Source organism: Hordeum vulgare, chromosome 4H (assembly GCF_904849725.1).
Source record: "Hordeum vulgare subsp. vulgare chromosome 4H, MorexV3_pseudomolecules_assembly, whole genome shotgun sequence".
NCBI lineage: Eukaryota > Viridiplantae > Streptophyta > Magnoliopsida > Poales > Poaceae > Hordeum > Hordeum vulgare.
In genome coordinates this window covers 577,205,440-577,276,904 of record NC_058521.1, presented here as the reverse complement: position 1 = coordinate 577,276,904, position 71,465 = coordinate 577,205,440, and the positions used below count along the sequence as shown (strand labels likewise).

The 71,465-nt window shown below is 45.6% G+C and overlaps 3 protein-coding genes and 1 pseudogene across 5 annotated transcripts; 1 reads left to right on the top strand and 3 right to left on the bottom strand.

The window, feature by feature from the left end:
* Nucleotides 1-37,027: 37,027 nt before the first annotated feature.
* On the bottom strand, nucleotides 37,028-41,492 carry LOC123449683. 2 transcript variants are annotated; one of them, XM_045126982.1, is made up of 6 exons: nucleotides 41,363-41,492; nucleotides 40,711-40,866; nucleotides 40,478-40,533; nucleotides 38,610-40,370; nucleotides 38,354-38,504; nucleotides 37,028-37,997 (listed from the first exon to the last, which is right to left on the bottom strand). In XM_045126982.1, the coding sequence occupies exons 2-6, from the start codon at nucleotides 40,766-40,768 to the stop codon at nucleotides 37,336-37,338; spliced, it is 2,688 nt and encodes an 895-aa protein (XP_044982917.1). In that variant the 5' UTR covers nucleotides 40,769-40,866; nucleotides 41,363-41,492; the 3' UTR covers nucleotides 37,028-37,335. The 2 variants fall into 2 exon arrangements, with proteins under 2 accessions (XP_044982917.1, XP_044982918.1); XM_045126983.1 differs by lacking the exon at nucleotides 41,363-41,492 and having other exon boundaries at nucleotides 40,701-40,756.
* A 10,232-nt stretch (nucleotides 41,493-51,724) lies between these two features.
* On the bottom strand, nucleotides 51,725-56,520 carry LOC123449682 (PHD finger protein ING1). 2 transcript variants are annotated; one of them, XM_045126981.1, is made up of 7 exons: nucleotides 56,317-56,520; nucleotides 54,298-54,369; nucleotides 53,249-53,439; nucleotides 52,614-52,674; nucleotides 52,366-52,528; nucleotides 52,151-52,286; nucleotides 51,725-52,060 (listed from the first exon to the last, which is right to left on the bottom strand). In XM_045126981.1, the coding sequence occupies exons 1-7, from the start codon at nucleotides 56,342-56,344 to the stop codon at nucleotides 51,950-51,952; spliced, it is 762 nt and encodes a 253-aa protein (XP_044982916.1). In that variant the 5' UTR covers nucleotides 56,345-56,520; the 3' UTR covers nucleotides 51,725-51,949. The 2 variants fall into 2 exon arrangements, with proteins under 2 accessions (XP_044982916.1, XP_044982915.1); XM_045126980.1 differs by lacking the exon at nucleotides 56,317-56,520 and adding an exon at nucleotides 55,026-55,193.
* A 211-nt stretch (nucleotides 56,521-56,731) lies between these two features.
* Nucleotides 56,732-61,961, top strand: LOC123449681 (chaperonin CPN60-1, mitochondrial-like). Its single transcript, XM_045126978.1, has 18 exons — nucleotides 56,732-56,904; nucleotides 57,028-57,052; nucleotides 57,220-57,351; nucleotides 57,763-57,922; nucleotides 58,434-58,609; nucleotides 58,700-58,795; nucleotides 58,979-59,083; nucleotides 59,176-59,262; nucleotides 59,348-59,437; nucleotides 59,516-59,596; nucleotides 59,682-59,750; nucleotides 60,220-60,297; nucleotides 60,383-60,478; nucleotides 60,653-60,752; nucleotides 60,876-60,979; nucleotides 61,052-61,157; nucleotides 61,250-61,328; nucleotides 61,602-61,961. Exons 1-18 carry the CDS (start codon nucleotides 56,867-56,869, stop codon nucleotides 61,708-61,710), a joined length of 1,731 nt encoding a protein of 576 aa, XP_044982913.1. The 5' UTR covers nucleotides 56,732-56,866; the 3' UTR covers nucleotides 61,711-61,961.
* Nucleotides 61,962-62,040: 79 nt separating this feature from the next.
* Nucleotides 62,041-66,125, bottom strand: LOC123450795 (annotated as a pseudogene).
* Nucleotides 66,126-71,465: the final 5,340 nt, after the last annotated feature.

Sequence of the window (71,465 nt, the reverse complement as noted above, 5' to 3'; positions counted from 1 at the left end):
CAACCTCCGGAGCGCCGTCACGCTGCCGGAGAACTCTTCTACCTCTCCGTCTCTCTTGGTGGATCAAGAAGGCCGAGATCATCGTCGAGCTGTACGTGTGCTGAACGCGGAGGTGCCGTCCGTTCGGTACTAGATCGTGGGACTGATCGCGGGATTGTTCGCGGGGCGGATCGAGGGACGTGAGGACGTTCCACTACATCAACCGCGTTCTCTAACGCTTCTGCTGTATGATCTACAAGGGTACGTAGATCACTCATCCCCTCTCGTAGATGGACATCACCATGATAGGTCTTCGTGCGCGTAGGAAATTTTTTGTTTCCCATGCGACGTTCCCCAACACTGAATATGCGTAGGAAAATTTTGAATTTATGCTACGTTACCCATCAACTAATAGGATTTATAGTGAAATCATTGCAATCATGCTTTTCATCCAAGGAGCCCTCGTGAATCACTTCATGAATTTATTCCTCACAATTTTCAGATTCACGCATATTACGCAAAACTCCAAAGAAATAGACAATTTCCCTCAACTCAATAGCAATTTGTTCCACACGAGTGGGTCTCTTAAAGAGACTAGCTAGTGGATGATGATCCATATCAATGGATTTTTAGCAAGCAAAGATGCAAGCTAAAAGAAGGCACATGGTAACACAAGCAAACAGAAAGCGAGCGGAAGAAGGGCAAACGGAAAAAGGCAAATGAAAATGGCAAATGTGAAGTGGGGGAGAGGAAAACGAGAGGCAACTGGCAAGAAAAGTAAATGCAAGAGAAGAGTTTGTGAGACCTACTTGGATAGATCTTGATTTCTCCTCCCCGGCAACGATGCGAGAAATACTTCTGATGTTTCAAAAAGGATCCCCGACAACGGCGCCAGAAATTCTTCTGCTACTGCAACAAAAGACCTTCCAACGGCACCAGAAATAGGAGTGTTGCTTGATACTCGTCAGCAACGGCACCAGGAATCCTTGAGCTGCGGCTACGCCTTAAGGGATTTCCAAGGCAAGTATGCAAAGGATTTCCCCCGCGGCCTTGGAGCCTTGCATTGGTGTTCCCTCGAAGCGAAAAGGGTGATGTAGCGTAGCGATGGTAAGTATTTCCCTTAGTTTGAGAACCAAGGTATCAATCCGGCGGAAGAGTATCTCAAGATCCTGCACAAACACAAAAACTTGCACCCAACGCTATGAAGGGGTTGTCAATCCCTTATAGATTTTTTGCCAAGTGAGAACTGAAAGCAACAAAGTAACAACGCAAAGTAAAAGCGGAGGTGTAAACGATGGATGTGAATAGACCCGGGGGCCGTAGTTTACCAGTGGCTTCTCTCATGAAAGCATGTAGACGGTGGGTGAACAAATTACTGTCGAGCAATTGATAGAACTGTGCAGAGTCATGACGATATCTATGCAATGATTATTTCTATAGGCATCACGTCCGAAACAAGTAGACCGATACTTTCTGCATCTACTACTATTACTCCACACATCGACCGCTATCCAGCATGCATCTAGTGTATTAAGTCCATAAGAACAGAGTAACGCCTTAAGCAAGATGACATGATGTAGAGGGATAATCTCAAACCAATGATAAAACCCCCATCTTTTTACCCTTGTTGGCAACTGCTTGATGTGTGCCTTGCTGCCCCTACTGTCACTGGGAAAGGTCACCACATGGCAGAACCCAAAACGAAGCACTTCTCCCATTGCAAGAATCATAGATCTAGTTGGCCAAACAAAACCAAGACTCGGAGAGACTTACAAGGATATCAAATCATGCATATAAGAAATCAGCAAAGACTCAAATATATATCATAGATAATCTGATCACAAGTCCACAATTAATCGGATCTCGACAAACACACCGCCAAAGAAGATTACATCGGATAGATCTCCATGAAGATCATGGAGAACTTTGTATTGAAGATCCAAGAGAGAGAAGAAGCCATCTAGCTACTAACTACGGACCCGTAGGTCTGAATGAACTACTCACGAGTCATTGGAGGGGCGATGATGATGATGAAGAAGCCCTCCAGCTCCAAAGTCCCCTCCGGCAGGGCATCGGGAAGGGTCTCCAGATGATATCTCGCGGAAACGGAAGCTTGTGGCGGCGGAAAAGTATTTTCGAGGCTCCAGTGATTTTTTTGCGGAATATTTGGGAATATATAGGCGCAAAACCTAGGTCAGGAGGCGGCCAGGGAAGCCACAAGCTTGCCCACCGCCACCCCCCTGGTGGCGTGGTGCAAGCTTGTGGGCTCCCTGGGTCCCACCTGGCTTGGCCCAAAGGCTCCCTGGTTTTCTTTCGTTCGGGAAAAAATCATTTCGGGGATTTTATTCCGTTTGGACTCTCTTCCAAAATCAGATCTGAAAAGAGTCAAAAACACGGAAAAATAGGAACTGACACTTGGCACTGAATCAATAAGTTAGTCCCCAAAAAAGATATAAAAGGTACATAAAACATACAAAGAAGACAAGATAACAGCGTGAAACCATCAAAAATTATAGATATGTTTGAGACGTATCAGGGGGGCAGTTGCATCATTTTCCTCCGAATGCCATTGCGCTTCTTTCTTGCTTTATCACCTTGTGTGAGTGTTTCTTGTGGTGTCCTCCTCACTAGGGACTCTTTAAATCCATCTTCACTGTGAGATCTCAGTCGTTGAAGAAAGTTAATCCGACTAATGACAAGACTCATGTCATCCAGTTGTGTGGGGGGTTTAGGGCTTTAGAAGAGAGCCAAAAGTAGCTATCCTGCCATGACCTTTCCTGAATCGGTTCACAACTGGCAAGCCACTTGGTTCTACTGTAATGATGTTCCCTGCCCGAACATGTCGAGTGGACTCCCTCCATTTACTCTAGAAGGAGGAGTAACCGACATACTTGTTCACTTATCCTTGAATGACCCCTCATCGATGTTGGAGATGCCACATTGTGGGTGCTCACGATAGAATGCGGCACCACATACTCCTTTCGTTCATGATAGTCCTTACAAATCTTCTTCCAATACGTGGTCTGATGACCCACAAGTATAGGGGATAAATCATAGTCCTTTCGATAAGTAAGAGTGTCGAACCCAACGAGGAGCAGAAGGCTGTGATAAACGGTTTTCAACAAGGTAATAATTGCAAGCACTGAAAGTAGCGGTAACAAGTGATGGTGTAGTGAGGTGAAACGTAGCAAGCGAAAAGTAACAAGTAACAAGTAGTAGCAATGGTGCAGCAAGTGTCCCAATCCCTTTTGCAGCAAGGGACAAGCCTGAACAAAGTCTTACAGGAGGAAAAACGCTCCCGAGGACACACGGGGATTTCTGTCATGCTAGTTTCATCATGTTCATATGATTCACGTTCGTTACTTTGATAGTTTGATATGTGGGTGGACCGGCGCTTGGGTACTGCCCTTACTTGGACAAGCATCCCACTTATGATTAACCTCTCTCGCAAGCATCCGCAACTACAAAAGAAGAATTAAGACAGCGTCTAACCATAGCATTAAACTAGTGGATCCAAATCAGCCCCTCACGAAGCAACACATAGACTGGGGTTTAAGCTTCTGTCACTCCAGCAACCCATCATCTACTTACTACTCCCCAATGCCTTCCTCTAGGCCCAAGTATGGTGAAGTGTTATGTAGTCGACGTTCACATAACACCACTAGAGTAAAAACAACATACATCGTATCAAAATACCGAACGGATATAAATTCACATGACTATTATTAACATGACTTATCCCATGTCCTCAGGAACAAAAGTAACTACTCACAAAGCATAATCATAATCATGATCAGAGGTGTAATGAATAGCATCAAGGATCTGAACATAAACTCTTCCACCAAGTAATCCAACTAGCATCAACTACAAAGAGTAATCAACACTACTAGTAACCCTACAAGTACCAATCGGAGTCGTGAGACGGAGATTGGTTACAAGAGATGAACTAGGGATTGGAGAGGAGATGGCACTGATGAAGATGTTGATTAAGATGCCTCCCCTCCGACGAGAGGAGTGTTGGTGATGACGATGGCGATGATTTCCCCCTTCCGGGAGGGAAGTTTCCCCGGCAGGATCGTCCTGCGGGAGATCTAGATTGGATCTGCTCAAGTTCCGCCTCGTGGCGGCGGCGAAACCACGAAAAATCTCCCGATTGATTTTTTCTGGAACGAAACCCTTCATATAGCAAAAGAGGGGGGCTAGTGGGCCGTCAGGGAGCCCACAAGCTTGCCATCCGCCACCAGGGGGTGGCGGTGGCAGGGCTTGTGGCGCCCTGGTAGCCCCCCTCTTGTACTTCTTTCGCCCAGTATTTTTTATATAATCCCAAAAAATTCCACGTAACTTTTAGGGCATCTGGAGATGTGTAGAATAGTGGACTAAGATTTGCTCCTTTTCCAGTCCAGAATTCCAGCTGCCTGAATTCTCCCTCTTCAAATAAACCTTGCAAAATAAGAGAGAAAAGGCATAAATATGGTACCACAAAGTAATATAACAACCCATAAAGCAATAAATATCAACATGAAAGCATGATGATAAATGGACGTATCAACTCCCCCAAGCTTATACCTCACTTGTCCTCAAGCGAAAACCAAGTTCCATAAACATGTCCACATGTTGAGGGACGAAGGTGTCGATAAAACATAATACGGACATGAGGGCATCATGATCACACATAGGACAGCAATACGTCATAAAGATTCTTATGGGAAAACTGGGTTGAAGGTTTATGGATGCACAAGTAGTATCTCTACTTGGTGCGGGAGTTTTGGCTAATATGAGGTGGAAGCAATCGTCACATGCTAAGGGATCTCTAATCATATAACATTGTTCAGAGCCAAGCAAACACAATTCATTAAGGGATCTCCATTCATCTAATGAGCTTATATCAAACAACCGCTTCTCACCGGCAAGTTTGAAATCAAAGTTGAGCTCTTTGATTGCCCAATAAGCTTTGTGTTCCAGCTCAAGAGGTAAATGACAGGCCTTACCGTAAACCATTTTATACGGCGACATGCCCATGGGATTCTTATAGGCAGTCCTATAAGCCTGTAGTGCATCGTCAAGTTTGCTAGACCAATTCTTTCGAGATCTATTGACGGTCTTTTGTAGGATCAATTTGATCTCCCTATTACTCAACTCCACTTGACCACTAGACTGAGGATGATAAGGAGATGCAACTCTATGGTTGACATCATACTTAGCGAGCATCTTGCGGAAAACACCATGAATGAAGTGTGAACTGCCATCAGTCATCAAATATCTAGGGACTCCAAATCTTGGGAAAATGACTTCTTTAAGCATCTTAATAGAGGTGTGGTGATCAACATTTTTAGTGGGGATAGCTTCTACCCACTTAGTGACGTAATCCACTGCAACTAAGATGTGAGTGTACCCATTGGAACTCGGGAAGGGTCCCATATAATCAAAGCCCCAAACATCAAATGGTTCAGTGACAAGTGAATAGTTCATAGGCATTTCGTGACGCTTACTGATGTTCCCTATTCTTTGGCATTCGTCACAAGACAAGACAAACTTACGGGCATCCTTAAAGAGAGTGGTCCAATAGAAACCTGATTGCAATACCTTATGGGCAGTTCTATCTCCAGCGTGGTGTCCTCCGTAGGCTTCGGAATGACACTTCTACAAGATCTGTCCCTGTTAATGTTCAGGTACACAATGTATAATAACACCATCTACTCCTTCCTTATAAAGGTGAGGATCATCCCAAAAGTAGTGTCTAAAATCAAAGAAGAATTTCTTCTTTTGCTGATAGGTGAAACTGGGTGGTATGTATTTGGCTACGATATAGTTTGCGTAATCAGCATACCACGGTGCACTATGTGAAGTGCGGATGACATTCAATTGCTCATCAGGAAAGCTGTCATCAATAGGTAGTGGGTCATCAAGGACATTCTCTAGCCTAGACAAGTTATCTGCTATAGGGTTATCAGCACCCTTTCGGTCAACGACATGCAAATCAAATTCCTGTAGCAGGAGAACCCATCTGATTAGCCTAGGCTTAGCGTCCTTCTTCTCCATGAGGTACTTAATAGCAGCATGATCAGAGTGAATAGTGACCCTGGAGTCAACTATATAAGATCTAAACTTTTCACATGCAAACACGACTGCTAAAAACTCCTTTTCCGTAGTGGCATAGTTTCTTTGGGCACTGTCTAGAGTTTTACTAGCATAGTGAATAACATTCAACTTCTTGTCAACTCTTTGTCCTAGAACAACACCAACAGCATAATCACTAGCATCGCACATGATTTCAAAGGGCAAGTTCCAGTCAGGTGGTTGAACAATAGGTGCGGTTATCAAAGCCTTCTTAAGTATTTCGAAAGCTTCCTCACAATCCTCATCAAAAACAAAAGGAACATCCTTCTGCAAGAGGTTGGTAAGAGGCCTAGAAATCTTAGCGAAGTCTTTAATGAACCTTCTATAGAAACCAGCATGACCTAGGAAACTTCGTATACCTCTAATATCTGTGGGGCAAGGCATTTTCTCAATTGCATCAACCTTAGCCTTATCAACTTCAATGCCTCTTTCAGAAATTTTGTGTCCTAAGACGATACCTTCATTAACCATAAAGTGGCACTTCTCCCAATTCAGACGAGGTTGGTATCTTCACATCTCTGTAAGACTCCATCAAGGTTGCTGAGGCAATCATCAAAGGAATACTCGTAAACGGAGAAGTCATCCATGAAAACCTCGACAATCTTTTCACAAAAGTCAGAGAATATAGCCATCATACATCTTTGAAAGGTGGCAGGTGCATTGCATAAGCCAAAAGGCATACGTCTATAAGCAAAGGTACTGAAGGGGCAGGTGAAAGTGGTTTTCTCCTGATCAGATTGTGCAACAGGTATTTGCGAGAAACCTGAATAACCGTCTAGAAAGCAAAAGTGTGTGGGTTTTGATAGCCTTTCTAGCATTTGGTCGATAAACGTCAAAGGATAATGATCTTTCCTGGTTGCCTTGTTCAGTTTCTAAAAGTCTATCACCATCCTATAGCCAGTAATAATCCTTTGTGGGATTAGTTCATCCTTATCGTTAGGAACGACGGTGATACCTCCCTTCTTAGGTACGCAATGTACTGGACTTACCCAATCACTATGAGCAACATGATAAATGATTCCTGCTTCCAGAAGCTTTAATATTTCTTTTCTAACGACCTCTTTCATCTTAGGATTTAATCTCCTTTGATGATCAGCAACTGGTTTAAAGTTAGGATCGGTTTTAATCTTGTGCTGACATAGAGTGGGACTAATACCCTTAAGATCATCAAGAGTATATCCAATAGCAGCACGGTGCTTCCTCAGAGTTCTTAGTAACTTCTTCTCTTCGTGCTCTAAGAGGAGAGCACTAATAATAACAGGATATATCTCCTTCTCATCAAGATAGGCATACTTAAGAGTATCAGGCAACTATTTAAGCTCGAACACATGATCACCCTTTGGTGGGGGAGGATCCCCAAGCAGTTCAACAGGCAGATTATTCTTGAGAATAGGATATTGTTCTAAGACAATTTTATCTATCTCATCTCTCTCCTCCATATGCATATCATTTTCATGCTCAAGCAGATATTGCTCTAAAGGATCCGTAGGAGGTATGGCAATAGAGGCAAGAGCAATGATTTCATCCCTTCCAGGCGACTCTTTTTCATGGGGTTGTCTTCCAAACTTGGAGAAGTTAAATTCATGAGACACACCCTCGAAACTAACTGTGACAGTCTGCTTAATGCAATCAATGTGAGCATTGACAGTGTTGAGAAAGGGTCTACCAAATATGATGGGACAAAAGTTATCTTGTGTAGTACCAAGGACGAGGAAATCAGTAGGATACTTCGTCTTACCACACAGGACTTCTACGTCTCTCACAATTCCCAGAGGGCAGATAATGTCTCTATTAGCTAGCGTAATAGTGACATCAATGGGTTCTAACTCAGCAGGTGCAATCTCATCTTTGATTTCATCATATAGAGAATGGGGTCTTGCACTATGACTAGCTCCCATATCACATAAACCATGGTAACAGTGATCTCCTATCTTGACAGAAACAACGGGCAGGCCAACTACAGGTCCGTGTTTGTCTTTCGCGTGAGGTTTAGCAATTCTAGCGGAGTCCTCACAGAATTTGATAACATGCCCGTCTACGTCTTCGGCTAAGAGATCTTTGATAATAGCAACACTAGGTTCAACTCTAATTTCCTGAGGGGGTGCAAGTGGTCTAATGTAACCCCTACGTATCACAGTTGGAGCTTTAGAATAATCCTTCATCCTAGCAGGGTATGGTGGTTTCTCAGTGTAAGCACAAGGAACAACAGGATCACTAAAAGCAATGACTTTCTCCTCAACTAGATTGGTTTTGACTATGTTGCTTTCTACAGGAGGATGATCCTTAAACCACTTCTCTTTGGGAAGATCAACATGAGCAGAAAAAGATTCACATAGAGAAGCTACTATCTCAGAGTCAAATCCATACTTAGCGCTAAAATCTCTAGAAGTGTTTGTCTCAACAAAAGATTTAACGCAATCAAACTGGAAATTCATACATGACTCCTTACCTTCCTCCAGCTCCCAATCTTCAGAGTTGCGTTTGATTATTTCCAATAAATTCCACTTGTGGTCAATATCCTTCTTCATAAAAGAACCGGTACAAGAAGTGTTAAGCATGGTACGATCTTCATGAGAAAGCCGAGCATAAAAGTTTTGAGTGATGATTTCTCTCGAGAGCTCATGATTGGGGCATGAATATAGCATTGATTTAAGCCTCCCCCAAGCTTGAGCTATGCTTTCCCCGCCACGAGGCCAAAAGTTATAAATAAAGTTCCGATCACGATGTACTAAATGCATAGGAAAACTTTTGATGAAATTCCAATTTCAACCGATTGTGGTCCCATGATCCAGTATCATCACATAGCCTATACCATGTCAACGCCTTATCCTTAAAAGATAAAAGGAAAGACTTTCTTATTTACCTCATCCTCGGGCAAACCTGCAAGCTTAAATAAACCACAAACTTCATCTACATAGATCAGATGCAAGTCTGGATCTGAAGATCCATCTCCTGTAAAGCGATTAGCTAGCAATTTCTCAAGCATACCCGAAGGAATTTCATAAAAGATATTTTCAGTAGGTACCTCAGGTCGAGGAACAACTCCTCGTGCTTCCGTTCGTGGTTAAGATACCCCGAACAAACTCCTAAAAGGAACAGTTTCCATAGTGACAAGTGACAATAAATTTCAGCACAGTATATAAATGTTTCCTTACCAATTTCCACTTACCAAAGGTGCTTCACTCCCCGGCAACGGCGCCAGAAAAGAGTCTTGATGACCCACAAGTATAGGGGATCAATGATAGTCCTTTCGATAAGTAAGAGTGTCGAACCCAACGAGGAGCAGAAGGCTCTGATAAACGGTTTTCAGCAAGGTAATAACTGCAAGCACTGAAAGTAGCGGTAACAAGTGATGGTGTAGTGAGGTGAAACGTAGCAAGCGAAAAGTAACAAGTAAAAAGTAGTAGCAATGGTGCAGCAAGTGTCCCAATCCCTTCTGCAGCAAGGGACAAGCCTGAACAAAGTCTTACAGGAGGAAAAACGCTCCCGAGGACACATGGGAATTTCTGTCATGCTAGTTTCATCATGTTCATATGATTCGCGTTCGTTACTTTGATAGTTTGATATGTGGGTGGACCGGCGCTTGGGTACTGCCCTTAGTTGGACAAGCATCCTACTTATGATTAACCTCTCTCGCAAGCATCCGCAACTACAACAGAAGAATTAAGACAACGTCTAACCATAGCATTAAACTAGTGGATCCAAATCAGCCCCTCACGAAGCAACGCATAGACTGGGGTTTAAGCTTCTGTCACTCCAGCAACCCATCATCTACTTACTACTCCCCAATGCCTTCCTCTAGGCCCAAGTATGGTGAAGTGTTATGTAGTCGACGTTCACATAACACCACTAGAGGAAAAACAACATACATCATATCAAAATACCGAATGGATATCAAATTCACATGACTATTATTAACATGACTTATCCCATGTCCTCAGGAACAAAAGTAACTACTCACAAAGCATAATCATAATCATGATCAGAGGTGTAATGAATAGCATCAAGGATCTGAACATAAACTCTTCCACCAAGTAATCCAACTAGCATCAACTACAAAGAGTAATCAACACTACTAGTAACCTTACAAGTACCAATCGGAGTCGTGAGGCGGAGATTGGTTACAAGAGATGAACTAGGGATTGGAGAGGAGATGGCACTGATGAAGATGTTGATTAAGATGCCTCCCCTCCGACGAGAGGAGTGTTGGTGATGACGATGGCGATGATTTCCCCCTCCGGGAGGGAAGTTTCCCCAGCAGGATCGTCCTGCGGGAGATCTAGATTGGATCTGCTCAAGTTCCGCCTCGTGGCGGCGGCGAAACCACGAAAAAGCTCCCGATTGATTTTTTCTGGAACGAAACCCTTCATATAGCAAAAGAGGGGGGCTAGTAGGCCCTCAGGGAGCCCACAAGCTTGCCATCCGCCACCAGGGGGTGGCGGTGGCACGGCTTGTGGCGCCCTGGTAGCCCCCCTATTGTACTTCTTTGGCCTAGTATTTTTTATATAATCCCAAAAAATTCCACGTAACTTTTCAGGGCATTTGGAGATGTGTAGAATAGTGGACTAAGGTTTGCTCATTTTCCAGTCCAGAATTCCAGCTGCCTGAATTCTCCCTCTTCAGATAAACCTTGCAAAATAAGAGAGAAAAGGCATAAATATGGTACCACAAAGTAATATAACAACCCATAAAGCAATAAATATCAACATGAAAGCATGATGCAAAATGGACGTATCATGGTCCCCTTTTGCTGGGTGCCACTTATTGGATCCAATATTTGTGTTCAACCAAGATTTGCCCAACATTATGTCCTCCAATCTTGAGAAAACAAACCCTCTTGCCTTTGTCGTCTTGCCCTTCTTCTTCTTCTTCTTGGTAGGATTGGGATCGGATGTTGCCCCAATCAAAAATGCGGCCTCCTCCTTCATTTCATATTCCACATGGGCCGAATCTTCATTCTCATTGATCATACTTGCCAAGTATATCTCCTACACGTTCATGGTTTGCAACCAATCATCTTGTGCAAACTAGTAAACTGTATGAAACATTAATCATTAGATCGGACAGGAGCAAACATACCCGGTCTTGTTGAGACAATCCATCAAACATGTCGAGTGCAGCCCGAGTGGTGGAGTTCCCGTGTTCACACACTCCTGAACGACCTGCGGGGACTCACATTCATGGACCAATGGTTGTTGTTGTTGGGGAACATCGCATGGGAAACAAAAAATTTCCTACGCGCACGAAGACCTATCATGGTGATGTCCATCTATGAGAGGGGATGTGTGATCTACGTACCCTTGTAGACTATACAACAGAAGCGTTAGTGAACGCGGTTGATGTAGTAGAACGTCCTCACGTCCCTCGATCCGCCCCGCGAACCGTCCCGCGATCAGTCCCACGATCTAGTGCCGAACGGACGGCACCTCCGCGTTCAGCACACGTACAGCTCGACGATGATCTCGGCCTTCTTGATCTAGCAAGAGAGACGGAGAGGTAGAAGAGTTCTCCGACAGCATGACGGCGCTCCGGAGGTTGGTGATGATCTTGTCTCAGCAGGGCTCCGCCCGAGCTCCGCAGAAACGCGATCTAGAGGAAAACCCGTGGAGGTATGTGGTCGGGCTGCCGTGGAAAAGTCGTCTCAAATCAGCCCTAAAACCTCCGTATATATAGGTGGGAGAGGGGGAGCCTTGCCTTGGGGCTCAAGGAGCCCCAAGGGGGTCGGCCAAGCCAAGGGGGGAAGGTCTCCCCCCCAAACCGAGTCCTACTTGGTTTGGTGGGTGGAGTCCTTCTTTCCTTTCCCACCTCCTCCTTTTTTTTCTCTTTGATTTTCTTCCTATGGCGCATAGGGCCTTCTTGGGCTGTCCCACCAGCCCACTAAGGGCTGGTGTGCCACCCCCAAGGCCTATGGGCTTCTTCGGGGTGGGTTGCCCCCCCGGTGAACTCCCGGAACCCATTCGTCATTCCCGGTACATTCCCGGTAACTCCGAAAACCTTCCGGTAATCAAATGAGGCCATCCTATATATCAATCTTCGTTTCCGGACCATTCCGGAAACCCTCGTGACGTCCGTGATCTCATCCGGGACTCCGAACAACATTCGGTAACCAACCATATAACTCAAATACGCATAAAACAACGTCGAACCTTAAGTGTGCAGACCGTGCGGGTTCAAGAACTATGTAGACATGACCCGAGAGACTCCTCGGTCAATATCCAATAGCGGGACCTGGATGCCCATATTGGATCCTACATATTCTACGAAGATCTTATCGTTTGAACCTCAGTGCCAAGGATTCATATAATCCCGTATGTCATTCCCTTTGTCCTTCGGTATGTTACTTGCCCGAGATTCGATCGTCAGTATCCGCATACCTATTTCAATCTCGTTTACCGGCAAGTCTCTTTACTCGTTCCGTAGTACAAGATCCCGCAACTTACACTAAGTCACATTGCTTGCAAGGCTTGTGTGTGATGTTGTATTACCGAGTGGGCCCCGAGATACCTCTCCGTCACACGGAGTGACAAATCCCAGTCTTGATCCATACTAACTCAACGAACACCTTCGGAGATACCTGTAGAGCATCTTTATAGTCACCCAGTTACGTTGCGACGTTTGATACACACAAAGTATTCCTCCGGTGTTAGTGAGTTATATGATCTCATGGTCATAGGAACAAATACTTGACACGCAGAAAAACAGTAGCAACAAAATGACACGATCAACATGCTACGTCTATTAGTTTGGGTCTAGTCCATCACGTGATTCTCCTAATGACGTGATCCAGTTATCAAGCAATAACACCTTGTTCATAATCAGAAGACACTGACTATCTTTGATCAACTGGCTAGCCAACTAGAGGCTTGCTAGGGACAGTGTTTTGTCTATGTATCCACACATGTAAATGAGTCTTCATTCAATACAATTATAGCAAGGATAATAAACGATTATCTTGATACAGGAATTATAACAATAACTATATTTATTATTGCCTCTAGGGCATAATTCCAACAGTCTCCCACTTGCACTAGAGTCAATAATCTAGCCCTCACATCATCATGCGAATTACATTGTAATAAATCTAACACCCATATAGGTCTGGTGTTGATCATGCTTTGCCCGTGGAAGAGGTTTAGTCAGCGGGTCTGCTACATTCAGATCCGTGTGCACTTTGCATATATTTACGTCCTCCCCTTCGACGTAGTCGCGGATGACGTTGAAGCGTCGTTTGGTGTGTCTGGACTTCTTGTGAAACCGTGGTTCCTTTGCTAAGGCAATGGCACCCGTGTTGTCACAGAACAAGGTTATTGGATTCAGTGCGCTTGGCACCACTCCAAGATCCGTCATGAATTGCTTCATCCAGACACCCTCCTTAGCCGCCTCCGAGGCAGCCATGTACTCTGCTTCACATGTAGAATCTGCTATGACGCTTTGCTTGGAACTGCACCAGCTTACCACACCCCCATTAAGAATAAATACATATCCGGTTTGCGACTTAGAGTCGTCCGGATCTGTGTCAAAGCTTGCATAGACGTAACCTTTTACGGCGAGCTCTTCGTCACCTCCATACACGAGAAACATCTCCTTAGTCCTTTTCAGGTACTTCAGGATATTCTTGACCGCCGTCCAGTGATCCACTCCTGGATTACTCTAGAACCTACCTGCCATACTTATGGCCAGGCTAACGTCCGGTCTAGTGCACAACATTGCATACATGATAGAACCTATGGCTGAAGCATAGGGGACGGTGCGCATATGCTCTCTATCCTCATCAGTTGCTGGGCACTGAGTCTTACTCAATCTCGTACCTTGTAAAACTGGCAAGAACCCTTTCTTGGACTGTTCCATTTTGAACCTCTTCAAAACTTTATCAAGGTATGTGCTTTGTGAAAGTCCTATCAGTCGTTTTGATCTATCCCTGTAGATCTTAATGCCTAGAATGTAAGCAGCTTCTCCTAGGTCCTTCATAGAGAAACTTTTATTCAAGTAATCCTTTATGCTCTCCAAAAACTCTACGTTGTTTCCAATCAGCAATATGTCATCCACATATAATATTAGAAACGCCACAGAGCTCCCACTCACTTTCTTGTAAATACAAGATTCTCCAACCACTTGTTAAACCCAAATGCTTTGATCACCTCATCAAAGCGTTTGTTCCAACTCCGAGATGCTTGCACCAGTCCATAAATGGATCGCTGGAGCTTGCACACCTTGTTAGCATTCTTAGGATCGACAAAACCTTCGGGTTGCATCATATACAATTCTTCCTTAAGGAAACCGTTAAGGAACGCCGTTTTGACATCCATCTGCCAGATTTCATAATCGAAAAATGCAGCTATTGCTAACATGATTCTGACGGACTTAAGCATCGCTACGGGTGAGAATGTCTCATCGTAGTCAACTCCTTGAACTTGTGAAAAACCCTTTGCCACAACTCGAGCTTTATAAACGGTCACATTGCCGTCAGCGTCCTCCTCTTAAAGATCCATTTGTTCTGAATAGCCTTGCGGCCCTCAGGCAGTACTTCCAAAGTCCACACTTTGTTCTCATACATGGATCCTATCTCGGACTTCATGGCTTCTAGCCATTTGTTGGAATCTGGGCCCACCATTGCTTCTTCATAATTTGCAGGTTCATTGTTGTCCAACAACATGATTGATAAGACGGGATTACCGTACCACTCTGGAGCAGCACGTGGTCTCGTCGACCTGCGTGGTTCAACAGAAACTTGAACCGGAGTTTCTTGATAATTATCATTAACTTCCTCCTCAACCGGCGTCGCAACGACAAAGGTTTCCCCTTGCCCTGCGCCACCATCCAGAGGGATGAGAGGTTCGACAACCTCGTCAAGTTCTATCTTCCTCCCACTCAATTCTCTCGAGAGAAACTCCTTCTCGAGAAAAGCTCTGTTTTTAGCAACAAACACTTTGCCCTCGGATTTGAGATAGAAGGTGTACCCAACTGTCTCTTTCGGGTAACCTATGAAGACGCACTTTTCCGCTTTGGGTTCCAGCTTTTCAGGCTGAAGCTTTTTGACATAAGCATCACATCCCCAAACTTTAAGAAACAATAACTTTGGCCTTTTGCCATACCACAGTTCGTATGGTGTCGTCTCAACGGATTTTGATGGTGCCCTATTTAAAGTGAATGCAGTTGTTTCTAATGCATAACCCCAAAACGATAACGGCAAATCGGTAAGAGACATCATAGATCGCACCATCTCTAATAAAGTACGATTACTGTTGGAGAACGTCGCACGGGAAACAAAAATTTTCCTACGCGCACGAAGACCTATCATGGTGATGTCCATCTACGAGAGGGGATGAGTGATCTACGTACCCTTGTAGATCATACAACAGAAGCGTTAGAGAACGCGGTTGATGTAGTGGAACGTCCTCACGTCCCTTGATCCGCTCCGCGAACAATCCCGCGATCAGTCCCACGATCTAGTACCGAACGGACGGCACCTCCGCGTTCAGCACACGTACAGCTCGACAATGATCTCAGCCTTCTTGATCCAGCAAGAGAGACGGAGAGGTAGAAGAGTTCTCCGGCAGCGTGACGGCGCTCCAGAGGTTGGTGATGACCTTGTCTCAGCAGGGCTCCGCCCGAGCTCCGCAGAAACGCGATCTAGAGGAAAAACCGTGGAGGTATGTGGTCGGGCTGCCGTGGAAAAGTCGTCTCAAATCAGCCCTAAAACCTCCGTATATATAGGTGGGAGGGAGGGGGCCTTGCCTTGGGGCTCAAGGATCCCCAAGGGGGTCGGCCGAGTCCAAGGGGGAGGACTCTCCCCCCCCAAACCGAGTTGGACTAGGTTTGGTGGGAGGGAGTCCCCCTTCCTTCCCACCTCCTCCTTTTTTTTCTCTCTTGATTTTCTTCTCCTTGGCGCATAGGGCACTTGTGGGCTGTCCCACCAGCCCACTAAGGGCTGGTGTGTCTCCCCAAAGGCCTATGGGCTTCCCCGGGGTAGGTTGCCCCCCCCCCGGTGAACTCCCGGAACCCATTCGTCATTCCCGGTACATTCCCGGTAACTCCGAAAACCTTCCGGTAATCAAATGAGGTCATCCTATATATCAATCTTCGTTTCCGGACCATTCCGGAAACCCTCGTGACGTCCGTGATCCCATCCGGGACTCCGAACAACATTCGGTAACCAACCATATAACTCAAATACGCATAAAACAACGTCGAACCTTAAGTGTGCAGACCCTGCGGGTTCGAGAACTATGTAGACATGACTCGAGAGACTCCTCGGTCAATATCCAATAGAGGGACCTGGATGCCCATATTGGATCCTACATATTCTACGAAGATCTTATCGTTTGAACCTCAGTGCCAAGCATTCATATAATCCCGTATGTCATTCCCTTTGTCCTTCGGTATGTTACTTGCCCGAGATTCGATCGTCAGTATCCGCATACCTATTTCAATCTCGTTTACCGGCAAGTCTCTTTACTCGTTCCGTAATACAAGATCCCGCAACTTACGCTAAGTTACTTTGCTTGCAAGGCTTGTGTCTGATGTTGTATTACCGAGTGGGCCCCGAGATACCTCTCCGTTTACACGGAGTGACAAATCCCAGTCTTGATCCATACTAACTCAACTAACACCTTTGGAGATACCTGTAGAGCATCTTTATAGTCACCCAGTTACGTTGCGACGTTTGACACACACAAAGCATTCCTCCGGTGTCAGTGAGTTATATGATCTCATGGTCATAGGAATAAATACTTGACACGCAGAAAACAGTAGCAACAAAATGACACGATCAACATGCTACGTCTATTAGTTTGGGTCTAGTCTATCACGTGATTCTCCTAATGACGTGATCCAGTTATCAAGCAACAACACCTTGTTCATAATCAGAAGACACTGGCTATCTTTGATCAACTGGCTAGCCAACTAGAGGCTTGCTAGGGACGGTGTTTTGTCTATGTATCCACACATGTAAATGAGTCTTCATTCAATACAATTATAGCATGGATAATAAACGATTATCTTGATACAGGAATTATAATAATAACTATATTTATTATTGCCTCTAGGGCATAATTCCAACAATTACGACGTTCGGACACAGCATTACGCTGTGGTGTTCTAGGCGGTGTCAACTGTGAAACAATTCCACATTGTCTTAAGTGAGCACCAAACTCGAAACTCAGATATTCACCCCCACGAGCAGACCGTAGGAACTTGATCTTCTTGTTACGACGATTTTCAACTTCACTCTGAAATTGCTTGAACTTTTCAAATGTTTCAGACTTGTGCTTCATTAAGTAGACATAACCATATCTACTCAAATGTCAGTGAAGGTGAGAAAATAACGATATCCGCCGCGTGCCTCTACGCTCATCGGACCACACACATCGGTATGTATGATTTCCAACAAGTCACTTGCACGCTCCATTGTTCCGGAGAACGGAGTTTTAGTCATCTTGCCCATGAGGCATGGTTCGCACGTGTCAAGTGAATCAAAGTCAAGTGACTCCAAAAGTCCATCGGCATGGAGTTTCTTCATGCGCTTTACACCAATATGACCTAAGCGGCAGTGCCACAAAAATATGGCGCTATCATTGTTAACTCTAACTCTTTTGGTCTCAATGTTATGTATGTGTGTATCGCTATCAAGATTCAATATGAACAATCCTCTCACATTGGGTGCATGACCATAAAAGATGTTACTCATAGAAATAGAATAACCATTATTCTCTGACTTAAAAGAGTAACCGTCTCGCAATAAACAAGATCCAGATATAATGTTCATGCTCAACGCAGGCACTAAATAACAATGATTCAAGTTCATAACTAATCCTGACGGTAACTGAAGTGACACTGTGCCGACGGCGATTGCATCAACCTTGGAACCATTTCCTACGTGCATCGTCACTTCATCTTTCGCCAGCCTTCGTCTATTCCGCAGTTCCTGTTTCGAGTTGCAAATATGAGCAACAGAACCGGTATCGAATACCCAGGCACTACTACGAGAGCCGGTTAAGTACACATCAATAACATGTATATCAAATATACGTGATTTTTCTTTGGCCGACTTCTTATCTGCCAGATACTTGGGGCAATTGCGCTTCCAGTGACCCATACCCTTGCAATAGTAACACTCTGTTTCAGGCTTAGGTCCAGCTTTGGGTTTCTTCGTCGGATTGGCAACAGGCTTGCCGCTCTTATTTGAATTATCCTTCTTGCCTTTGCCGTTTCTCTTGAAACTAGTGGTCTTATTCACCATCAACACTTGATGCTCTTTACGAGTTCAGACTCTGCGACTTTCAACATCGCAAACAACTCGCCGAGAGACTTGTTCATCCCTTGCATGTTGTAGTTCAACACAAAGCCTTTATAGCTTGGCGGCAGTGATTGAAGGATTCTGTCAGTGATAGCCTCTTGCGGGAGTTCAATCGCCAGCTCAGCTAGACGGTTTGAGTACCCAGACATTTTGAGCACATGTTCACTGACAGACGAGTTCTCCTCCATCTTGCAAGCATAGAATTTATCAGAGGTCTCATACCTCTCGATCCGGGCGTTCTTCCGAAAGATAAAATTCAACTCCTGGAACATCTCAAATGCTCCATGACGCTCAAAGCGACGTTGAAGTCCCGGTTCTAAGCCATACAAGACTGCACATTGAACTACTGAGTAGTCCTCCTTACGTGCTAACCAAGCGTTCTTAACATCCTGATCAGCCGTAGCGGGTGGTTCATCTCCTAGCGCAGCATTAAGGACATAATCCTTCTTCCCAGCTTGTAAGATTAGCTTAAGATTACGAGCCCAGTCTACAAAGTTGCTTCCATCATCTTTCAACTTAGCTTTCTCTAGGAACGTATTAAAATTCAGGGTGACTGTCGCGTGAGCCATGATCAACAACACAAATATATTCAAAGTGGACTTAGACTATGTTCAAGATAATTAGAGTTTAACTTAATCAAATTATTCGCTAAACTCCCACTCAAAAAGTACATCTCTCTAGTCATTTGAGTGGTTCATGATCCACTTACACTAGCTCAAGTCCGATCATCACGTGAGTTGAGCATAGTTTCAGTGGTAAGCATCACTATGCTAATCATATCATCTATATGATTCATGATCGACCTTTCGGTCTCATGTGTTCCGAGGCCATGTCTGCACATGCTAGGCTCGTCAAGCTTAACCCGAGTGTTCCGCGTGCGCAACTGTTTTGCATCCGTTGTATGTGAACGTTGAGTCTATCACACCCGATCATCACGTGGTGTCTTGAAACGACGAACTTTAGCAACGGTGCACAGTCGGGGAGAACACAATTTCGTCTTGAAATTTTAGTGAGAGATCACCTCATAATGCTACCGTTGTTCTAAGCAAAATAAGGTGCATAAAAGGATTAACATCACATGCAATTCATAAGTGACATGATATGGCCATCATCACGTGCTCCTTGATCTCCATCACCAAAGCACCGGCACGATCTTCTTGTCACCGGCGCCACACCATGATCTCCATCAACGTGTCGCCATCGGGGTTGTCGTGCTACTCATGCTATTACTACTAAAGCTACATCCTAGCAAAATAGTAAACGCATCTGCAAGCACAAACGTTAGTATAAAGACAACCCTATGGCTCCTGCCGGTTGTCGTACCATCGACATGCAAGTCGATATTATCTATTACAACATGATCATCTCATACATCCAATATATCACATCACATTGTTGGCCATATCACATCACAAGCATACCCTGCAAAAACAAGTTAGACGTCCTCTAATTTTGTTGTTGCATGTTTTACGTGGTGACCATGGGTATCTAGTAGGATCGCATCTTACTTACACAAACACCACAACGGAGATATATGAGTTGCTATTTAACCTCATCCAAGGACCTCCTCGATCAAATCCGATTCAACTAAAGTTGGAGAAACTGACACTTGTCAGTCATCTTTGAGCAATGGGGTTACTCGTAGCGATGAAACCAGTCTCTCGTAAGCGTATGAGTAATGTCGGTCCAAGCCGCTTATATCCAACAATACCGTGGAATCAAGAAAAGACTAAGGAGGGCAGCAAAACGCACATCACCGCCCACAAAAACTTTTGTGTTCTACTCGAGAAGACATCTACGCATGAACCTAGCTCTGATACCACTGTTGGGGAACGTCGCATGGGAAACAAAAATTTTCCTACGCACACGAAGACCTATCATGGTGATGTCCATCTACGAGAGGGGATGTGTGATCTACGTACCCTTGTAGACCGTACAGCAGAAGCGTTAGTGAACGCGGTTGATGTAGTGGAACGTCCTCACGTCCCTCGATCCGCCCCGCGAACCGTCCCGCGATCAGTCCCACGATCTAGTGCCGAACGGACGGCACCTCCGCGTTCAGCACACGTACAGCTCGACGATGATCTCGGCCTTCTTGATCTAGCAAGAGAGACGGAGAGGTAGAAGAGTTCTCCGACAGCATGACGGCGCTCCGGAGGTTGGTGATGATCTTGTCTCAGCAGGGCTCCGCCCGAGCTCCGCAGAAACGCGATCTAGAGGAAAACCCGTGGAGGTATGTGGTCGGGCTGCCGTGGAAAAGTCGTCTCAAATCAGCCCTAAAACCTCCGTATATATAGGTGGGAGAGGGGGAGCCTTGCCTTGGGGCTCAAGGAGCCCCAAGGGGGTCGGCCAAGCCAAGGGGGGAAGGTCTCCCCCCCAAACCGAGTCCTACTTGGTTTGGTGGGTGGAGTCCTTCTTTCCTTTCCCACCTCCTCCTTTTTTTTCTCTTTGATTTTCTTCCTATGGCGCATAGGGCCTTCTTGGGCTGTCCCACCAGCCCACTAAGGGCTGGTGTGCCACCCCCAAGGCCTATGGGCTTCCCCGGGGTGGGTTGCCCCCCCCCCCCCCCCCCCGGTGAACTCCCGGAACCCATTCGTCATTCCCGGTACATTCCCGGTAACTCCGAAAACCTTCCGGTAATCAAATGAGGTCATCCTATATATCAATCTTCGTTTCCGGACCATTCCAGAAACCCTCGTGACGTCTGTGATCTCATCCGGGACTCCGAACAACATTCGGTAACCAACCATATAACTCAAATACGCATAAAACAACGTCGAACCTTAAGTGTGCAGACCATGCGGGTTCGAGAACTATGTAGACATGACCCGAGAGATTCCTCGGTCAATATCCAATAGCGGGACCTGGATGCCCATATTGGATCCTACATATTCTACGAAGATCTTATCGTTTGAACCTCAGTGCCAAGGATTCATATAATCCCGTATGTCATTCCCTTTGTCCTTCGGTATGTTACTTGCCCGAGATTTGATCGTCAATATCCGCATACCTATTTCAATCTCGTTTACCGGCAAGTCTCTTTACTCGTTCCGTAATACAAGATCCCACAACTTACACTAAGTCACATTGCTTGCAAGGCTTGTGTGTGATGTTGTATTACCGAGTGGGCCCCGAGATACCTCTCCGTCACACGGAGTGACAAATCCTAGTCTTGATCCATACTAACTCAACGAACACCTTCGGAGATACCTGTAGAGCATCTTTATAGTCACCCAGTTACGTTGCGACGTTTGATACACACAAAGTATTCCTCCGGTGTTAGTGAGTTATATGATCTCATGGTCATAGGAACAAATACTTGACACGCAGAAAAACAGTAGCAAGAAAATGACATGATCAACATGCTACGTCTATTAGTTTGGGTCTAGTCCATCACGTGATTCTCCTAATGACGTGATCCAGTTATCAAGCAATAACACCTTGTTCATAATCAGAAGACACTGACTATCTTTGATCAACTGGCTAGCCAACTAGAGGCTTGCTAGGGACAGTGTTTTGTCTATGTATCCACACATGTAAATGAGTCTTCATTCAATACAATTATAGCATGGATAATAAACGATTATCTTGATACAAGAATTATAACAATAACTATATTTATTATTGCCTCTAGGGCATAATTCCAACAGTCTCCCACTTGCACTAGAGTCAATAATCTAGCCCTCACATCATCATGCGAATTACATTGTAATAAATCTAACACCCATACAGGTATGGTGTTGATCATGCTTTGCCCGTGGAAGAGGTTTAGTCAGCGGGTCTGCTACATTCAGATCTGTGTGCACTTTGCATATATTTACGTCCTCCCCTTCGACGTAGTCGCGGATGAGGTTGAAGTGTCGTTTGATGTGTCTGGACTTCTTGTGAAACCGTGGTTCCTTTGCTAAGGCAATGGCACCCGTGTTGTCACAGAACAAGGTTATTGGATTCAGTGCGCTTGGCACCACTCCAAGATCCGTCATGAATTGCTTCATCCAGACACCCTCCTTAGCCGCCTCCGAGGCAGCCATGTACTCCGCTTCACATGTAGAATCTGCTACGACGCTTTGCTTGGAACTGCACCAGCTTACCGCACCCCCATTAAGAATAAATACATATCCGGTTTGCGACTTAGAGTCGTCCGGATCTGTGTCAAAGCTTGCATCGACGTAACCTTTTACGGCGAGCTCTTCGTCACCTCCATACACGAGAAACATCTCCTTAGTCCTTTTCAGGTACTTCAGGATATTCTTGACCGCCGTCCAGTGATCCACTCCTGGATTACTCTAGAACCTACCTGCCATACTTATGGCCAGGCTAACGTCCGGTCTAGTGCACAACATTGCATACATGATAGAACCTATGGCTGAAGCATAGGGGACGGTGCGTATATGCTCTCTATCCTCATCAGTTGTTGGGCACCGAGTCTTACTCAATCTCGTACCTTGTAAAACTGGCAAGAACCCTTTCTTGGACTGTTCCTTTTTGAACCTATTCAAAACTTTATCAAGGTATGTGCTTTGTGAAAGTCCTATCAGTCGTTTTGATCTATCCCTGTAGATCTTAATGCCTAGAATGTAAGCAGCTTCTCCTAGGTCCTTCATAGAGAAACTTTTATTCAAGTAATCCTTTATGCTCTCCAAAAACTCTACGTTGTTTCCAATCAGCAATATGTCATCCACATATAATATTAGAAACGCCACAGAGCTCCCACTCACTTTCTTGTAAATACAAGATTCTCCAACCACTTGTATAAACCTAAATGCTTTGATCACCTCATCAAAGCGTTTGTTCCAACTCCGAGATGCTTGCACCAGTCCATAAATGGATCGCTGGAGCTTGCACACCTTGTTAGCATTCTTAGGATCAACAAAACCTTCGAGTTGCATCATATACAATTCTTCCTTAAGGAAACCGTTAAGGAACGCCGTTTTGACATCCATCTGCCAGATTCCATAATCGAAAAATGCAGCTATTGCTAAAATGAAGGGTGTCGATCATCCCGGACGTTTGAGACTGGTTTAAGAGGCATGTCTGGATTGAATTTTTTATGACCGACTTGTCCGAACGTTTAAGAAGGGTTTAAGAAGTCTAGTTGTAGGTGTTCTTAAAACATCTCCCGACCGATGCATCGTGTACGTAGCCTAGCCTGGTCCTATACAGTAGCCATTGCCACATGTTTCCAAGCTTAACTAATCATTAGTTGTTCGGCGAGACGATTGAACGGTAGTCAGTATAGCGTAAAAGTCTAGCACCGATACCGCATTCAATACAGTTACTACTTATTACTTTCTTTGCATCTAAATAATTATAGTTAGAGAAAACTAAATTGTTTTCTTCAATTACAACTATTTAGATACAGAATGAGTACTTAAGACGTGTTCGGAAACCATCCACCCCACTTCTGAGTTCCAGAAGCGGATGGAGGTGGAGTTTAAAACTGTGGAGCTGGTCAATAAATATTCGGCAAATTATTGAATTTCATGGAGCCGGCGGATTGCCGAACAACCCCTTGTTACCGTGGAGAAATAATACATGTGATCAACTGTATGGGAGGGATGCCTTCGAGGAGGTGTTTGTTGGGGAAAATGTGTCTCTCCAACACACCCCTTCATCTTGTATATAAGTGGGTCTTCCACGTTGCAATGAAACTAATGGATCATTTGAACTATTCATTTGTCTCTCTTTGCATTCATTCTACAACACGTTACTACATAAAGAAAAGGCTGACATGGCGGTTACGCACTGCGTGTGCGGCGGCGAGACTCCGATTATACGCCGGGGATCCAACCTTTGATGACGCAAACCAGACTGCCGAATAAAAATGCTCAGCATCTGCAACAGGCAGCACGCGGGACGACGAGATCGTGTACAAAAGGAAATTAATGAATCGAACTATTTTTCAATCAGCGGCGTAATTCCGCTTTGTCTTTTTGTGATCAATTCATTAATTTTTCATGCGCGTGCATGCTCTCCCAGGATAGTGGTGGCACTCCCAGGTTTGATAACCACATGATCTTGCGCGTGCATGTACTCCCAGGACCGTGGAAGCGCAAGGCGATACAAACGGCTCGCCATCTGCCCGGCGAATCTGAGTATGGGCGATGACTCTAGAGCCAGCGTGGCTTCGCCCTCCGGCTGCAAGATGCGGCATCTGCAACGTTCAAAGCCATCAAACTGAACGGCGAGACGACCGGTTACGGTCGCTCTGCATCCGCCGATGGAGCGCTCTGGTGCAAAAACGGTCGTCGTGTGCCCGCCTCTCGAAGACGGCTAACGGTGAGCACCTCGTCCGATTGGTGTCAAGGGCAATCGGTGACGATGCCTGTGCCTTCATCCGGCATGGACTCCCACGTCCGGCGACGGCAATTACACACGATTGAACCGATGGAAGTACAAGGAAAGAATCCTATCTTCTTGATGATTCTACATATCAACCCTGGGTTCTTATGCAAATCAAAGTCCTAGAATTTTCTTTAGCCCTTAGGCTTATCCAAACTTGTTGATAAGCCCTCGCTGATTGAAAATTACAAATGAGCAACGAGGCTCATAGGACTTTGTAGTTTCGTCCTCGGGATTGCTATGTTAAGCACTTTAACCACAAGGTTATTGTTATTTGCATTTTATGCCCTTGGCTTCAGAGCAAATATACATGATAGACCATAAGGTCTTGCTGAATTGCATAATAGTTGATTATGCATCATTTTACATCATGTAAAATGAACGTTTGAGGCCACAAGTCCTCATATATCTTGCACAAGTATGTTCATACTTCTGCATTTATTTATTACATGAGTAATACTATTGCAAAGCAATATGTTGATTCCATTATTCACATAGAATATGGAATTTACTTGAAAATTTGGAAACATGAGGTAGTGAAGTGTATGACACTGCCTAACTATGTCAAATTTACATTTGTCACAAGGGATTGACAAACGAGACATGCTGCTTAAATGCAGATTACTCAATGTTATTGTGAGATCTATATTATGTCGTTTCGACATAATGACTACCTTCAGTTTTGCACACAACTTATGGATTGCGTTTGTGGCAACGAATTATATTTCGTTCACAACTGTGAGGTCTACACCACAATGTGGTGATTACCTTCAATGTGTTTTAAAACATAAGGTTGTGCGAAGCTCCATAAGAATGAGGTCTACACTACTCAGTAGTGATTATCTCCATGTGTTCAAAGCAAAGTGAAGGCACAAAACTTATGGCATAATCATTATGAGGCATACACCGTTGGTGCCTACCTTCATGATGTTTTTCCAAATACTTTTCAATTTCATAGCATTTATCATTGGTTGTGACTACAGTTTCACATGCTCCATCAGGAGAGGAATCCAAGGCTTTAGTGGCGACCATGCTACATATTATGCTATGAAGATAATTATGCAAAATACTTGCATATTTTGGTGATTACCTTCCATGAGTACACAACTTATGTGATGTAGTCGTAGCAATGAATTAAATTTCATGCACAACTCAGAGGTTTATGCCACTTCGTGGTAATTACCTTCATGTGTTTTAAATAACATAGGGTTGTGAAGGCTATGATTGATTGCAACTATCCATAAGAGTGAGGCACTACTAGGTGGTTGATTACATCTGTGTGTTTTATGGAAATTAAAGGTTTGTCCTTTATGAGATGACTACATTTAATTTGAAAATCTACACCACATAATGGTGACTATCTTCATGTGGAAGGCTTACCTATGAGTCACTAAGAATCACCATGATAGTGATTATGCTTAGCCATAGCATTTTCATTGCACTTCATTTACTGAAGGTAAATTAATGCATGATCATTTCATGCAGTATATGGCGGACCTTTTTCGAAAGGAAATGCGATGTGATGACATAAGGTGGAAGTAACTATTGAAAATGGGTCATTGATATTAATGATTTTGTCGACCCGTGGCCTTGTCGCCATAGAAATTCCACCTGCACAGAATGTCATGGCTATTTTATAAATGCGTGAAATGTGCAAATTTGCATTTATGTGACATCGCAATGTCTTGGTTCTCAAATCGAGTATTTAATGGATGATGAATATTATTTTTCCCTTTTGGTACCACCTTAAGGAGAGACATGTTCTCATAAGCATCACTCGAATGAGTATTCATTTGTATTAAGGACTTCAAGTCCATTGATGCTTATAATTTTGTTGTCTATAAATCAACAGTAAGTTGAGGTTATGTGATAAGGAAGTCTCAGATCTTGATCTGATTGTATGTCCCTACTGCACTTTACATTCTCCTATGATGGTAAAAGAAATACCATCTTCATTTCAGGGTAAAAAAATGATGAACTTCTTGTGAAGATTCATCTGGTACACCCGAACGGGTGTTATACCATTACCTGAAATTCGTGCTAGTGCTTATAGTACTAAGCAATTTTGTGGTTAGAGAACCACGAGGAGTTGAAAGTAAAGTGGAAAAAAGAGACAAGAAGAAATGGAGTGAATATCTCACAAAAGAATGGGTCATTTAAATAAATGATCACAATGACAACTCCCAAGTTTGTCAAAGGGGTGGTTGTACGGAATATCGTACTAATGATTACCAAACTATGAAGCTTTGGGTTGAATCATGTCACCGACTCATTGGAGAAGGCGAATGAGATAACTGGGATAAGTTTGAAGTTCTACTTCAAATGGACAACCAGAAAATATTTGATGATATGCTTGTGGAATGACATTCCTAAGATATTTTGGAGATTTTATGTAGTCTCCTAGTTATCCCAAGATACCATTAGCCTACATTTGTACTACTACAAGTGGTATAGTTTGCAACATATTGTCCATGGGACATGGTAGTTGTGAGAAATTGAGTATAGATAAATTCATACTCAATATTGTTGCGTACATAATAATTTTTCCTCCTTTATCAGTCTGGTATGAGGACGATTTGAAAAATTATTGATAATTCTGTTGGCCACAACAATGTTGCAATATTCCTGACATCGAAAGATTTTATGTGCACTGCATGTGCCATAGAGGAATCGATTTTAAGGCACTCTCACCTTAAAATTTGAATGCACCGCTCATTATTATTGAACGGATTCGAGAATGATGCAAAATATTCAACCATTGGTTGGATTATTTTGGTACATCATTGTGATAGCCTGGCATATTAGGGATGATAGACTACTTATATCAATAAAGAATTTCTTCTTTTCCGGGAGCCCATTCGAACAGAACTCTCAAGTTAAGCGTGCTCGGCTTGGATTAGTTCTAGGATGGGTGACCGAGCGGGAAGTTGACCACGGGTGCGCATGAGTGAGGACAAAGTGCGCAGAAAACACTAGTATTGATATGTGGGGCCAGTCTAGATCCCGCCGGGGCGTTACAATCATGGTATTCATAGACACATCTAGAAGATGGTCTTAGGTGTGTATCATCCACACAAAACCATGTGTTTACTGAATTAAGTGCTCAAATTGACAAATTTCGAGCAAATGATCCTACGCATGGGATAATTCCATTGGAATAGAAATGTCGTTGAACTTGATTCACGAGAAATCCAAGATAATATTCAGTACATCGTGTACTGTACCTACCCTGAATGGTGTGGCTAGATCTCTTGTCAAAGAGAGTCAAATTGCATGGCCATTGCTACAGAATTGTGATGATCCAACATTTTGTTGGTGGTAACATGTGGTCTCGCACGTCGCATATTTGTTCTAAATAAGATCAAATTCATATAATAATGCATCCCCTTGCAGTTTGTACGTGGAAATTAGTGAAGCATTTCCCATCCACGGTAATTCGGTTGCATACCGATATCACCACCTCAACGTACATTACGAGCCTTCACATATATTTGGGATCTATGTGAGGAATAACTGTGGTATGATTGTTAATCCGTCAAATACCTTAACCCTAGCGAGGAAGTTATATGTAGCAGGAGGTGAAGTCGCAAACTTACTCATAACTGAAGGTGAATCAAGTGCACGGCTAGATGGCAATTCCTTACCTCCCCTCGTAGTTGAGGGCAAGACTTTGGTCTTCGGATCCTTCAGATTCTTCATAGTGATCAGCAGATATAAATCCCAAGTGACTCAGAGAATATAGCAATACCTCCCCGGCAACGACGCTAGAAAAATGCTGACGTCAGTTGTGCTTCCCTGGCAATGGCTCCAGAAAAGTGTTGATCCTGCAATCTCTAGTGTTAGCTAGACGAATGCTTATAACAACGAACCTTCTCCTGCAACGGCACCAGAAGAATGCTGATAGCACTCCTCGGCAATGAGACTGGAAGAATGTTGTTGATGGCCCACCAGCGCGTGGGTTCGTAGCTGTTTTCGAGGGTAGAGTATTCGACCCAATTTGTAGATCGCCTAAAGGAGGTGAGAGAATACTCTCGAGTATTAGCAGCTGAATTTGTCGGATTCAACCACACGTGAAAGATTAGTATCTGCAAGCACAATAGTAACAGCAAAGTAATATGATAGCAACGGTGTCAGAAACGATCTGTCGACAGCAGACTATTCCTAACAATTGTATCAATGGCGCCTCCGTTGCCGCGTTGACGGAAGTTGTCAATTCCCGTCAATGGCCAGCGAACCAACATTGTAGCAGGTAGTAGCAGTGTAACGAGCAATAGCAGTGGCAAGGAACAACAGTAGTGACAGTAGTAGCAAGTAGCAACAGTAGCAAGCGACAGTAGTAGCAACAGTAGTAGCAGCGGTAGAGCAAGACAAGTAACAGCAGTAGCAACAGTAGTAGCAACAGAGCAAGATAAGTAACAACAGTAGCAATAGTAGGACAAACTCGTAGGCAATGGGTCGGTGATTTGTTTGGATGATATTCATCATGCAACAGCTATAACACAGAGAGATAAGTGGCTAGCTCCCGTTTGTCAATGTGATGTAGGCATGCATTCCGTGTGTCGTCATACGTGCTTAGGGAAAAGAACTTGCATGACATCTATTGTCCATCCCTCCCGTGGCAGCGGGGTCCAAAAGGAAACTACGGGATATTAAGGTTCTCCTTTTAATAAAGAACCGGACCAACGCATTAGCACTTGGTGAACACATGAACTCCTCAAACTATGATCATCACCGGAAGTGGTTCCGGTTATTGTCACTCCGGGGTTGCCGGATCATAACACATAGTAGGTAACTACAACTTGCAAGATCGGATCTAAAACACACATATATTGGTGACAACATAATAATTTCAGATCTGAAATCATGGCACTCGGGCCCTAGTGACAAGCATTAAGCATGGCAAAGTAGTAGCAACATCAAATCTCAGAACATAGTGGATACTAGGGATCAATCCCCATCAAAACTAACTCGATTACATGATAGATCTCATCCTACTCATCACCGCCCAGCGAGCCTACGAATAGATTACTCACGAACGACGAAGACCTTCATGGAATTGGAGAGGGAAGAAGGTTGATGATGACGATGGCGACGATTTCCCCTCTCCGGAGCCCAAGACGGACTCCAGATCTGCCCTCCAGATGAAGAACAGGTGGTGGCGGCGCCTCCGTATCGAAAACGCGACGAAAGCTTCTCTTTTTATTTTTTCTGGGACGAAAGACAACTTATAGAGCTGGAGTTGGGGGCGGCAGGTGCCTGTGGGCCCCACAAGCGTGCCCACCGCTACCAGGGGGTGGTGGCGGAGCAGGGGCTTGTGGCCCAGTGGCCCACCCCCTGAGGTGGAACTTGACGCAAATATTTTTGATATTTTCCAAAACTGCTCCCCGTAAATTTTTAGGACGTTTGGAGAACTTTGATTTCTGCACAAAAATAACACCAGGCAATTCTACTGAAAACAGCGTCAGTCCAGGTTAGTTCCATTCAAATCATGCGAATTATAGTCCAAAACAAGGACACAAGAGTTTGGAAAAGTAGATACGTTGGAGACGTATCAATGATCTTATCATCAATGTCTATACAAGACATATTAAATACACGCAATCATTTTGAGACGGATATTTGGGTCAAACCAAATGATAGTAAGTTTATAGCTTTAGCAAAATCCCTCGGGAATACAGGTATGTCAGTCTTCGTATATCTAGAAATATTGAAAAAGTTCAATATGGATATATCTTATCAAAGACACATATGGTCATATTATACGTGGCATAGGACACAAACCCATTCAAACCTAGGGAAGATGGTAAAGTGATAATGGACATGAAGTTCCGTATCTGAGTACCTTTGGAGCACTCATATAAATTGCAAAGTAAGTCAGGTCTCACACTATATTTAAGGGAAGAGTATTCTGAAGGAAGCCTTCAGAATAGACTCTAAATGAGTCCTTCTTATAATCATTCTGTCATAACTATGTTTGAAGCACGATAAGATATACATGTCTTCGTAGAATGACTGGTCACATGTGAGATCATATGGAGATTCATTGGAATCAAAGATCATTATCTACCAAGATAATGTCACTTGTATTGCTTATGGGTTATATTTATCCTTGTGGATTACAGAAATGTAAGAGGATAATCTGTAAACAAATTATTGTGAGGTTCACAATGTTTCTACCAACGTTTATATTCCAGAATCGCATTCGTGGAATTGGTATGAGACAACATTGATGTTTGCGAAATTAAGGGGGGGTAAAGTCCCAAGTTATAACCTGTTGGTGATCTTCAGATCATTCGTATTGTACTCTTTTTTCCTTTATGAGTTTTTCAAGATGGTTTCTCATATAAGGTTTTTAACGAGACAATATAAATACAAGTGCGGATGTATGCCATATTGGTTTCTCCTTATATTTTTCTCACTGGGTTTTAAAGGAGTTTTCGATGGCATATTATTATAAGGTTTCTCCTCAATTTTTCCCACAGGGTTTTTGGAGGAGTTTTCAGTTTGCAATATATAGATAATGAATTGATCAAGGGGGAGTGTTGAGAAATAATACATGTGATTAATTGTATGGGAGGGATGCCTCCAAGGAGGTGTCTGTTTGGGAAAAGTTGTCTTCCCAATACACCCCTTCATCTCGTATATAAGTGGGTCTCCCACATTGCAATGAAACTAATGGATCATTTGAACTATTCATTTGTCTCTCTTTGCATTCATTCTACAACAGTTACCACCTACTCGCTCTGGTATGTTCCTAGTTAAGCACGCGTTCGCTGGCACAAAACAGCTTAGGTCTCCATATGCATGCATTATTTTGTCGCCGGGACTACCAAGCTCAGGTGTACGCGCTACGTAGGACGTACGACCGTCGTCCCAGCTCGTTAACTCCACCTGCAAGCGGCCCAGTAATTGCTCAGCTGCCCGTCGATGCGGCTTTCGCTCGCCCCTGCAGATCCGGTCGGGGGAAGGTTCATCCCGAATCCGAAGGGAGAGAGACCGACACACGCACAAGGATGCATTGCACGTACGGGCCGGGATCCATCGGTCCAGCGCGCCCCCCTGCCGGCCAAAACCGTATCGACGATCGCTCGTCTCAAGGAGGAGGAGGAGGAGAAGACGACCGGCCGGCCGGTGCCGACGCGTATGAACAAGACGTAATCTTCAACGGCGTGCGGTGCAAGCATGGACACGAGCGTATGGACAATGCACGGGAGCTAGGATAGGAGAGAGTACATACGTTGCCATCGGATCGCGACACGAGCAGCTAATCAAGTGTCCCGTAGCGTGCGTGCGCCCATCATTTGGCCATCATCGATCGATGAACATCCGCTACAGCCGACAGGTCGTCGTAACGCTCGCGCCTGTCCTCGCCCAGCCGACACAGTAACGCTCGCTCTCGGTCGCGGCCACGCCAAACTGACCAAGTTGTCCCCAAGGGTCTTTGAATCTGTACGTAATTTTTATTATTTTTAATGTATTATCATACTTTTTAATGTATTTTTAATGTAGTAGATTGAAAACTTTTCTTACAGAAAAAATGAAACTGGGAAAGGGAAACGCGATCGAGGTTAATTCCTCTGTGCCGGTCGATGCGGCCGGGTTTCGCTCGTGCTGTGCTGTGCAGATCCGGTCGGGGGCCAGGTCCAGCCCGGAGCGAGACCCGCGCAACGGCCGCAGCGCGTACGGCGATCCAACATCCAACAACGTCTGCCTGGAATCCAAGTATCCAACCCAACGGCGTGCAGGTGCAGACGGAGGACGGGACAACACGTACGGGGGGAGACGCTGCCGTCGCCGAGAACAGCCGAGCACGATACGTCGCGGGGCAAAGCAAAACGGTCGACAAGTTCAGTAGCCCACCCGAATAAGAAGAAGGCGAGGACCACAGGGCCACAGGCGATAGGAGTACTGTACCTACGCACATGTACGGGGTACATGGGTGAGGGGAAGAGCTTTCCAAGTCTTGGCTAAATTTCGTGTTTTGGTTTTTTTGCTCAACCAAATCGAGATCTGATCCTGGTTTGTAATTTTTTTGAAATTTGATTATTTTCGTATCGTCAGATATCATGACGATAGGGTATAACAACCTACTGTCAAGCTCTTTTGCGGTAGGGTTACACACCTATCGTAAAAAATCCTAAGTCTGCACGCACGCATCCTATCGTCAGACGTCTTGACGGTATGGTTGCATACGCTACCGACAGCACCTGTGGTGATATGGATGCACCGCACGACGTGTTCCTTTTTTTCATCAAAAATCTTAACGGTAGATTGTTATACTCTATCATTACGGTTCTTGATGGTAAGAAAATGTTAAGTCCCAATTTTTTTACAAACCAGCATCAGGTCTTGACTTAGTTCAACAAAAAGGTTAAAAGACGAATATTTGCCAACCCATGTGGCTTTGCTCCCCGGACACACGGAACGGCAGTCCTTTTCGTTCAGCAAGCGCATGGGCAGTACATAGTAGGAAGTATACTACGGTAAAGAACCGCGTATGCATCGACGTACGTATGGCAGTAGTGGTACTGGTACGTACGTATGCGTCCACGCATGAATCATTGGTCATCATGCATTAAAGTGATCCATTAAGCCGCTTCACGGGAGTGGCATGCATGCATGCATGACCCAACGGCTGGAAACTTAACTATGCACGTCCTCTACTCGCAACCGCGTCAAGTCTAGCAGCATGTACGCAAGTGTCGTTTTGCTCTCTCGTCATAGCACGAAATACACGGGGACGTCTCCAATTCCTTCCCAATACTGCGATTACGCAATTATACGTGCTACAGTACAAATAGCAATGCCGTCTGCTTTTTTGCCAAAAAAGGCTTTGCTCCGGTCTCTGCATCAGTAAAATGCTTTAGTTTTTCTTTTTGTTTACATGAATTATCACGTAGGAAAACTATAGGATAAGATTCTTTTAGATTCTTTTTCCTTGTGAGTCCTTTGGTTTATAAGGTCGGCTATCTCTTCACATTTTAAAGAAGAAAAATATAAGCTCGGACCAAATGAAAAAATACTTATCCTACGAACTAAACGACATATTCTTTTCTATATAAACGGAGATATATGTCATCATATTTTCTGGCTTGTCTGGATAAGTATCAGAAGAAAATTTAAGAACATCTACAGCAGCATCTTGCAAATTCGACGCTTTAAACGTTCACGAACGTGTCCGAACGCATCCGCAGACACTAACCGGTCATGCCGTAAATTTCCTCTCCATATCCACGTATCTCATATTTCATCCCCTATTTTCATACACAAGCATGCAAAATGAAAAGACCACGTACTACGTAGTACTATACTACTCATCGTTGTCGTCGAAGATGGCTCGAGCCGCCCGTGCCGCCTCCATCTGCTGTCGATGAAGCCATCTGGCCTCCGCAGGTGCCTCCGAGCGGATGGAGTTCAGGATGGCGAACTGCTCGAACCACGAATCCATGCTAACCAGCGCCTCCCCCCCTCCCCACATTCAGCAGAGGCGCCTCCTGTGTTGGCTCCTGCTTCTCCTCTCACACAGCTAGCGACGGCGCCTCCCTCGCCGGCTCCTGTTGGTCCTCGTCATAGCTAGCGGCAGCGCCTCCTCCGTCAGCTCCTGCTCCTCCTCCTCATCCACCCCCAGCTACTCCTCCTCTTCGTCCTTCACCTCCTAGAAATCCTCCTCCAGATCCAAAGGTAGCCCTGCCTTCCTCCGGATTCGGACCTGCTCAAGGAGCCAGAACGGTGCTGGATTGTGTAGTGCCGACGGCGTGGGGGCATGGCTGACAGACTCGAATGACGCGACAGAAGCGAGGAGGTGGATGTGCTAGGGCTGGGGGAAGCCGGCCGGCTTAAATAGCCGACTATGGATAAGGGCGGGAAGCCGGAGCGGACCGTCGGGTTTCCCGGTGAGTCCGCATGGGCCCAAACCGTTAGGGCGACGTGGCGACCGTGCTTGGGCTTCCCATATCCGTCTCATATTTGGGCTGAAAATTAAAGGTGTCGATCAACCTGGACATTTGAAGTCGGTTAGAGAGACCCGTTAGGTCGCATTTTCTTGACCGAACAATGACCGGGTGATCTGTCCGAACATTTAAAAAAGATTTAAAATGTTCGATTGTAAATGTTTTTAACATTTACTCTAATGAATGCGGTTATAAATGCAAAGTTAAGTCGAAGATCATCTCGACATGATCTCCAGGCTCGCCATCTGCCTGTTTTCGTTGCTCTGCCACACATGCTAATGGGGAGGAAGGGTGCACATCGGGGGAGACGATAGTAGCCATCGAAAACAACAGGCCACGCGAGCTGCTTCCAAGAACCGATAGATCACAGGGTTAGAGATATACAACCAAACGTCTCAAATAATTTCTTATATGTCTGCGAACACGTTCAATAAGTGGTCGAATAAAAGAAAGAAAGAAAAAAAAATTCAACCGGATCATTCATATCATTTATATATGTTCGAACTGTCCGTGAATTCTCACACTCATCCCAAATATAGAAAGGATACGCGGGCTCGTGAAAGCATCTGAGCTCGTGTGGTCAGTTCGCTACGTACGACACGACCCTATTTTAAACTATTTTTTTCTTTATTCGTGTTTTTCTATCTTTCTTACTCTTTGTCAATCACGTATAAATAACCGAGCATATTAAAAAAAAAGGAAAATGACAGTATGGACAAACAAATAAAAAATACATTTGGTCATTAACCTAACACATTTACGGACGTTTAATGAATCATATTTGCTATTATATGTAATTGCAGATGCTTTTAGGTCCCTGCATATAGAAGACAAGCGCAAGCCAGTTAATTAGCGGGGGAGGTGCCTTGAGATCAAGGCAAGTAACCGAGTCGAACCTGCCAAAGCAAGTAACCTTTTTTTTCTATCCAGGGAAGAAAAAACAAACGGGCTGCACGTTGCAAGGGCGGCACAGGCGGACCGACCGACTGAATGGCTGACAGAGAGGACGCGTCCTAGGGGATGTTTTTTTTCAGGGATTTTTTGGTGTGGCGATCATGCGAAAGAAACAGGATGGACTTTTAGGGACTAAAATGGTATTTGGGACTAAAGAAAGAAGTTTCTATGGGAGGGACTTTTTGGAACTTTTTTAACACGTTTTCCAACAGTGGCCCTACTTTTAGCATGTCATTTAATAACTTCTAGTATATTACTAGGAGTAACATGGTCTTTTTGCATATCATTTAATGACCTCTAGTTCATGTTTAGTCCTTAAAAAGAAACGGATAGTGACTAGAGATTTTTTTTAGTTCGGACTAAAAAAAGTCTTAGGACTTTTCAAACAAACAGGCCGTAGTCATCGAAACCAACAGGCTGCGATTATTTCTGCAGCACCGGAAGAGGGACTGGTAACCACGCGCTGCGGCACTAATGATGCGTGGTTAGTTGCCGGCTTGTTGCACCTAAAAGATGCAGGCAAGTTGACGGGCAATGAAGGAATGGAGCTCTGTCTGTGGCTTCCTCTTCATCATGCATGGATGGATCATGGAACGGATGGATGGACCGCGAGGTCAGGAGGCCCAGCGACCGGCCGGAGACAGACAGATCATCGCTGCAGTTCATCTTCGTCTCAATGGACCACCACTGCATCAACATCTGCAGCTGCAAAGCTGGCACACACACACACAAACAAGTTAAAGTCATCAGTACAACTCGTACTAGTAGTAATTAGAGTAGTATATCAATGAGTATTAACGAGCACATCTTGGGAGGATGAGCACTTTGGCGTTGGATCCACAAAAGAAGTCGGGGATGCCCATCATCACCACCCCAGGAACAAGAAAAAGCTGTTATTCCCCAGGAATGTCAATGCACTTTGGTGCCTGCATGCCTATTTTTAACTCGCCTCCTCAGATTCAGTGCAGGTGCAAGTTGAGTCAGTGGGTGGAGGGAGGACAAGGTGACCAGTAAACAAACCGGAACAAATGTTGGTGCCTTGGACTGTTGTAGGCTCTCAAGGAAGGGAGCACATGGACCATTCAACAGTTAACACTTAACAGTACTGCTGGCGGGCTGGCGGTAGCACTCGTTAGCATTATGCTAATACGGTACCACTTGTTTGGGAGCTAGTGAGATAAGCCCATCTTTCTCTTGGAACCTGCAGTTCACAGAGTTCTCAGAACTGTCATCATCTACCAGCCAATTGCTTCAAAAGTTCAAACTGACCGAATGCATCAGCCAATTTCTTCAAAAGTCCAAACTGATCGAGGGACGGGCAATATACTTCAACGTCTCAATTTCTCTTCTGTTTTTACACAAGATGATACTGCAAACGCGTGGCCAGGGATGCTGAAACGCAGCTGTATTCATTCATTCACTCGCTCATTCATTTCATGATCATTATTAGTGTAGAATAGAATGTACGTATCAACTGTGACGGCATGTGGCGTGACAGAGAGAGGGAGTGGGCACGCACGCACGCACACTTGACTGGAGCAGACAGGACAACAGTCAAGAGGGGGACTACGGACGGAGTATACACACACACACACACACACGCAAGGAGCCGAGCGCCGGGGCCTCAGCAAACGGTCTCCACCAGATCGGAAAATAAAAGCCACCGGTGGACACCACGAGCGAGCAGGGCAGAAGAATTCAAGGAGCATCCATCAACGGTACCCGGGGGAATTCCGAAAGCGCCTCCTCAACGACCTCGCCCAGGACATCCCCGCATATCTGCTTGGTCATGTCGTCCACCTCCAGCCGCAGCATTTCGGACCACCCCCTGCCCTCGATCTCCTCGCCGACGACACGGTCCGCCGCGACGCCCACGTTGCCCGGCAGCCCGTTGTTGCTCGCCTCGTCGTCGGACAGCCAGCCTTTCACCAGCCTCCATGCCGCGTCGGCCACCGGCTCGTCCCGCCGCGACACGTTGGCAACCGGCCCGGCGCAAGGGTACGCGCTCCAGAGCGTGCTCTGGCCGATGTCTAGGAGCGCGGCGTTCACGGAGTCGATGAGGAGCCTCTGGCCCGACCGCCGCTCTCTGCGCTTGGCGTCCTCCACCTTGCGCTCCAGGAACTGGTCAGGCACGTTCGGCGCCAGAGGGCTATCGAGCGAATGCCACCGGGCGAACACGTCGCTGGTTGTCACGCTGCAAAGGCCCGCGGAAGATAGGATCTTCTCGACGAATTCGTACTGCTCTTGCTCGTGGGAGTCTTCTTCTTTGCTAGAGCACGGCGCGGCCTCTTCGGAGGAGGAATCGTCCCATGATAACGTCCGCGCGACCGATCCGATCGGAAGACATCTTGATAAAGGTTCTGCAAGCAAGATAAATGTTGAGATTCAGAGAAGGGGCTATTATTAGTATCTACTGTGACCTAGCCGAAAAAGATTATTAAGTACACATCATGGCTACTTACTGCTATATCCTAATTTTGTGTCCACAATAAAAGCCTAGACTGGTGCCAATAATGGTTAATTATGAAGCACAAAAGTTAATTATACTTATTATCTTTTATGGCCTGCCCACAAAGATTAAGTACACTTTATTGGTACTTACTACCCTACCACTATAGCCTTTTATGTCTATAATGGTTAGTCATGAAGCAGAACAGTTAACATGCCAGATTGCCAGAAAATTATTACACGAGAGACATACATAGCAATGTGTTACCTTGTTTAGCGGTAATTGCACTTTCTGATGAACTGGCAGACTTTTCATTCCTATCCTCAAACAACGCATCGAGAACTGATGTAGGACTGGGCTCATCAAAGTGTGAATTCTGAATCTCAAATGAGTGTGCTTTCTCAAGAGAAATTAGAGCCTGCAAAATTATCCGTCCAAGTTAAACAAATCTACCACTTTTATGTGTTAAAAAAGCTGCATTTACATCTAGGTAAACAAAAATGTAGAAAAGTAAGTGTTGTACCTTAGAAGAAGAAAGTGCCTCTGATTCCTTGACCGGAAGTACTATTGTTGCATACTGATACTTATCTTCTAAATTCTCTGAAGCAACATCGTCTTGTAGGCCAGTACAGGCTGACCGTGATACACCAACTACTACATCACTGTCCACAGGAACTCTGCCATTCAGGCTACCCGAGGGAGATGTGATAGGCTTCTCTTTTCCGGCTTTCCTACGCATTGAGAAGAAGCTTGAAATCTTTCCCTTGAGAGATGACTTCCCATTCCTAGGCTTGGCCGCCTCCTTCGGGGTTGTGGCTTCTCTATGTTGAGAATCTGAAGATCTAGCATCTAAACGCAGGCTGTCAAAGGCTGATGAAGAGACTGGAACAGATTTTGACCTTGAAATTTTCTTATTGGAGTTTTCCCCTTCTGCACCATCAACAGAACAATTAGATGGCACAGCGACTCTTGGTTCGTTGCCACACAACTGGCTGCTGGCATTAGGGACCACCTGATCAACAACATCTTCTTTCTTCATATCAGACATGGCAAGCATTTCACCAAGCGTGCTCAAGCTCCTTCGCATCGGCACCTTTTCTCGGATAATCTCATTGGAAGATGCCCTTGGCCACCTATCAGAAGCATGCTTCTTACCCTCCCTAGCTACATGCGCCTCAGGAGAACAAGAAGCATGGCTTAAGGATGAGCCAAAATAAGGATTGCTAAACCGGTAGATGTAATCCCATGAATGGCAGGATGTTGGACTTCCAAGCTCCGAGCCACTGAAGCTACTGCGTCCTTCTTCAGCGCGATCATAATATGATCTATCTCGCCCGACCATATTTGACTGTATGCTACCCTGCGTCTCATCATGCTGGTGACACATGCCGTGTGCTGACCAGTGTATCTCATCACTTACATGCCTTGATACAACAGGAGTATCAGAATCATCAGAGTTACCATGACCATTTTGTTGAAACTGCTCTGCTGAGGTGATTGCGGAGGTAGGTTTTAAGACCACTATCCGGGTGTGCTGTGGACACCTTTCTGCTTTGGCATGACCAGCATTGGGCTTCCTATGAAGATTGCTTTTCTCTGTTCTACTCCCATGAACTGCATGGTTTTGCTGCCTTTTAAGTGCATTCTCGCTCTTCAGCTCCACCGATTTGGCAGGCTTCAACACGGTTATTTGCTTCCTCTGTGGTGATGTTGGCGCAGAATGGAATTCACCAGATTGCTTTGCAAAGAGCGAGTTGGGTTCCTCGAGAAACTTGAGAAACAAGTCCCTGTTTGAATTCAAAGTCTCCAGAGCATCATGGAATTCTTTCGATTGGAGAAGATTCTCATGTGATGCCAGCTGCTTTGCTTCGACAAACTTCTGCCGAACGAGATCCATTCTTTTCTGGTCATGATCTTCATGTGGCCTCCCTCTCTGTGAAGAATCATTGCTCAAGTGCTCGCACCTTTGTGGCTGGTATCCCACCTCGTAGACATCCTTATATTCCACATTTTCAACAGAGCCTGCATGCTTGTCGAATGACATTTGGTTGTTGACCCTTGCCATCGTGCTTGATAAATGTCCCTCTGGAGATCTCCTCCTGCTGGAAGGTTGGACAGGCTTGGGAAAGGCCACACCTTGGTCAAGACCCATCAGCCTTGCTATGACGTTAGTGTTCTTCTGATTTGTGTCCCCCTCCTTTGCCATCTCCTGCGCTATCAGCGTCTTCATGGGCGTACCGCCGGCGGATCTGTCGGACGAGCTCCTCCCCATGCTGCCAGTCACCTGCGCCACACGGATCATCCAGTGATAAGCAGACTGTAAAAAGTTGAGATTTGACAGTTGACACTCAACATGAACACACGGTTGCCAACGTCAAAATATGTGCTTACCGTCTTGAGATCAGCGTACTCCTTGCGGTCCGACTGCGTTCCTCTGACCGGAGAACCTGCCAGGAAGGAGGAGGAGATCCATAATTAGGACACCCAGTTCACACACCTTCCACTAACCGAAGAACAATCATACAAGAGGTTTTCTCTTCCCCGCGAAAAATCATCGCAGAGTTAATCAAATCACGTATCCGGAAAAATCATGGTCAGCTGGGTGGGTCGTTGCCTGTCGTTACCATCTCTGGTGGCGACCCTGGCGCTGGCTCCAGCGCTCAAGTCGAACAGGTTGATCATTTCTTTATTCCCCCAACCCACCGCCACCAGCACCAGCAGCAGCGGCGGCAACAGGTAGCTGCAGCGAAAATCGTCTCCGGACAGACTACGGCCAGCGCCTGGAGAAGAAGAAGAAGAAGAAGAGCAGCAGAAGTGAAAAAAAAAAAAGTCAGGAAATTGTACTACGAGATACCGCGGCAGGCAAAGAAAGGAGAAGAAAAAAACATTGAAAAGCAGGCGAGCAAACAGAGGCCGCGGAAATGGAGATTTCGTGCGGATTAAAAGCTGGCGCCGGAGCTAAAGCCGAGAGGGAGAGGGGAAGATAATTCGAACGCCGAGGAGGCCGTGCGGCCTGCGGGTGTGCCCTGCTGCTCGTGGCCGGGAATAGTAGGAGCAACAGCGCGGAAAAGGCAGGAAAAAAGGAGGACGAAACGAAAAGGGGGGGGCGGCGGGACGGCGAGATCCCGTCCCACCCTCCTTGGCGCCAATTCCGCCGCAATTCCGCGACGGCGAGGGGCGAGCCCGCGGAGGTGCCGGCCGGATCAAGCGCGCGAGGGAGGAGGAGCCAGCGAGGCGAGCGGAGAGGCGCGGAGGGCGAGGGCCGGGCGTGCGTACCGGTTCGGCAGTGTGGAGCGGTGCGGCGGTGGCGTCCGGTCGCCGGAGGCCGTGCCCCACCGGCGCTGCGTGGGGAGGGAGGGAGGGGGCAGAGCGAGCGAGCGAGCGAGGCGTGGTGGGGTGGGGTGGGTGGGGGTGCGCGCGTGCGTGGGTTCTTGAGCTTTTGTATCGTAGCGGATAGGAGAGGGAGGGGGGAGACAGCGAGGGGAGGGGTTGGTTGTTGGATTAACGGCGCCCGGAGGAGCAGGATCGCTCCGAGGTGAATCCAAAGGTGGCAGTGGCAGCTCCATGAAAGAGAAAGCTCGCCGTGGCAGCATCACAAAATGCGATGGGAGAGTACAATTCAAAAAAATAAAATTAAAATGATTTTTATGAACATCACACTGATGTTGGCATGTAAATCATGGGGCTAATCCACTCTAACATTTAACCGTGATCCATTCCGGTGAAATTCGTGATCCGACTTCGGCCGTGCCGGGTGACGACGGCGCCTACGCGTTGTTACCTTCTTGAAGGTGTTACCTTTGCAGTCTATGTCTTCCCACTCGCAGTCCAGTCAGTGTCGGACTGCTTTGGCACCGTGATGGTGCTTCGACCGTTCAGGCGGCGGAGGCTGGATCCTTTGATCTAGTCTCCAGCAGAGAAGGCGGCGACCCGTGCACAAGAAGCTGGATGGAGTTCTTCGAACAGATCTGAATGAAAACCTGCTCTTGGCTAGATGCCAAGGCCGGCGATGGCGACGCTCTACGGCGTCGTTTCCTTTCTTGAAGGCATCGCCGAGGAGAAGTTCTAGAACACTATCTGCTACCTCCGGGGAAAACCCTAGATCGATAGATCAGAAGACGACGGCGCGCTTGTGTCGTCTCTTCCTTGGGGCGTCATTCTTGGAGGTGTACACGGATTCAGGGGACCGGTGGATGTTTTCTTCGGTGGAGCGGTGCTTCATCCTGCACATTGAAGGCGACGGATCTCGATGGCGTGGCGCCCTGTTGATTAGGCGTCTGATGTGCGAGGATGGACTCGCGCAGGAGAGCGACGCTGTCTGGCGCCGTGATGGCGTCGACGGCAACTAGACCGGGCAAGGTCGATGCGTCAGTACAATCCTGAAGATGGATTGATGGCAGTTGGCGGTGGCGACCTCTGAGTTTGCGCCGGACCGGTGAGTGCCCCATACCCGACAGGTGGCTTTGTTGGGGCATCAGGTCTTAGATGTTAGGTTTGGTTGCGAGGTCCGTTTGGTATTAGACCCAGACTATCAGCATCCCTTCATCAACTGTATAGAAGTAGCGACATATGTTGTTTGGAAGATGGCTTCAATCTTAATGATGTATTACTTTGTAAGGTCTTTATAAATAATTAATAAAATGGATGCATGCTTGCTCACATGCAGAGGCTGGAGGTCTTCTTTTTTTTTTTTGCAACACGCTGTACCTATCCCTGTAAACGCATGTAAAGACGTGGTTAAATTTTGTACTGACATACTGCTCTCCCCGCCTGAAGGAAACGGAATTGTAGTGCTCTCATTCTCATTTCTCAGATGTGCTGTACTCCCTCCGTCCCAAAATAAGTGTCTTAAGCTTAGTACAATTTTATACTAGAGCTAGTATAAAGTTAAGACAGTTATTTTGGGACGGAGGGAGTACAAAAGAGCAGTACTATTGATGTGATGCCTATTTGCAATGTGCGTACGGACGCGCTCACCAGCTGATTTGTAGGAGGAGGGAAATGCCGTATTTGGCTGATTGGATTCGTGTACCGGTGTACGTACGCCTTCCCTTTCCCCCGAAGAAGACACCTTACCTCGCGCTCACCCTGCTGAATTGTACCCCCTCCGTCCCAAAATGAGTGTCTTAACTTTAGTACAAATTTATATTAGAGCTAGTATAAAGTTGAGATGGTTATTTTGAGAGAGAGGGAGTAGTTTGTAGAGTAGCACCCTCGTTTGTACGCACGCACGCACGCACGTAGCTCTCGACTAGGAGTATGGCGCCACGATGTACACGCCGGCGTGAGACAAGTGATCACGTTTTTCCATCACGATGATGCTTTGCCGCGCGACTGAAGCACGCACGCGACGCGCTGCGCGGGACGACGATGCGACAACAAGGAAGGAAGGAAGGGCTGTCGCGTTTGTTTGTTTGATTGAAAAATCAAAGATCACCCGGCCATCATCGCCCGCAGGCCGCAGCCTCACGCGCGGGCGGCGTTTGCGCCGTGTCCTCTTGCTGTTCGCCTTTCCGGCCATGGTCCTGCCCTGCTGCTGCTCCCTCCGCACCGTCAGCGCAGAGGCAGCTTTTTACGACCGCACTGGACTGACTGGGAGTGAAGAAGAGAGGAAGTGGCGACGGCCCTTTTGGTTGGGTTGGGGGTGGGTGGCCCCGCGGGATCGCGGCCCGAGACGATGGCAGAAGAAACACGGAGACGCCGAGCTTTCCAAAGGCACTGCTAGACAGCATGGCTATGTACGCCACACGGAGCCACGGCGGTGCCCCAACCCGCGCTGTGGGCGGGTCGTTGCGTTGCGCCGCACCGTCCACGACGATTCATTCTGTGGTGAAAACGACTAAGAAACGGGGGTTACATGACACATGGGTACGCTACGTCCGTGTACTCCGTGGGCACGACGATGGAGTCGGATGGGTGGACTTGGAATTGGAGCCGAGTCGACCTGCCTCGGTTTAACTTGCTTGGACAACGAACCCCGCTCGTCATTATAAACGAGTTCAAATCGGAACTTAAACTCGACGACACGTGCGGTGCAACTTGCGATCCAACTCGATTGACCGAGGATTAAAATCTTCTTATGTCAACTCCTTCGAAATGCCATCCCTACGCGCCAGAGAAACTGGGAGTCCTACTTGTTCGTTTTGTTCGGATGTAGAAACTGCTAATCTTCTCTTTTCTTTGGTTGTCCCCTCGCTCGAACAGTCTCGGGGTCCTGGGTTTAACTATGGGGGCATCTTGTTGTCCCCCGGTACTTGTGACAATGTTGGGCTTGGTTATACAAGTTATTTTCCAATGACAATGATTTTTTTTCATGATGGTTATCGCGGCCGTTTGCTCGGGTGTTTAGGTGTACCCGTAACAAAGTCACCTTTGAGAAGCATATCATTTACTCTCCTTTGAAGGTTATCTTAACTGCTTGTTCTTTCATGTTGTATCGGGGGAGGCCCACTGAAAGGAGGTGACAAGTCGGAATTTCAGGCAGATGCGAAGAGATTGGCACAGGTTGCTGCAGGTTTGGCTGACAGGTTACACATCCGTGGAAGACGTCTACTGGGTGATGGTACAGGAATCCGCTCCGACTAGACTTCTACAGTATATTTGAATCCATATTTTGTTGCTTCTACTAGGGTTAGATGCCCATTGGTCTCATGTAGTCATCTTTTAGACTTGTGGTATGTTGGCTCCTATGCTGCCTTAGAGGTAGTAGCCACATGTCACACTTTTGGGTTTGCTCGTGAGGTGTTATCGGGTTTTCGTTCCATGGACTCATTTTAGGATACTCACAGTGGGTTTTCGTCCCATGGCGAATGACTCATTTCAGGATACTCTCAATGGGTTTTCTAGCGATGCTCCACCTCGCTCCCTTCCTTTTCGGTCTCCTTTAGCTGTTGCTAAATATCTTTAGTTACTTTATGCTTAGCTTAACCAATACCTTGAATGCTGGATCACGCTGATGTATTTCCGTCAGTTACAAAATTAATGAAAAGGGGCGCGAGTCCAGTAGGGAAAAAACTCGATTAAATTGGTTAGATAACGAGCTACTTTAACTCAACCTGTTGGGGAACGTCGCATGGGAAACAAAAAATTTCCAACGCGCACGAAGACCTATCATGATGATGTCCATCTACGAGAGGGGATGAGTGATCTACGTACCCTTGTAGATCGTACAGCAGAAGCGTTAGTGAACGCGGTTGATGTAGTGGAACGTCCTCACGTCCCTCGATCCGCCCCGCGAACAATCCCGCGATCAGTCCCACGATCTAGTACCGAACGGACGGCACCTCCGCGTTCAGCACACGTACAGCTCGACGATGATCTCGGCCTTCTTGATCCAGCAAGAGAGACGGAGAGGTAGAAGAGTTCTCCGACAGCGTGACGGCGCTCCGGAGGTTGGTGATGACCTTGTCTCAGCAGGGCTCCGCCCGAGCTCCGCAGAAACGCGATCTAGAGGAAAAACCGTGGAGGTATGTGGTCGGGCTGCCGTGGAAAAGTCGTCTCAAATCAGCCCTAAAACCTCCGTATATATAGGTGGGAGGGAGGGGACCTTGCCTTGGGGCTCAAGGAGCCCCAAGGGGGTCGGCCGAGTCCAAGGGGGAAGGCTCCCCCCCCCCAAACCGAGTTGGACTTGGTTTGGTGGGTGGGAGTCCTTCCTTCCCTTCCCACCTCCTCTTTTTTTTTCTCTTTGATTTTCTTTCCTAGGCGCATAGGGCCCTTTTGGGCTGTCCCACCAGCCCACTAAGGGCTGGTGCACCACCCTCATGGCCTATGGGCTTCCCCGGGATGGGTTGCCCCCCCCCCCGGTGAACTCCCGGAACCCATTCGTCATTCCCGGTACATTCCCGGTAACTCCGAAAACCTTCCGGTAATCAAATGAGGTCATCCTATATACCAATCTTCGTTTCTGGACCATTCCGAAAACCCTCGTGACGTCCGTGATCTCATCCGGGACTCCGAACAACATTCGGTAACCAACCACATAACTCAAATACGCATAAAACAACGTCGAACCTTAAGTGTGCAGACCCTGCGGGTTCGAGAACTATGTAGACATGACCCGAGAGACTCCTCGGTCAATATCCAATAGCGGGACCTGGATGCCCATATTGGATCCTACATATTCTACGAAGATCTTATCGTCTGAACCTCAGTGCCAAGGATTCATATAATCCCGTATGTCATTCCCTTTGTCCTTCGGTATGTTACTTGCCCGAGATTCGATCGTCGGTATCTGCATACCTATTTCAATCTCGTTTACCGGCAAGTCTCTTTACTCGTTCCGTAATACAAGATCCCACAACTTACACTAAGTTACATTGCTTGCAAGGCTTGTGTGTGATGTTGTATTACCGAGTGGGCCCCAAGATACCTCTCCGTCACACGGAGTGACAAATCCCAGTCTTGATCCATACTAACTCAACTAACACCTTCGGAGATACATGTAGATCATCTTTATAGTCACCCAGTCACGTTGCGATGTTTGATACACACAAAGCATTCCTCCGGTGTCAGTGAGTTATATGATCTCATGGTCATAGGAATAAATACTTGACACGCAGAAAACAGTAGCAACAAAATGACACGATCAACATGCTACGTCTATTAGTTTGGGTCTAGTCCATCACGTGATTCTCCTAATGACGTGATCCAGTTATCAAGCAACAACACTTTGTTCATAATCAGAAGACACTGACTATCTTTGATCAACTTGCTAGCCAACTAGAGGCTTGCTAGGGACGGTGTTTTGTCTATGTATCCACACATGTAAATGAGTCTTCATTCAATACAATTATAGCATGGATAATAAACGATTATCTTGATACAGGAATTATAATAATAACTATATGTATTATTGCCTCTAGGGCATAATTCCAACACAACCTACTAATATAAGGAAAATGATTGGGATTACCTCACAGATAACGATGCACGCGTCCGTCGTCTTAATGAATCCTTGGATCTAGTGAGTCGTCGTTGTGATCTCCAACACCACAACAACTGTTGTGTTGCGGGATCTCGATCTGGATCCCTTGGAGAGCAGTCATAATGTGTACTCCTCTCTGAGCTACCCATCAGGCTGGCGTCTCCATGTGTTTCTACGACCATCATCGCTCGCCGCCGGTAGCAAGACGATATGGGTGCAACCGCTACCGCCCGCCTCCACCATGAACGTCGGTCGTCACGATGCACTTGAGTTCAAGCTGGATCCGCCATCCCACGAGAGCAGTGGCGTATGTGTCCATCATGAGTTTTCGCGTCCGGCATCGGGGTGTTGCTGATCACTGTTTGTGTTCATCGCAAGTTTATTTGTCGGTCTTAGCAGTTGAGTTGTCAATTCAACCACATCTGGAATATCTCTCTGCATTAAAGATTTAATAGCATGACAAGCGATAGTAGTAACAATAACAGTGGTAGGAGTAATTTGTAGCAATTGTGATAGTGGTAGCAACAATAGTAACTTTAGCAAGATTCATTATATCTAAGACGTAGGCACATGGATAAACGATGGATGGATATGAATGACATTCATCATATAAAAGTTATGCACTAGAGCGACACAGAACTAGCTTCAATTAGTTAATATAATACAGGCATGTATTCCGTCTATAGTCATACGCGCTTGCGATAAGAACTTATATGACCTCATTTGTCCTTGGCACCAATTCCGCCACAATTCCGTGACAACTGGGAAGGAACCCGCGAACGTTCTGACCGGATCAAGCGCGAGAGGAAGGAGGAGACAATGAGGCGAGCAGAGAGGCACAGAGGGTGAGGGCGTGCGTACCGGCTCGCTAATGTGGAGCGGTGCGCCAACGAGGACGACAAGGATGGCGGGCGGGGGCGGTGGCGTCCAGTCATCGGAGGCCCTGCCCCATTGGCGCTGCATGAGGGAGGGGGGGAGGGGGCAGAGCGAGCGAGGCGTGGTGCGGTGGGTGGGGGTGCGCGCGTGCGTGGGTTCTTGAGCTTTTGTATCGTAGCAAATAGGAGAGGAAAGAAGGAAGACAACGAAGGAGAGGAAAGAAAGAAGACAACGAAGGGAGAGGTTGGTTGCTAGGGAGGTGCAGGATCAAAGGTGAATCAAAAGGTGTCAGCTTCATGAAAGAAAAAGCTCGTCGTGGCAGCATCATAAAATGCGATGTACAATTCAAAAATCAAACAAGCAAAGTAATAGAAACAAAAAATAAATGATTTTTATGAAATCACACTAGTATAGGCGTGTAAATCATGTGGCTAACCTAATCTAACATTTATTCGTGATCCATTGCGACACCTGTACCTACCCCTGTAAACACATGTAAAGACGTGGTTAAAACTTGTACTGACATACTGCTCTCTTCACGTAAAGGAAACGAGATTGTAATCATCATCTAATGCTCTCGTTTTTAGATGTACTCCGTCTGTATCTAAATACTTGTTATTAAAAATATATATATTATATTTTGTATGTATCTAAATACTTGTCGTTGAAAAAAATGAAATTATAAATATTATATTATTTTATCAAAACATATCTAAATGTGAGATAAGCATTGTACATTTCAGTTCTATATCATTGATCTTACATAAAGATACGTGTAGGTATTTTTCATTTTCCCCTCTTTTATACTTGATTTAGTTATTTAAACATGCAATAACCATGTCACATCTAATTATGTCCAGACATATATAATATTATACTTCGTATGTATCTAGATACTTATCCTTGGGGAAATAAACTATAAATATTGTGATAGACAGGGAGTAGTACAAAAAAGCAGTACTAGGTTGCTAATTTAACTAGCTAAATATATATTATATGCAATAAAAATTACATATTCAGAAACTACATCCTCGCATGAATGTAATGATATATTATTTATTATATATAATATATATTGAAATAGTTAAATTAACGATCTAGAACTACATGCATGACTTATACATCCGGACGGAGGAAGTACTCCCGCCGTTTCTAAATAGAAGACCTTCTAGAGATTATAATATGGACTACATACGGATATATATAGACCTATTCTAGAGTGTGCATTCATTTATTTTGCTTCGTATGGAGTCCATAATGAAATCTCTAAAAATGTCTTATATTTTAGGAACGAAGGGAGTACTATTGATGCGTGTGTTGCAATGTGGTGATCGGCGCGCTCACCTTCTTCCACATAGAAGGAAATGCCGTATTTGGTTGATTGGGTTCGTATAAGTAGGCCTTGTTTTTCCGCGAAGAAGACACCTTACCTCGCGCTCACCGGCTGATTTGTAGAGTAGCACCCTCGTTTGTACGCACGCGCGCACGTAGCTCTCGAATGGAGTATGAGTATCGCACGTTTCACATCACGATGATGCTGTGCCTGCTACTCACCGATACTACTAGTACCAGTACGGTTTTGTTTTGTTTGAAACCGCCCGCAAAGCATCATCGTCGACCGCAGGCCGCGGGCGGGCGGCGTTTGTGCCGTGTCCTGTTGCTGTTCGCCTTTTCGGCCATGGTCCTGCGCGCTGGGGTTCTGCTGCTTCCTCCCCACCGTGCCGCGGCCGTGGCAGCGCAGCGCAGCGCGGCGCAGAGCGGAGCGGAGGCAGCTTTTTACGAGGCCCGGAGGCCGGAGCCGCACTGGGCGGGCGTGGGGGGCTGACTGTGAGTGAAGAAGACATGAAGGGCGATGGCCTTTTGGCGGGTGCGATCGCGGCCCGAGACGATGGCAGAAGAAACAGGCGCCGAGCTTTCCAAGGCCGAATGGGATGGGCGGGGTGGGGGCCATTACCACCGCCCGCGTTGCTGCCTCGACAGCATGGCTGTGTACGCCACACGGGGTAGTAGTCGGTACGGCGAGACGTGTCCCGGCGTCCGTGCCGTGGGCAGGTCGTTGCGCCGCGCCGTCGCCGGCCGGTCCACGTCGCTCCATTCCGTGGCGAAGATGACGAGAACCGGCGTACGTGTGGGGTGTGTGTGCAGCGTGAAGCGCAGGGTTGCGCGGGCACGCCGTCTGCGGACGGCAAATCTTTTCAAAGGATGTGATAAGATGAACATTTCTTTTTCTTTATAATAACAAAGCCCTTGTTGCGTAAATATTTATAACAAAACTTGTGTTGTGGCATTTTTTTTTTTGCAGCAAAGGTTATGTTGAGGATTTCATATTTTTACAACATGTGTGTAGTTTTCAAACAAAAATTGCAACACAGAGAATGTTGCAGAAAATATTTTTAGTTTTTCTTTGTTTTTATGTCTTGCAATATGTGTGTTCACGGAGAAGCCGGCGGATTTCTCGCGTACGATCTACCGACTGAATGTAGACGTTTCCTAGTTTGGATTGGAAAATGTCTTCGAAAGAAACCCCTCCTTTGCGGATGTGAGTGAAACAAAGGAGGTTTGAGTTTCGTTAACCCTTGGGGAGTCGTTTTCCCTTTGCTGAACCATCATGCCTTGTTTGCTAGCAAGGAGGAGAACCCTGGGCCACAAGCCCCTAGGAGATTTTCACGTCCACATGGGATCTTTCAGCTAAAGAGCAACTTTAGCGGACACTATAAAACATAGAACTGAAGTCAAGATTTATAGTTCACGTCTGAGGGTATATACGGACTCAAAAGTTCCACGACAAAACACAATTCGTAACTAAAAATTATGAAATTAAAAAAACTAATTTTGCGTGAGAAATAAACGCAAAAGCAGGGATGATTATTCATACATGCCATATATTCTTTACATAAAAAGCTTGCCGGACGCTACCCTACCCTAAAACTAACAAAAGTTGAGCTCGTTTGAAGCTCATCGGGTGCGGTAGCTAACCTAACCGAGCTCACTGGAGACTAGGGCATCGCTCAATCCTCGTCGGAAGTGAGGTGGACGTAGTTCTTCTCCTGCTCTTTCTTCTCGCGGCGCCATTCCTCCTCCTTCTCGTCGAATGCGAGGGCCTTCACGAGGCCCTGCTCGTAGAGCACAACGTCGATTTCCTCCTCCCATTGGCGGCACTGCAGCTCCTCTTCCTCCCCCCGTGCACTACGCGCGAGAATGGCGGGCTCGAAGGCATCCGCCTCCGTCGAAGGGAGGAAGTCCTGAGGCCCGACGCCACCACCAGCCCACCGCGTCGGCCTCTGGCTCCATCTTGACCGCGCAAAGAGGGGGGAGGGGGCTCCTCCAGCTCCCTTTTCACTGGGGGTGAGCGACGAGCGCGAGCTCGACACCCCGAAGGAGCTGCGTGTGCTGGAGAAGAGCTATCCCCGCGTGCGGTCGTATTCGTCTGTCTAACAACGAAGGAGCGACGACGATGGCGTCAGTCCGCGGTCCGTGTACCGCAAGGCAGAGCGCTTCCGTACTGCATCAGCTTTGATGCAACACCTCTACTCGGGGTCGTCGTCGCTGCGCCAGCCGAAGCTCCACGTCCCATGGTTCAAGAGGCGGGGCGGCAGATTTTAAACACCGACGGCGAGAAATGACGGTGCGAAATGGGGAATCGCGACGACGGAGGGATAGGGTTTCGACCCATATTGACCTTGCGAACCTTCATCTATACCGCACCTGGGGGTGCGTTTGTGGTCCACCGTAAAAAAAAAAAAAAAACCCAGCCCAAACCCATATACTCGACTGAATTAGGTTTGTTTCCAAACGCACACCTTTGCACAACGGTTCTCCTAGCCGCTAACGGCATAACAGACGGTCAAAATACTGCAATCATTTCAGTCACCAGTTCATCTCCCACACGAACAGAAGAAATTTCCGGGTTCCAAACGGGGTCACATGTCTACGACAATCCTTTACAACATGTGCATGATCACTCAAGCTACATTCAACAGCTGCTTCCCAAACAACCGAGGCACTGAATCAGACGATCACGGACGATCAAGCGCCGACCTCCCAGCATAAGGACCATATGCATCTCACCTGCCCTTCCGCTTCTTTTGGAACGCGCTGCAACTCAGGCAATACCACTTCCCCCTCGGCTGCTCTTTCAAGCCCACGCATCCAAAGTGGAACCACTCTATCTTGCACTGCAAAAGGAACATCAGCGCCCTCAAAAACCAAAGCACCGGTGCACGCGGCACAGGAAGAAAATGTGGAGGAGGAGAATGTTTACTTACATCAGGGTTGTCGCACGCGACCATCTCACCATAACTGACTTGGTTGCAGAAGCAGTATGTCGGTTCATTAGGATCAACAGGCAATTCTAAATCTATAGGTGGCTGCTCCGTGGGCAGCTCCATGGGCACCTTAGCCCTGCAAAAGAAAGTTGTGCTGTCCCAATGAGAAAATTAGAAATTACTCAGTGTTGATTCTATTCAGATGCAAAACATACTTCTTCCGCCCTCCTCTGCTTCTTTCGCCAGTCCTTCCAGTTTTTGGAGCAGGATCAGCAGCTGCGGACCTGAAGGTACCGGCGCCAGCAGGAGCAGCTGAAGTAGCAGCAACAGCTGCATCTGCCGCAGCTGCTGCGGCTGCAGCTGCAGCTGCCTCCTTTTCTGTTCGCCAAAACAAGTGGCACACAAGTACAGTAAGAGAAAAATGTAATGCAACTGCAGTGTCATGCAATAGGTACTTCAATACCTAGTCGAAGTTCTTCAAGCTTCCTCATGAATTGATCAAGTTGTTGGATATGAGCATCAACCTATACACATTTATAAATCAGCACAATCAAAATACTGAATGCGCACAACTCAGGAACAATGAGCAATGTCATGCGACATGCTTACATAGCACAGCCTAGTAAGACATAAACTACACATGTAAATTTCTTGATAAATGACAAATATAATTACAACATTGTGTCATGCAGGTATGATGGCAGATATGTTCTGCTTGGAATATTAAGATATAGAAAGTGGCATGACTTTATTTCTAGTTGGGTGGAGGAAAAAACATGCCACAAATTGATAAATTTCCTTTTGAGAAAAGAGGACCAATGAAAAAAATGCCACAAATTGATAAGTTCCTCTAAAAAAAAGAGGATAAATGGAAAAACATGCCACAAATTGATTTTTTACATAAAAAAAGAAAAAAAGAAAAGAGGAATAATGATATATGAAAACCATCCGTAGGGATCTGATGCCACTTTCTTATTCTTTCACACAAACTAAAAGCGAGGACATAATCAACTCTCTTTATCTACTCGCCTTACCCCCCAATCAAAATAGAGAACAAGCATGATATGCTCATGGTGAATGAAACCGAGAGACATTTACCAGGTCATACGTTTGTGTGGCTAAAGCCACCTTCTCATCAGCAATCCTAACACAATGCTTCTGTTCCTCGATTGCCTCATCAGAAAATTTAAGTTTTGCTGGCTCATATGTTGTAATACTTCCAGATTCAAGTCCATGCTTAATGTCCTCTATTTCTTGTTGACATCGCTGCTCATTTTCCAGCTGCACACCTGATCAGAAAAACAAGGGGGGCTTGTTTCAGTTTTCAGGGAGAGGGGAGAGGAAGCCGAAGAACTCTAGTTCAACAAAGATTGCATGGTCAGTTAAGAGAATTAAGCTGGTTCACATTATTATACTTATTGCAACAACATACTAGCTCCACTCGTTTTTTACTTACACATCAACATGCACTCCAGTATACGCCTTTGACCATTACCTTTTCTATTTTACATCTTAGTAAACTTTCTTTAAAATGCAAAGAGATGAAACCATTTTTTATGGCGTCTACAACATCATTTGCACATGGCAAATCCAAACAATTTTGTGCATCTCAGTAGCCAAATTTTAAAGTTGACTGCACACACCCTAAAATTCTATCTAAAGAAAAGCAGAGGGAGCAAATATCATGTAGAAAGATTCACTTTCCGGACATGTGCAGGTTAACATGCCATGACACAAACTAGATAAAAGAAAACTGATATACATCAAGTTTGGCAAGTGAATCCTAACCAGTGAAGATGATATTTAGATTGACAGACTTGTAAGTATTAAATGCTGTCAATTGCAGAATTATCTGCAATCCTGTAGGTTTTACTACCTACTCTTGTTGCATAGTCCTACTTGCTTGAAAAGAAGTATTGCACAACAGTAATCACAAAGAACTCACAAGCTGGACAAATATCAATATAATCTTAAGATGCATCTGGGACTTTAACGAGTCCTTCGTTGTGCTCAAGTTAAGTTCTCAATTCACATAGAGAAAAGATGAAGAGTGTGGGTCAGTTGACAGATGCACATTAGGAGAAGACGAAGCAAGTGGATCAGTTGGCAGTGGCAAAATACTACAGGGCATTCAGAATCCTGCATACCTTGCAAGCTTTTATCGAGCTCTCGCATTAATGAATAATTCTTGTGCAGCATAGCTGGCAATGTTTCAACACCTGACAGCAATCAAACAGGATATCATATGTATGCACGCATTGATGTGCAGAAATACATCACAGTGATAAATTTACAATTTGAAGATACAAGTTGAATAAGGAAAACACAATACTAATTAAAGGCTAGAACCTTCGTCTTCGATTGCAAAACAATGACTCTCCCATGTCCAATATTCCAACTATAAATTTTAGGTTCCAATCCATAGATAAGTGCAAAGAAAGATGAGAGTAGGAACACAGTCGAGAACTATCACAAATCCAAAGAAAATGATAATACCAACAAGAAAAATAGAGTCAAGAACTATCGATAAGTACAAGGAAAAATGAGAGTTCAGATCTAGCATCTACGTTATAGCCATGGCATTGCACACTAACATCGACAGGTAACGAAACTAATCGTTCGGTTCACCTCCTTGTAACATATAGTTTAAAATAAAGCAAGTGTTCAAGGAGGCACACGTGACGAATTACAGATCAGTAATACTTCATCAATCGAAAATTAAATAATCAGTACACATATAGCTAGGGGACACATCCAGAAACCGTGGACTAATTCATGGGTAATGATACATCACATGACAAGATTTTGCGCATGGTGGTGCTTGTGCCCTGGCGGCGAGGGTTAGGTTAGCCAGGAGCGGAGGAACAGCACTCACTCTCTTGGAATTTCTCGACGAAGTAATCGTCGTCGGCGTCCGGTGGCTGCGGCCATGATAGCTTCGCAAGTACATGGAACTGAGGCGCGCCGGGAACAGAGGAAGCGGGGATCTCACCGGCCGACATGGGGCGGGATTAGGGTAAACAGAGTTCTAGCCCGGAGATCTGATCCCCTTCTACATATACTCCCCTCACCTCGCCGCGCGACCTGGTGGTTCTGGTGTGTGGGCTCCTTCCTTCGACAAAGCCCATGTGTGCGGCCATACAGGCCATATGGCTATATGGACACATTTGGGCCAATCCTAAAAATTGGCATGCCAAATTTTGGCATCAAACCAAGCATGCATTGATGTGCAAAAATGCATCACATCGACAAATTGACAATTTGAAGAGACAAGTTGAATGAGGAAAATACGATACCAATATAAGGCTAGACCATTATGTATTCCATTGAAAAACGATCATTCTCCAACGTATAATATCCCAACTATAACCTTTAGGTTCTAATCTGTTGATAAGCGCAAAGAAACACAAGAGAGATTACCAACAGTAATACAGGTGAGAACTATCGATAAGTCCAAAGAAACATGAGAATGCCACAAGGAAAATTCAGCCGAGAACTATTAAAAAGTTCACATGGCACAAAAGGTAGGGTCACTCATGCAGTCCCCGGACACAACTAGCAAGTTCATATTTATGACCTACACTATAGCCATGGCATTGTATACTAGCATCAACATGTAAGGAAACAAATCGTTTCGACCCGCTCTAACATAGAGAACAAAATACCAAGATTTTCAAAAGCGCTAGGTGCTGAACGAGCATTTTGTCACCGCCTTGCCCTTTTTCGACCAAAGCGAACACTTAAGCACAATTAAGCGTACGTCAAGCACAGTTAAGCGCTAGGCGTTTTGCCTCCGCCCAGCGCCTAGGCGTGAGCCTATTTTTCCAGTGCAAAATACAGCAAGTTGTTCAACGGGGCACGCGCGACAAATTATCCATTTACACACCAGCAACACTTGAACAATTGAAAAATAAATCATCAGTACTGCACATAGCTTAGTTACGAACAGGTTCAGTTGGCACGTCGCAAGCACTGGCATGAACAAGGCATCTGGAAGCCGTGGACTAGTAATTCACTGGCAACAAATCGTGCGGAAACCGTGTGATATCCACGTTTGAATGGAAGTCGACGTTGCACGGTGGATGGACTCGCGACGTTCGTGCCCTAGCGGCGAGGGTTAGGTTAGGTTAGGTTAGCTAGCAGCGGAGGCAGGGAGGAGCACTCACTGGCCTGGAAGTCCTCGAGGAACCCCATGGCGTCGGAGACCGGCCGCCGCGGCGCCCGTGGAACCGATACGCGACGGGTGCGGAGGAGCGAGGCGGCCGGAGGAGGAGGGGGACCTCGCCGGCGGCACGGGCTAGAGACAGAGAGACAGAGTTCCGGTTCGGAGATCCGATCCCCACTTCTGCAGATTTTTTTCCACCTCACTCCCCTCCCCTCGCCCGCGCCGGTGGCTGGCCGTGGGCCTGTGGCGTGCGGGCCCTACCTCCTAAAGCCCAGGTGATTGGCCCACCGGGCCATCGTTAGACGACGACTCCCGCCTACCCGGGCCGGCCCATACTAAACCCTAAACCCCTCCGCGGACGGATCCTTCTAGAGCTATCAGGTCCCCTGGCTTCCCTCCCCCGCTCCTCTGGAGTTTCTTTCCCCTTCTCCAAGTTGCTCCCCTCCTTTTCACCTGCCCCCCCTCCCGCTCGCCGCCTCCAGCCTTCCTCCCCAAGCAGAAGAGACCGCCCTCCAGATCCAACGCCATCCTCCATTCCTCCCTCCGTCGCCATGTACCGCGCCGCCGCCAGCCTCGCCTCCAAGGCCCGGTGAGTCGCCGTCACATTGCCCTCTTCTCCTCCTCTCCACTCCGGCGCGGCGCCGCACTCGGGATTTCTGTTTGTTGGTTTGTGCGCGAATCGCAGTTCTCTGACATGTGCGTTGCTGTGCAGGCAAGCCGGGAGCAGCGCCCGACAGGTGAGCGGATTGTCCTGGTCCCGCGCCGATCGCCGGGCGGAAATGGCTTCAATCTGACGGATTCGTCGTCCGCCCGCCCGCCCGCCCCAATGTGGGGCGGGATGCGAGTTTTTTTTTTTTGTTTCTGTCCTGGTGCGGTAACGTGCTTTGCGTCTGGTGCTGCGCAGGTCGGGAGCAGGCTCGCCTGGAGCAGGAACTATGCCGCCAAGGACATCAGGTTCGGCGTCGAGGCCCGCGCCTTGATGCTCAAGGGTGTCGAAGACCTGGCTGATGCGGTGAAGCTGACCATGGGTCCCAAGGTATGACCTACATCCGTGTGTTATCCATGTGCCGAGTTCGTGGTATGAGTGTCTGAATTGCCGTAGAGATTGTAAGACTGTGGCTGCTGGCGCCTGCAAACCGTTTCGTTATCACCTCTAGTAGACAATGCTTGACTAGTGGTTGCCTAATGTGTTAGCAGTATATGTGGTCATCATATTCATATGTCTGCCCTAAGTGTAGTAAGTAATACGCACCGTTGAGGTTGTTACTTGTATTGCAGATGAAATTTAGGTGCAAATTACCAGTGAAGTTAACTATTTTTCTGGTAGCTTATATAGTACTGTAGTAAAATTATGTATGTTTGGGCATGTGCGAGATTTCTGGGTTGATTTTCTTAGCACAGATGAGTTGTTATGGCAGTGCTGAACTCATATGTACTTATGTTACAGGGGCGCACTGTTATTATTGAGCAAAGCTTTGGTGCTCCCAAAGTTACAAAGGATGGAGTCACTGTTGCCAAGAGCATTGAATTCAGTGACAGAGTCAAGAATGTAGGTGCAAGTCTTGTGAAGCAGGTTGCTAATGCCACTAATGATACTGCTGGCGATGGTACGACTTAGTTCTCTACTATAGTGCCAATCATGCACATGCATTTTTATGATCATGTCTTTTAAACAGTATCTGTTTAGTGTATCACAAGCAAGTTAGAACAATCAATAACAAGGATTATGAAGACTTCTTTTCAGTCAACTTATTTTCCATGTTGCTTATTGTACTTTTGTTGGCAGTCATTACACCGCACCTGTTGCAAGCTTGCCAATTTGACAACTATGAACTGGGTTTTCATTGTTTTTGTATGTGGTTTTGATTGATTTTTTGGTTAAATTGGATGACATAACACGGAGTTGTTTTTTCTTGATTACTGCACTATTAAATGAAATTCCCATGGTCTTAACTAGTGATGTTGAATATTTCTCTCAGTTCTAGTTCTTTCTAGTTCCTGCTGACATTGCTTCCTTAGGACTACTTCTGATTTGATGTGTGTTACAGATTGTGTTATCGTCTTATTTTTCTCATTTTAGGGCCCTGTGCAGATGTGCTGATGTTTGGACACTTTCAGGTACAACATGTGCTACTGTTCTGACAAAGGCAATATTCACTGAGGGTTGCAAGTCCGTTGCAGCTGGTATGAATGCAATGGATCTGAGACGTGGTATTTCAATGGCTGTTGATTCCGTGGTAACAAACCTAAAGGGCATGGCCAGAATGATCAACACGTCTGAGGAAATAGCACAGGTACCTCCTGACCTTCAATTCTCAGAAAGCATCCTTCTTTGTTTTGTTTTCTTCCTCTGGAGATAATTTATTGATTACCCTATTCCAAAGGTGGGTACTATATCAGCTAATGGCGAAAGGGAAATTGGTGAGCTCATTGCAAAGGCTATGGAGAAGGTTGGTAAAGAGGGAGTTATCACCATTGCGGTAAGTCAATGCTTCAAATACAGGACTTTGTGTTAATTACACAATTTGCTGCCCTATTTTGGCCTTGCATGTACTCAATTGGCTCATATTTGTGTTTCTGTAATGTACTACTATCAAGTTCTTTTGGACTATCTATATATTCATCCTTTGTCATTCTTAAGATGCTTGTGGAACATTTGATAGGATGGTAATACTCTATACAACGAGCTTGAAGTTGTGGAAGGCATGAAGCTTGACAGAGGTTACATATCTCCATACTTTATTACCAACCAAAAGAATCAGAAATGTGTAAGTATTGTTTTTGTTTTCTTCTTATTAGTGTAACTGATGTTTAAGCTTGAAATTATCTTGGTTGTACATTTATGTTTTTTTTGTTACAGGAACTAGACGATCCCTTGATCTTGATACACGATAAGAAAGTATCCAACCTTCGCTCCTTGGTCAAAGTGTTGGAGTTTGCTCTCCAGGTATTTTTTTTGTGCTTGGATGTGTCTTTCTGTTTTGTTATGGCTCTCTATTGCAAACTGATGGTCCATATTTCTGCTCAAACAGAAGCAAAAGCCTCTGCTTATTGTTGCAGAAGATCTAGAAAGTGAAGCACTGGGTACACTGATTCTTAACAAGCTTCGTGGGGGCTTCAAGGTCAGTTTTAGCTCTCTGTTTGCTCTGTAGCTAATCATATGGCGGAATTTCATTCATCTTACTGGGCATGAAATGCAGGTCTGTGCGATCAAAGCTCCTGGTTTTGGAGAGAACAGGAAATCCAATTTACAGGACCTTGCTATCCTTACTGGTGGAGAAGTAAGTCGTAGTTTGTTTTGTCCATTTCATCAGTGTCAGATGATGACATCCATTATTATTGAATTTTGCATCTTCCTGGGATCAGGTCATAACTGAAGAACTTGGAATGAACCTTGAGAACTTTGAGCCTAGCATGCTGGGTACCTGCAAGAAGGTAAGCCACTTTGCTTGTGTTGGATTGTACGTTTTGTTTCATATCTAACCATCCAAACCATTTGATAGCACAACAAAAACTACCTTGCTGGAAAGTATAAGTTGTGAAGTTTTAATTTGACATCCCTTTTTCTCATGAAAATTTCTGTTAGCACTTAATATTATACTCTACTTCTGTAGGCTTGTAGGGACAGTGTTGTTCAGTTTACATGAGAAATGTTGTCCTGAGACATATGGCTGACCTTGTTAGTTTGATTGTTGTATAGGAGTTTGTGTATCATTGTTTTTAGAACTTGTCAAAACTGTACTGAACCTATTTGGCATGCATTTAAACTGATGTATTTGGAGCTAGCTGTTTAATTGTAAATTTTGACTCAGATGCGTGTTCCTGTTTAATTCTACATTTATGCGAGTGTTTATGCTTCAGAGAACTGTTTATGTTGTTGGAAAGTGACAATGTGTGCATGCAGGTTACCATATCTAAGGATGACACTGTCATCCTTGATGGAGCGGGTGATAAGAAGGCCATTGAAGAAAGAGCTGAGCTGGTCTGTTCATATTAAATTGATCTAGTTATGAATCAGTTTGAACATTATGTTACATGCTTATCACTGTTAAATTCGTTTTGTACAGCTGAGATCTTCAATTGAGCAATGCACTTCTGACTACGATAAGGAAAAGATACAGGAGCGGTTGGCAAAGCTATCTGGTGGAGTTGCAGTCCTGAAGGTAAAATTTATTATCTATTAAGATGATCTGTAGAGCACTGTTAAACTATGGTGCTATTGCTGACTTGTCATGTTCAAGTAATAATGCATAAAAGTGGTATATATGTGCATAATTGTATGTTAGTACCGATATGAAAAGTAGCATTGTATTTACGGTATTTTGATTCACCTTTAGATTGGTGGGGCGAGTGAAGCAGAAGTAGGCGAGAAGAAGGACAGAGTGACGGATGCGCTAAATGCTACAAAAGCTGCCGTAGAGGAGGGTATTGTACCAGGTACCATACTGGAGCTCTGCTGTCAAGTTATTTTTAGACTGTTGTTGAGTGGTTCGGTGTTAACACGTACAGTATTAGAAAATCATCATGGCTGAAAGTCTGATCTGTCTCTGATTTACATAGGTGGTGGTGTTGCCCTTCTTTATGCATCAAAGGACTTGGATAAATTGCCTACAGCAAACTTTGACCAAAAGATCGGTGTCCAGATCATTCAAAATGCTTTGAAGGTACTGTAAATTCTTTTTTTCTGTGTTAAGCATAAAGAAGGGTAAAATCCTGATGACTGGACAATTCTGCAGACCCCAGTACACACCATTGCTACAAATGCGGGTGTAGAAGGCGCTGTCATTGTTGGCAAGCTCTTGGAGCAGGATAATACTGACCTGGGCTATGATGCTGCCAAAGGTATGGCGCAACGTTCAGCCGTTGTTGGGCATTTTGGACTTGGTTTAAATCATTTTTCTGATGTTGGATATGTAAACTGATATCCCTTGCAGGTGAATATGTGGATATGGTGAAGGCTGGTATCATTGACCCACTTAAAGTGATCAGAACAGCGCTGGTTGATGCTGCAAGGTACTGTCTCTCATCTATCTATCTTGGCATAACGAGTCACACGACATGCTAAAAATGGTCAAGTTGCATTGAATTAGTATACACATAACACGCTAAGAACGATCACATTGCAAATGAAACTAAAATTCTCATCAAGCTCTCTTGGCTTGGCTTCAGCCTGATTTGCCAAAATTATGAGCTGGATTGTTTGGATAGTTGCACATTCGCTTGCGACTCTTAAATCTTGGAAGGATAACAATACCTGTTTTTACTTCTTTTTATTATTGATTGCAGTGTGTCGTCTCTGATGACTACCACGGAAGCCATCATCGTTGAGATACCCAAGGAAGAGAAGTCGGCCCCGGCAATGGGAGGCGGCGGCATGGGCGGGATGGAGTTCTAAACTGCTCTGCGGAACAATGGGAGGCGGCGGCATGGGCGGGATGGAGTTCTAAACTGCTCTGCGGAACAATGTGATTATACGAGGCACTTAGGTTAGACCTTTTTTGCGGTGTGGAATCATCGTTATGTAGTGCAGAGTGGATGAGGAGGCTGTCACATTTTTTGTTGTCCTGCAAGAGGATGTTGCAACTTGAATCATCTGAACAGATGTACGACTGAAACAAGCCCGAAATGCCCCTGTTACAATATTTTGATCTTTCTTTGTTGCTCGTCGGCAGTAAAACTAGGATTGAATTATAACGGTAGCTTCATCATTTGATACTTTCTAGCTTCACATGTTCGGCTGCTTGGTAGTATAATGCTTGAAATAGCACGCCCAGATAAGTCAGTTAATGCTTGAATAACTGAGAAGCAGTGGACGAAAGGAATCCAAATTAATTGACGCAGCCTTTATGCAATTTAGGCAAGACTATAGTATGTTATGCTAATTAATTTGGGTTGGGGAAAATAGCTTAATTAAGCTGACCGATGGGCAGCAATCTTTTTGTTTGGCTAGACCCTCGGCATGATTCACGCCTTCGTGGTTATAGCGGGGAGTAATATTATGTTAGACCATCATATACAACCATGTTGAGCAAATCTGACCTCAGTTATATTATTGATTAAGATAATACTCCCTTTGTTTTTAAATATACATTTTTTTTAAGATTTCACTAAAAGACTACATACGAATGTATATAGTCATACTTGAATATAGATTTATTTATTTTGTTTCGTATGTAGTGTCCTAATGAAATCTTTAAAAAAATTTATATTTAGAAACGGAAGGAATAAAAAAGAAGAAATAAAAAAGAATGCGAAAAGATGGTCTCTGGTGGGTCAATGTGACTACATCTGCATATCCTCTCCATATATTGGTTAGACTAGTAAAAATGCCCGTGCGTTGCACCGAGAAAAAAATCATCACACCCTTTAACCATCGCCTGTTACACGAGTGTGTTGCACCGGGCAAAGAAAGAGGCGCAACCAGCTTTATATTGCATTGTATCATTTTAATAGACATCAATAACAAGGTAAAACTGATTATTGCTTTTTGTATAATCAAGTTTGGACGTGAAGAAGCCAACTTAACCCGTGGGCAGCGCCGGCTCCCTGCCATGGACTTTAAACTGTAGTGCGGGTTGAATAACAAAAATGATACCTTACTATCCGTTGTACTACCAGATGTTCCTGATTCAGCACACAAAGTCTGATCGGTGGTATTAGTCTCTAGTGTTACGTTCTTCTTTGGAACTTCAACCCATTCAGTTATTTCAATCACTGCTTCTGCCCTATCAAGAGAAATAATTCCATTTCTACTCAAAGAAAAATGTAGATTTGCTTTGATGGGTGCAGATAAATTGCGGCTTCCATACCTGATTGAAAAATGCACATTGTTAAATACTTAAATTGATGCAATGAACCAAAACATGAGGTGAATCGTAATAACAAAATGGCTGTATCACTTGATTTTCTAGAGCCCTTTTTTTAGTTGGAATTATATTGACATGATCATATATACATATGTACTACAAATTCACAGGCAGACTATTCAGAATAAATATTGGTTCACGGTCCTTTCAAGCTGTTAAGTTGACTATGATCAGGGTTGAGAGTTGACACTTGAGACTATGCGCACCAAAATAACATCAATATTGTGCTTACTTTTCACTGGTTTCTGTCAGGCCTGATATAGCATACTCCGCAAACTTGTGTGATAAAACACCTGGGGCAACTCAGAAGCTTTGTCATAGCTGAGAGACACATCAAAGTCCTTGGTATGTTTGATGGACCTGAATAACTGTAGACAACAGACAAATAAAAAGCGTCTTCAGATATATTTCTTCAAACAATAGGCAAAGTTTGTGGACAAGTAAAAGCAAGAGCTTGACTAATATCCTTTTTACCTTTATTGGCATTTTTTTCATCCTCGACACCAGTATTTGATCAGTACTTTCATCTTTGAAATAATCTGGGCCATCTATTTCAAACACGAAACCATAAGTAGAACCGTCAATCATCCCCAACTTACGGTTCAACTTAATCCCATCACTTAGATTAGCAGCATGCAGCGAGGCACCAAGAACAATTGCTTCATCAGCATCAAGGTGCTTATCTAGCTCACTCCGTCCGAGGAATTCCTGCAGCTTAGCCTGAAACAGGAGAATACAAATGTGAGACGTGCCAAATACTGAATTCCATTCACGATGAAAACTTCTTAAGAGATAAAAAGGTGAAATAAGAAGCAGGCAACCACATGCACCCAGGTTATAAAATCAGTTTAGTTTGTACGAGGATATACAACAAAAGTTTACAAAATTCAACAATGCAACAGTCGTGCATTTCATTACAGCCCTTCAATGCCAAGTTAAGTGTAAGTCTTGAATGAGAGAGTAATAATCACGTGCAGTTTCGGTACCCTGGTAGCTCCTCCTATTAGCTCTACAGCATAGATGTCACTAATTTTCATGCCTGACTGCGCAAGCACATCTTTAATTGGAGTGAGAGCTTGCTCCCATAAATCTTCACAAAGCTCTTCAAATTTTTCACGAGTTATGGTGCTCCTGTAACAAACAGTATGTCGATCAACACATAAAACCTTGAAATAATTTCCTAATCATGATTTAAGATTACAGGTTCACCCCATGCCGAGAAAAAGTAAGGGAAAGCTGAAAGCATGAGCTGGGGAAAAGATCCACCATTACAGAAGAAAGCGGTAAGGGAAAAGGGCAGCAGTGGGCCTAAGGTAAATACCAACAATGACAAGTTAAGAAGCTGGTATGAATCATAATCTTGCAAGGTCCACATATGATGAATATGCAATGAAAAAGGATGCAGAACTTCAATGTAGAGTAGAAATTATTCACAAGAGATATGCAAAAGCAGTACGAGAACAAATTTTATTCAATTGATACTGCATCTACGTGCTTTACAAGAGACAAAGAAATCAACTTGATCTATCAAAGGTCGGACCATTTGACAAATATGAAATAGTAGGGCCTGTCATTCATGCTACTCCAGATTATGTTTGGTTACAAGCAAGAGGCTCATGTGTTCAGAATCAATCTAGGACATAAGACGGGACATGTGAGCCTGTTTGTACAGTTTGGTTCATCTTTAAGCTTCATATTAATGGTCATCTGAAGATTATGCATGTATGGAAAGACGCACCTGAAATCGATATCTTATATAGAGATTCAACTGAGATCGGAGCAGCAGTATTTGCACTCAGAATTTCTTTGGTGCGCTTGACTTGCTTCTTCAACTTAGCCATTGCTTTAGGAGACCGACGGATGTCATCCCCATTGCCAAGCTGCTTGTTAAACTGATCAGCCTTTTCAAGATTGAAAGTTTCCTCATTAGAAGTAAAATTCAGTTACAGGATTTAGGAACAAAAATAATTGATCTTAGAAGGATAAGGGGAAAGAAATCAAAAGGCATAAAAGGTACCCAACAGAAAGATATTTTCTAAGCACTATTTAGATATAAAATACTGAACTGCAGTAACATAGTACTAACTTACATACGAGGGAAAACCAAAGAGAATGAAGTGAAAATGGAAACCAAAAATCTGGAATGAACGGGAATCATACTGATATTCTAACTGCAAAACGATGACAACACCAATAAATCCATCGACCCTCATTTTTCAGAGATCGTAGGCAATGCTTTCTTGACAACACCTCAAGGTTCAGGGATTAAATTATCAGTTTCAGTGACGGTGCTCATGGCCGGCGGTAGGCAATGCTTTCTTGACAACACCTCAAGGTTCAGGAATTAAATTATCAGTTTCAGTGACGGTGCTCATGGCCGGCGAACGCGGCCTACGGCGGACAGGTAATGGTGGCGCATGCTCACGGATGGCGAACGCGGCCGGTGACGGCAAACTCGGACCACGCGAGCAGGGCCTGCTGGCGACCTGTAGGATTTGGGGGAGGTTGTCAGCGAGCCAGGCATCCAAGTCCTCATGCGACGATGGCGCGTCGACGGGGAGGACATGATCTCGTTGGGCGCCATCGTGAAGGTCATGGCTGGTTGGGTGGCGCCGGATCGGGTAGAGGAGGTGGATGGCGCGCGGATCCGGGAGGGAGGCACCGAATCTGGCCGGTGGAGATGCCCTGGCGCGCTGAGCTCCTGAAGAGAAGGAGAGAAAATGAGATTAGAGAGGGAGAGAGAGAGAGAGGAAAGAGAGAAGGCAGGGGAGCGGCGGCGTGACCTGGGAATTGGCGGCGACGGCGACGGACGACGCGCGAGGGAGGCCGGGGAGGCGGCGGCGGTGCGTCGCCCCTCCGCCGACCTATCCCCGCGGTCCCCCGCCGAGATCCGCGCGGTCCTCTGCCGAGATCCGCGCCGGAGAGCCCCTGCTGCCGCCGCCATGCCTCCTCGTGCGCGTGTGGGCCCGTGCTGACGCCGCCATGCCTCCTCGCCATGGCCTGGCCGTGCCCTCCCCAAGGCCTAGCTCGGCCTGGCCGTCGTCGGCTCGTCGCGGCTCCAGCACCGGGAAACCACATGGGGTTTTATATAAAAGTGAAACCGTTTCCTCACTAAAGAAAGGACTGCGGGTTTATTAACTGAAAACGGAGGGGCCTTTTTGCAAAAATGCACGACGGACGACAGAAGCGAATGTTGCTTTATTATTAGGGGAGAGGGGAGATATGAGGATTTGTTGAGTGCCTGGACACGTTTAGAAAGTGATCGGGTTGTTCGTATGAATGTTTGAGGAGGATACAAGGACTATGGTAGAAGTTGTATCATTGTAGTATCTCAGATGACTTCATTTGTTTGTTTAACACAAAGCAAGCACAACAAGATGATTTAAGTTGGTTATAACAGTGTGTCGTCGTTTTCTCACGACATATGTCATAGGTAGGCTTATCGAGAGTGGTTGGAGCCGAAAGAACACCGGCGGGCTCCGGGAACGAGATTGGTAACTAGCGAGCGAGACGCACGATGCACCCAGATTCGGGGCTCTCCGCGAGAGATAATACCCATAGTCCTGTCGGAGTGGTTGATGAACCAAAGTGTTACAAGGTGCTCCTGGAGCTGTTCGACGGAGGAGGAAGAAGGAGCAGCCGGCTCAAGTTCTACCTCTCCTGTATGGTGTGTGTGTGGGTGTAAGAATGGCCGACCCTCTGCATGGAGGGGGACCCGGGGGTTTTATAGATGAACCCACCGGCGTACAAAACGGATATAAGTACAATATGGGGGATCCGGCTGGCAGCCTCTCAGGCCGGCCAGGGGGACCCACTACAATTTAGTCTTGTCGCTTCAAGGGCCCGCCGGCTGCAAGGTCCCATCTGGCCATGGGACCCGCCGACCAGCCTATGGGGTTGGTGCGTGCTGCACACGCATGATGCATGCTGTATGTCCGACGTCGCCTTGCGGGATCCGGCGCCGGTCACCGGTACGACCGTCTCCACTGTAGCTACGCCGGACCGGGTAATGGAGTGAGCGCCGACGTGCGGATACTGTGCAGGGTTGATGGATCGGAGCCGGCGCCGGTCAGCGGTACGACCGCTGACACTGTAGCCATGCGTGCGTTTCTCCATCGTACCCGCGCTGATGTATTTCACCTTTAATCAAAGGCCCGAGTCACATCCTAGGGATTGATGCGACACGAGCACTTCAGCCGGCTGGCGGCATGGCCAACCTGCTGTTGGAAATATGCCCTAGAGGCAATAATTAATTAATTATTATTTTATTTCCTTGTTCGTAATAATCGTTTATTATCCATGCTAGAATTGTATTGATTGGAAACTCAAATACATGTGTGAATACATAGACAACACACTGTCCCTAGTGAGTCTCTAGTTGACTAGTTCGTTGATCAAAGATGGTCAAGGTTTCCTGGCCATAGGCAATGTTGTCACTTGATAATGGGATCACATCATTAGGAGAATCATGTGATGGACAAGACCCAAACTATGAACGTAGCATATTGATCGTGTCATTTTATTGCTATTGTTTTCTGCGTGTCAAGTATTTGTTCCTATGACCATGAGATCATATAACTCACTGGCACTGGAGGAATACCTTGTGTGCATCAAACGTCGCAACGTAACTGGGAGACTATAAAGGTGCTCTACAGGTATCTCCGAAGGTCTCCATTGAGTTAGTATGGATCAAGACTGGGATTTGTCACTCTGTGTGACGGAGAGGTATCTCGGGGCCCACTCGGTAATACAACATCACACACAAGCCTTGCAAGCAATGTGACTAAGTGTAAGTCACGAGATCTTGTATTACGGAACGAGTAAAGAGACTTGCCGGTAAAGAGATTGAAATAGGTATGCGGATACCACGATCAAATCTCGGGCAAGTAACATACCGAAGGACAAAGGGCATGACATACGGGATTATATGAATCCTTGACACTGAGGTTCAACCGATAAGTTCTTCAGAGAATATGTAGGATCCAACATGGGCATCCAGATCCCGCTATTGGATATTGACCGAGGAGTGTCTCGGGTCATGTCTACATAGTTCTCGAACCCGCAGGGTCTGCACACTTAAGGTTTGGTGATGTTTCAGTATAGTTGAGTTATAGGTGTTGGTAACCGAAAGTTGTTCGGGGTCCCAGATGAGATCGAGGACATCACGAGGAGCTCCGGAATGGTCCGGAGGTGAAGATTGATATATAGGAAGTCCTGTTTTGGTCACCGGAAAAGTTTCGGGCTCATCGGTAGTGTACGGGGAGTGCCGGGAGGGGTGCCAGTGTCACGCCCAAGATGCGACCCTATCCTCAATTTGGCACGAAGGCCTCGTCAGGGATAGAAGCGCATCTCGTCGTGTCGCAAGAATGGATATCGTTACAAGTACATGTACTGAAAAGAAGATATATATATATATATATATATAGAATTGGCTTACAATCTCCACAAGCTACATCAGAGTCACAGCAGTACATTACATATTCATCAAGAGTAAGATCAGGGTCCGACTACGGACGAAAACAAACGAAAAAAGAAGAACGACGTCCATCCTTGCTATCCTAGGCTGCCGGCCTGGAACCCATCCTAGATCGATGATGAAGAAGAAAAAGAAGCAACTCCAAATGAACAATCAACGCGCTCGCGTCAAGTAACCTTTACCTGTACCTGCAACTGGTGTTGTAGTAATCTGTGAGCCACAGGGGACTCAACAATATCATTTCCAAAGGTATCAAGATTAGCAAAGCTTAATGGGTGAGGTAAGATTAAGTGGTGAGGTTGCATCAGCGGCTAAGCATATATTTGGTGGCTAAACTTACGAGTACCAGAATTAAGAGGGGGAAGATCTACGCATAACGGACGTGAACTACTGATGATCAAATGAATGATCCTGAACACCTACCTACGTCAGACATAATCCCACCGTGTCCTTGATCGGAGAAGGAACTCACGAAAGAGACAGTCACGGTTACGCACACAGTTGGCATATTTTAATTAAGTTAACATTCAAGTTATCTAGAACCAGTGTTAAACAAAGTTTCCATGTTGCCACATAACCGCGGGCACGGCTTTCCGAAAAGATTTAACCCTGCAGGGGTGCTCCAACTAGTCCATCACAAATTACCACAAGCCACATAGATATCCTCAGTCACGAAGCTCGCGATCTCGTCGGATTCCCTAGTGGAAAACCTCAACTCTGAGATTACCCAAAGCATTACCGGAATCCCGATGCACAAGATATTTCGTCAAAGGTAAAACTAATCCAGCAAGGCCACCGGTGTGTTGACGAACCCGATAGGAGCCGCTATGTCGTTCTCAGGACACACCGTCTATGCAAAGTGGACGGGAACCAAACCTCGAGTTGCCCCGTGGTGGCACCGCCGACTGCTAGGTGGGTGGACCAACACTCATGAGGAACACTGGCCCGGGGGTTGATTAAATTTCCTTGGGTTAATTACTCCCTATGCAGTTCATTAGTTGTTAGGCAAGTGTAGTACCAAAGTTGGGCCTTGCCAGACCAGCTTTAATCTAAAACGAATAATCAAGGGGGTCCCCATAACAACCCCGATCGTGTTAGGAGCGCTCATTTATGGAACATAACACCGGTAGCCGAAAACTAAGGGGGCAAAGGTGGAAGAAAACACCAGGCTAGAAAGGCCGAGCCTTCCACCTTTTACCAAGTATATAGGTCCATTAAATTAAATAGCATTTTAATATGGTGATATGACAAGGGACCCATGTTATCACATGGAAGCATCTGCACCTGGAACTAGCAACGCTAACAACATGGTTAAGCAAGCGGTAACATAGCCAATTAGTGGTTTGCTAGGTCGAACAGGTTGAAGGTAATCATGGCATTGTTGAGAGGCTGATATTTAACATGTGGTAGGCAACGGGACATAAAAGATAGAAGCGATAGAACTGTTGGAAATATGCCCTAGAGGCAATAATAAATTAGTTATTATTATATTTCTTTGTTCATGATAATCGTTTATTATCCATGCTATAATTGTATTGATTGGAAACACAATGCATGTGTGGATACATAGACAAAACACTGTCCCTAGTAGGCCTCTAGTTGACTAGCTCGTTGATCAAAGATGGTCAAGGTTTCCTGACCATAGGCAAGTGTTGTCACTTGATAACGGGATCACATCATTAGGAGAATCATGTGATGGACTAGACCCAAACTAATAGACGTAGCATGTTGATCATGTCATTTTGTTGCTACTGTTTTCTGCGTGTCAAGTATTTGTTCCTATGACCATGAGATCATATAACTCACTGGCACCGGAGGAATGCTTTGTGTGTATCAAACGTTGCAACGTAACTGGGTGACTATAAAGATGCTCTACAGGTATCTCCGAAGGTGTTCGTTGAGTTAGTATGGATCGAGACTGGGATTTGTCACTCCGTATGACGGAGAGGTATCTCGGGGCCCACTCGGTAATACAACATCACACACAAGCCTTGCAAGCAATGTGACTTAGTGTAAGTTGCGGGATCTTGTATTACGGAACGAGTAAAGAGACTTGCCGGTAAACGAGATTGAAATAGGTATGCGGATACTCACGATCGAATCTCGGGCAAGTAACATACCGAAGGACAAAGGGAATGACATACGGGATTATATGAATCCTTGGCACTGAGGTTCAAACGATAAGATCTTCGTAGAATATGTAGGATCCAATATGGGCATCCAGGTCCCGCTATTGGATATTGATCGAGGAGTCACTCGGGTCATGTCTACATAGTTCTCGAGCCCGCAGGGTCTGCACACTTAAGGTTCGACGTTGTTTTATGCGTATTTGAGTTATATGGTTGGTTACCGAATGTTGTTCGGAGTCCCGGATGAGATCACGGACGCCACGAGGGTTTCCGGAATGGTCCAGAAACGAAGATTGATATATAGGACGACCTCATTTGATTACCGGAAGGTTTTCGGAGTTACCGGGAATGTACCGGGAATGACGAATGGGTTCCAGATGTTCACTGGGGGGGGGGGGGGGGGCAGCCCATGCCGGGGAAGCCCATAGGCCTTGTGGGTGGGGCACCAGCCCTTGGTGGGCTGGTGGGACAGCCCAAGAAGGCCCTATGCGCCATAGATAGAAAATCAAAGAGAAAATAAAAAAAAGGATGTGGGAAGGAAGAGAAGGACTCCACCTTCCAATCCTAGTTGGACTAGGATTGGAGGAGGACTCCTCCTCCCCTTGGTGGCGCAGCCCTTGGGGCTCCTTGAGCCTCAAGGCAAGCCTCCCCTACCCTCCTCCTATATATATGGAGCTAT

Excerpts from the sequence above, each read along its gene's own strand:
- LOC123449683 (XM_045126982.1), bottom strand. The coding sequence starts at position 40,768 with ATGATCAACCTGTTCGACTTGAGCGCTGGAGCCAGCGCCAGGGTCGCC. Across the intron at positions 40,534-40,710 it reads CAGGGTCGCCACCAGAGATG|GTTCTCCGGTCAGAGGAACG; the intron begins GTAACGACAGGC and ends CCTTCCTGGCAG. Across the intron at positions 38,505-38,609 it reads AGGCACTTTCTTCTTCTAAG|GCTCTAATTTCTCTTGAGAA; the intron begins GTACAACACTTA and ends ATAATTTTGCAG.
- LOC123449682 (XM_045126980.1), bottom strand. The coding sequence starts at position 55,152 with ATGTCGGCCGGTGAGATCCCCGCTTCCTCTGTTCCCGGCGCGCCTCAG. Across the intron at positions 52,529-52,613 it reads GCTTGAAGAACTTCGACTAG|AAAAGGAGGCAGCTGCAGCT; the intron begins GTATTGAAGTAC and ends TTTGGCGAACAG. Across the intron at positions 52,287-52,365 it reads AGCAGAGGAGGGCGGAAGAA|GGCTAAGGTGCCCATGGAGC; the intron begins GTATGTTTTGCA and ends TTTCTTTTGCAG.
- LOC123449681 (XM_045126978.1), top strand. The coding sequence starts at position 56,867 with ATGTACCGCGCCGCCGCCAGCCTCGCCTCCAAGGCCCG. Across the intron at positions 60,298-60,382 it reads TTGAAGAAAGAGCTGAGCTG|CTGAGATCTTCAATTGAGCA; the intron begins GTCTGTTCATAT and ends CGTTTTGTACAG. Across the intron at positions 61,329-61,601 it reads GCGCTGGTTGATGCTGCAAG|TGTGTCGTCTCTGATGACTA; the intron begins GTACTGTCTCTC and ends TATTGATTGCAG.